This window comes from Gossypium hirsutum, chromosome D05, assembly GCF_007990345.1.
Source record: "Gossypium hirsutum isolate 1008001.06 chromosome D05, Gossypium_hirsutum_v2.1, whole genome shotgun sequence".
In the NCBI taxonomy this organism is placed as follows: Eukaryota; Viridiplantae; Streptophyta; class Magnoliopsida; order Malvales; family Malvaceae; genus Gossypium; species Gossypium hirsutum.
In genome coordinates, this window is record NC_053441.1 from 4608444 (window position 1) to 4678765 (window position 70322).

At 34.6% G+C, this 70322-nt stretch overlaps 8 protein-coding genes across 14 annotated transcripts; 3 read left to right on the top strand and 5 right to left on the bottom strand.

Annotated features, from left to right (window-relative positions):
• Positions 1–3941: 3941 nt before the first annotated feature.
• LOC107906878 (EIN3-binding F-box protein 1) lies at positions 3942–8038 on the top strand. Its single transcript, XM_016834012.2, has 2 exons — positions 3942–4366; positions 5306–8038. The coding sequence occupies exons 1-2, from the start codon at positions 4342–4344 to the stop codon at positions 7237–7239; spliced, it is 1959 nt and encodes a 652-aa protein (XP_016689501.2). The 5' UTR covers positions 3942–4341; the 3' UTR covers positions 7240–8038.
• Positions 8039–9026: 988 nt separating this feature from the next.
• On the bottom strand, positions 9027–13484 carry LOC107906877 (protein WVD2-like 5). 2 transcript variants are annotated; one of them, XM_016834011.2, is made up of 9 exons: positions 13072–13484; positions 12297–12534; positions 11963–12205; positions 11806–11846; positions 11666–11734; positions 11425–11521; positions 11263–11334; positions 11073–11183; positions 9027–9969 (listed from the first exon to the last, which is right to left on the bottom strand). In XM_016834011.2, exons 2-9 carry the CDS (start codon positions 12528–12530, stop codon positions 9487–9489), a joined length of 1350 nt encoding a protein of 449 aa, XP_016689500.1. In that variant the 5' UTR covers positions 12531–12534; positions 13072–13484; the 3' UTR covers positions 9027–9486. The 2 variants fall into 2 exon arrangements, with proteins under 2 accessions (XP_016689500.1, XP_016689499.1); XM_016834010.2 differs by having other exon boundaries at positions 11425–11524; positions 13072–13483.
• A 475-nt stretch (positions 13485–13959) lies between these two features.
• Positions 13960–17558, bottom strand: LOC107906876 (G-type lectin S-receptor-like serine/threonine-protein kinase SD2-5). The gene is made up of 3 exons (XM_016834009.2): positions 17347–17558; positions 17038–17168; positions 13960–16615 (listed from the first exon to the last, which is right to left on the bottom strand). Exon 3 carries the CDS (start codon positions 16599–16601, stop codon positions 14124–14126), a length of 2478 nt encoding a protein of 825 aa, XP_016689498.2. The 5' UTR covers positions 16602–16615; positions 17038–17168; positions 17347–17558; the 3' UTR covers positions 13960–14123.
• A 7696-nt stretch (positions 17559–25254) lies between these two features.
• On the bottom strand, positions 25255–27964 carry LOC107906875 (uncharacterized). Its single transcript, XM_016834008.2, has 4 exons — positions 27260–27964; positions 27034–27148; positions 26671–26785; positions 25255–26503 (listed from the first exon to the last, which is right to left on the bottom strand). Exons 1-4 carry the CDS (start codon positions 27358–27360, stop codon positions 25635–25637), a joined length of 1200 nt encoding a protein of 399 aa, XP_016689497.2. The 5' UTR covers positions 27361–27964; the 3' UTR covers positions 25255–25634.
• A 6968-nt stretch (positions 27965–34932) lies between these two features.
• LOC107906874 (putative clathrin assembly protein At2g25430) lies at positions 34933–37897 on the bottom strand. 4 transcript variants are annotated; one of them, XM_041093222.1, is made up of 3 exons: positions 37742–37884; positions 37398–37634; positions 34933–37233 (listed from the first exon to the last, which is right to left on the bottom strand). In XM_041093222.1, the coding sequence occupies exon 3, from the start codon at positions 37192–37194 to the stop codon at positions 35239–35241; it is 1956 nt and encodes a 651-aa protein (XP_040949156.1). In that variant the 5' UTR covers positions 37195–37233; positions 37398–37634; positions 37742–37884; the 3' UTR covers positions 34933–35238. The 4 variants fall into 4 exon arrangements, with proteins under 4 accessions (XP_040949156.1, XP_016689494.2, XP_040949157.1 ...); XM_016834005.2 differs by having other exon boundaries at positions 34933–37238; positions 37398–37897; XM_041093223.1 differs by having other exon boundaries at positions 34933–37296; positions 37398–37897.
• Positions 37898–42205: 4308 nt separating this feature from the next.
• On the bottom strand, positions 42206–43795 carry LOC107906873 (auxin-responsive protein IAA29). 2 transcript variants are annotated; one of them, XM_016834003.2, is made up of 4 exons: positions 43374–43795; positions 43024–43280; positions 42840–42924; positions 42206–42576 (listed from the first exon to the last, which is right to left on the bottom strand). In XM_016834003.2, the coding sequence occupies exons 1-4, from the start codon at positions 43664–43666 to the stop codon at positions 42525–42527; spliced, it is 687 nt and encodes a 228-aa protein (XP_016689492.2). In that variant the 5' UTR covers positions 43667–43795; the 3' UTR covers positions 42206–42524. The 2 variants fall into 2 exon arrangements, with proteins under 2 accessions (XP_016689492.2, XP_040949158.1); XM_041093224.1 differs by having other exon boundaries at positions 42840–42883; positions 43374–43788.
• A 10473-nt stretch (positions 43796–54268) lies between these two features.
• Positions 54269–57425, top strand: LOC107906871 (E3 ubiquitin-protein ligase KEG). 2 transcript variants are annotated; one of them, XM_016834001.2, is made up of 5 exons: positions 54269–54534; positions 55018–55388; positions 55480–55571; positions 55678–56151; positions 56313–57425. In XM_016834001.2, exons 2-5 carry the CDS (start codon positions 55020–55022, stop codon positions 57262–57264), a joined length of 1887 nt encoding a protein of 628 aa, XP_016689490.2. In that variant the 5' UTR covers positions 54269–54534; positions 55018–55019; the 3' UTR covers positions 57265–57425. The 2 variants fall into 2 exon arrangements, with proteins under 2 accessions (XP_016689490.2, XP_016689491.2); XM_016834002.2 differs by having other exon boundaries at positions 54284–54534; positions 54993–55388.
• Positions 57426–64172: 6747 nt separating this feature from the next.
• Positions 64173–67043, top strand: LOC107906870 (adenine phosphoribosyltransferase 5). The gene is made up of 7 exons (XM_016834000.2): positions 64173–64574; positions 64684–64794; positions 65359–65451; positions 66093–66242; positions 66320–66378; positions 66586–66658; positions 66852–67043. Exons 1-6 carry the CDS (start codon positions 64484–64486, stop codon positions 66655–66657), a joined length of 576 nt encoding a protein of 191 aa, XP_016689489.1. The 5' UTR covers positions 64173–64483; the 3' UTR covers position 66658; positions 66852–67043.
• Positions 67044–70322: the final 3279 nt, after the last annotated feature.

Sequence of the window (70322 nt, forward strand, 5' to 3'; positions counted from 1 at the left end):
ATATATATATTTATGTGTATGCAGTAACCTAGAAATAATATTTATACTTTTCATGTGTACACAGTAACCTAGAAACTGGGGTAGATTCAAAGGTTCCGTAGTTATCATTAGTATATACACTAACCTAGAAACTTGGGTCATTAGGTAAAATGGAAGTATTACATTTTGATCCCGTTAAAATTAATAATTAAATTTAGATCCGTTTAATACAAACTTCTACACATAATTCAAATGGAAGGACGTCGTTTTCATTGTATATGGCTGATTTAACATTCCAGAATGAACAATGAACCTATCCATTTTCTTGCATTCCTTGCTTCTTAGTGGTTAAAATTAACATATATATGAAAAAAAAGTTGTATATATTCAAATCATAATAACCAGTAATTAAATTTTGAGAATGGGAAAATAGTTGTTGTTATCTCTCAAACCCTGCCTGCTAAACTATGAATTTCATCTTATCTCATCAATTGCTTTTTTATGTATGTTTTACACTAATCAATAATACCGATATTTTTCCAAGTCAAAATGCTCATATTTGAGAAGTGCTATTGCCTATGAGGGGCAGGGTTGGACTGCCGTTGGAGGTGGGGCAGATTATGTTTCAAATGGTATAGCTAAAAATATTTTCTATGATTATTCTATTTATTAAATATATTGAAATTAATATAAAGTTTATCAATAAATGCACTTGGTACAATATAATTATTATAACTAATGTCTAAATTCTAAAATATCTTTATTTTTTGGTGACTAATTATCTCAAAAAAATTTAATTTATAAAATAATTCATACTTTTTTATATCTTTTTATGTTTGAAAAACTGTGGATTAATATTCCAAGTGTCATATGTGGTTGAAATTTAAGATATGGGAAATGTATGTATGTGGCCATCAATCTTTTTCTATTGCCCACATACATTGCAATTTGCAAGTTGATATATTATAGGACAACTTGTGGGGCTTTTTTTTTTTTTCTCATTAATATTAAAAATTCTATTTCCATAAATTATTAAGTCCCTCTTTTTCTTTAATAACGCTTTCCCCGTTTCACGTCCTTCTCATGGACCTCACTATTTGGTTTTAATAAAAATTTATCACCAAAATTTTCTTGTATAATATTAAAAATAAATGTGTAGGGTAGTACGGGGTCCTTACCAAATCTTTTCGTATTATTTTCTTGGTCCACTGAGTTAGTGACAACACGTAATATACATTTTTATATATAATATTAATTGCTCTAATTTCTTCGATAATAATAATAATTAAAATGCAATGCATATGAGTTGGGTTTAGCTCTGCGTAATTATGGGTGCCATTTCTTTTATGCTATTATTATTAATGTCCTTAATTCATGGGGGGATTCATCTCTGGATACACAACTGGATCCGTCAAAAGGTTTGTATAAAATTCCAACTTGAACCTATAATTATATATGAATGCATATGCAAATGAAGATTGGGAGATTAGCAAAAGCTGCTAGCAATTATATTTATATATATAATGAAATGCATGCATACACGTGCATTTCTGGATTTCATGAGTTGGAAGAGACAACTTGTAATTAATACATTTTTATTTAATTTTCATTGATTTCGAGTTGAGTTTGTTTAACCTACCTAATTAGTTGTTTAACTTGGGTGCAATTAAGCCTAATAATATAATATAATAATAACAAAAATTAAGCTACCACATATTAAATAATGTTTGGCAATGAAGTAATATTAATTAATATGTTTAAAATTAACTAATAGCCTTGCATGCGGTATTTTCCAAGTTGCAGTTATTTATTTTCCTTCTTGAGTTTACAAGTTACAACCATAAATATATGCTTAAAATTAATTCAATTGAAAATATAAATAAATTAATAACCGAAATAATCCGAATCTAAAATTTATGCAGTAAAAATAGAGACTTAAACATAATAAAAGTTACAATTATTATTATTTTTGGACATAATAAAATGTTAGAATTCAAAGTGATTATGAAATAATTAAATTCAAAAGTTATATCATATACAGAGGTGAATCTAAGGGGCTGGAAGGGGTCCAAGTCCCCCTAAATTGGAAAATTGTTATTTATGTTTTTTTAGAAATTTTTAAAATTTAAAATTAGTAAATGTAAAATTACACTTTGCCCCTTAAATTATAAAAAATTAATTTAATCGTTTAAAAATTAAAAAAATATAGACTATTAACAATTAAAATTCTATTTCGGTCCCAAAAGAATTTCCTAACTTTGCTCTGATCATAACAAATCAATATGTTTGAAGCATGTCCTAAGACAATACATGTTTTTGCTATATGCATGGTATATGATAACAACAACAATACAAATATTTTAAACATGTTTTAAAACAAAATTATTGGAATTCAACGCCAAATGATTTTAGCAATTGGGTTGATTTCTCTTAATTATTATTTTAAGTTTTTATTGATAAAAAGTATTTAAAGTATTTTAATTAAATTCTTAATGTGTCATATTAATTAAGTTATTGTGATAATCTATTCTTATGTAAAATATATTTAAAGTAAATGGATTAAATTTAAGGATAGCAATGAAGGGATGATGATGAATACATGTCGTCAAATATTTTATATGTGCCCACCTCAATTTCATTTATGCTGGTATATTTGAAACAAACCATCCAAGGTCTTGAGCAAATCCTCAGAATGTGGCAAACCAAGGCTTCCTCGCCTGCCCAGTTCTGTTGATTGATCTGCAACAAATTATCACTTTCCCATTCAACTTTTCTAAGCCCCATTTCCTAGACAATTTCCAAACCGTCTGCTAATGCGGATTCTCTATACTCGCTATTAAAAAAAATCCGTCTCACACCTGCATTTCAGAAGAAAAAACAAAACTCCAAAATTTGTCATTCTTAATTAAATTATAAACACGTGTCTATCTGCAACATTAACAGCATGAATTTATTGTGTTAAAAAGAAAGAAAATATTATCTCGAAATTAATTGACATGTTTGTTTTTAACCATCAAATTCAAGTTATCTATGCGGTAAGTACATACATGTTTACAATTTAATTAACATATTTTAAATATGCTTTAATAAAAATAATATATTTTAAATATGCTTCACATCATACACCTAAAATGATGAATTGACGGAAAGTCTTAATCAAAGGAATTAACCCTAAACAATTTATAAAGAAATAGCTAATCTTCATGCGATCGGTTAATAAGTATTTATAGACATACAATGTTTAGAATTATCCTTAACTCAATTTTAACCTGTAAATAGGAAGAAAAAATATACTAATATTAATTGAGCTAAAATTCAATTTGTAATATAGTATTTTATTAAAAAAAAAGAGTGGACCTAAAAATTCCTTGAATTAATATTGCAGGAATGGTTGGTTGGTTGTTAGCATTGTGTAAAAACACCAAGTCATGTATATGTACCCACTTAATTAAGTAGGTCCTAATTAAGAAGTTTCCCCTTTATTTCCTCTAAATTATATTTTAGAACACCCAAACCACAATAATAGTATTGTTCTTTTGACTTTAAACATGCATTAATTCCCAAATTTAATACTCTCTTCTCATTTTCTAACCTAACCCACAATTCAATCTCAAAGGAATAAATATATTCCAAAATTGCAAGGCGTATATATTGTGTAATTGGTATAGAATCTTCTACATAAAATAATAAAAAATAAAATTGATTGAATGATTATGAAATGATAAAAAATTTAGCAACAATCTTTTTACTTGATATCAAAATTGGATTCGATTCATGGAAAATCCTCAACCTATCCCCAAATATATAGATTAAGAATAGCTTATTCCATTATAGGATTCAACAACCATAACGGAGTAATGTATAGATTAATTGAGTATCCAAACACATGGCGATAATGAAAGAAGGAAAAAAAAAATCAGCAATAAGCGGTAAGCGGTATTGAAAGTAGAAATGGTTGTAAGAGAGGAGAGAGAATATTGATTAAGAAGGAAACGGCAAAGCTTTCCACTTTCTCAGCTCAGATACATTGCATGTGGGTTATTTTAATGTGTATTGTCGCGTACCCAAATCTCTCTCCTATCATCATAAAAACCATCCCTTTTTTTCTCTTTGCTCATCTATCTTTTCCTTGCTCTTCCTCCACACTTTCTATTTTTCTTCTCTCTTTTTTTTTTACCCTATTTGATAGGGTTTTCATGTCCTTCTAGCTCCAATCCATCTCATGCATTCGTGTCTTCCAGCTACATACGTTGACGTTTTAGCCTTCTCCCTTGTCGGGTCTCTCTTTTTTCTCTCTTTGGAGGGTTTTTGGGCGGCTAACGGTGCAGATTTCACCTTCCGGGGTTTTTTTGAGCTGTACCCATGTCAAAGCTCTTTTCTTTTAGTGGTAATTTCTCCGTCTTTGCTAGTTTTTAGCTTCTTTTTTTTTTCTATGTGGGTATCTTTGATTTCGTTTTTGTTCAACTTGGTTTGTAGATCGGATATGATTAGGTTATACTTTATTTCAATATGGAAAAAGTTTGAGAACGTACATGGTAGCTTAGGGTACTGATCTTTGTTATTATCGTGAAATATCATTGATGATTTTTATAGCTTTTGATATACTCCCAATTTGATTTTTACGTAAGGGTCTTTCTTTGGTATTTGGTTGATTAGGTAAAGTTTGAATTTTGAGTCTTGGTTGTGAATTAGTCGGATTTAGGTTGATCAAGTGGAAGAACTCCAGTTGACTTTACGTTTTCTAGTTGCTGATTTTGTTTCTTTAAATACCCAAGTTCGTGAACTGGTTCTAGTTGTAGATCAGGCCGTGACCTGTCTAATTTATGGGAGATTTTGATGTTGCAGAGGAGCTACGTGTGTTTCTTACCTGGATCTATTTGTGGTTTTATGTATCTTTCATGTTGAGAACAATAGAGGGGTTTTGGTTGTAGATCTGGTCTATTCTGAAGGGATCAGCTAAGGTTTAAGGTTCAGATGGCTTTCTTTTTGGGTTGTAGGTTGATTTTTCTGAAATATATGGGTCTGTGGGACTATATTTGAGATGGATTTATGAGTTATAGGTTCAAAGCCCCATATAGTTCATGGATCTTGTGGGTTTGCATTTATGGGGCTTCATATGAACCACTGGAGTCGAAAGTTTGGCCTCTAAGAAAATATTCATGGGTTTCTTTTCATTTTCTTTGTTTTGTTCCAAATGATATTGGTAGAGATGTGGTTTTTGAAAGTTTTTATATGGTCAAACAACTTGATTTCTTAGCTGGATTTTCTTTTTATCGTCTTGTGTACTTCTGTGTTCTCATCGATGTTTTCTTATCTTGGTTTTCAGGAACTGATGATTTTTGCCCTGGGGGGTCGATCTACACAAACCCCAAGGAATCAAGTCTCTTTTTGTCCCTTGGACGTCATGTGGATGTATATTTTCCCTCTCGCAAGAGGTCCCGCATCAGTGCGCCTTTTGTTTTCTCTGGAGAGAGGTTTGAGAAGAAGAAATCATCAATTGAGGTTCTCCCTGATGAATGCTTATTCGAAATTTTGAGACGATTACCAGGGGGACAAGAGAGGAGTTCCTGCGCTTGTGTCTCCAGGCGTTGGCTTACAATTGTAAGCAACATCCGCAGCAATGAAATCAGTGACAACAAGACCACCCAAGCATTGGATCTTAACTATGAGAGCACAGATAAGAAGGGTGGAGATGTTTCTGAGGTTGAAGATGAGGATGTTGCAGGTGGATACCTCTCTAGGAGTTTGGAAGGGAAGAAAGCAACAGATGTTAGACTTGCTGCTATTGCTGTTGGAACTGCTGGTCGTGGAGGATTGGGCAAGCTCTTCATTCGAGGAAGCAATTCCAGTCGTGGAGTGACTGCTGTTGGCCTGAGGGCCATTTCTCGTGGATGTCCTTCTCTAAGGGTTCTTTCCTTGTGGAATTTGGCTACTGTTGGAGATGGCGGTCTTTGTGAGATTGCTGAGGGATGTCACCAGCTACAGAAGCTTGACCTTTGCCACTGTCCTGCTATTACTAATGAGTCTTTGCTTTCCCTTGCAAAGGGCTGCCCTGATTTGACTGATCTGACCATTGAAGGTTGTGCAAACATTGGAAATGAAGGTATCCAAGCAATAGCTCGCTGCTGTCCCAACCTAAAGTCTGTTTCGATCAAAGATTGCCCCCTCCTTGGAGACCAAGGAATTGCAAGCCTTTTGACTTCAGCCTCATATTCCCTCTCAAAATTAAAGCTTCAGGCCTTGAACATTACTGATGTCTCTCTAGCCGTTATTGGACACTATGGCAAGGCAGTGACTGACCTATCTCTCGCTAGCCTTCCAAATGTGACTGAGAAGGGCTTCTGGGTTATGGGTAATGGTCATGGGCTACAGAAATTGAAGTCTTTCACTGTTAAAGCCTGCCGTGGAGTGACAGATTTGGGACTTGAAGCTATTGGCAAGGGTTGCCCGAATTTGAAGCAGTTCTGCCTCGGCAAGTGTGCCTTCTTATCTGATAATGGGTTGGTGTCTTTTGCCAAAGCAGCAGGTTCACTAGAGAGCTTGGAACTGGAGGAGTGCCACAGGGTCACCCAATTTGGGTTTTTTGGTTCTCTTATTAACTGTGGTGCAAAGTTCAAAGCTATCTCTCTTATGAACTGCTTGGGGATCAAGGACCTAAATGTAGGATTGCCTCCTCTACCACCTTGTGAGTCCCTTCGATCACTGTCTATCCGTAACTGCCCTGGGTTTGGTGATGCTAGCTTGGCTGCGTTGGGGAAGTTGTGCCCTCAACTGCAGAATGTGGAGTTGAGTGGGCTTCATGGAATAACAGATGTTGGGTTTCTCCCATTGCTCGAGAGTTGTGAGGCCGGTTTGGTGAAGGTTAATCTCAGCGGTTGTCCCAATTTGGGTGACAAAGTTGTTTGTAAGATGGCTGATTTGCATGGTCGGACTCTAGAGATGCTGAATCTTGATGGATGCAAGATCAGTGATGCTGGCTTGGTTGCAATTGCAGAGAACTGTCGGTTGCTCAGTGATCTTGATGTCTCCAAGTGCACAATAACCGACTCTGGAATTGCAGCTCTTGCTTGTTCTAATCTGATCGATCTGCAGATCCTATCTGTGTCTGGTTGCAATCTGGTCTCCGACAAAAGCCTGCCATCACTTGGAAAATTGGGTCAGACCCTCTTGGGGTTAAATCTACAGCAGTGCAAGGCAATCAGTAGTGGTGCAGTTGACCTGCTAGTGGAGCAGCTATGGAGGTGTGATATCCTTTTCTAAACGATGTTGCAGTATGGGATTGTCAACAACTCGGGTTTTGACCCTGCGAGAAGCATCAGAATAGCCTTTGTTAGTATTAGCAGTTTGTGTAGTTTTTGGGTCCATCAGCTATGGGTCTTCCATTGTCTGGTACTCAGTCCCCTTTTCCAGGGAATACGGCCATTTTCCTTTTTTCTTTTTTGCAGGTCTCTTTACATCAGAGATCTGTTACCAGGTTTTGAATCCCAATAATGGTTGTTGGTTTCTTCATGGCCGGAGTTCCCTGAGAATATAGTTTCTGCTGGGTTCCGGATTTTAGGTAATCTTTTCTTCCTTCCTCGTAAAGGTTTTAGTCTGCTGGGTTTCTGGTGTTTTTGCTTAGCAATGTTCATTTCTGCTTGAGCTAAGCTTTTTGTTATTTGTTACTGTCTTTCGTCCATCATAGTTGGTTTTACCGAGTCTCCCACGTTTTTGAACTCAAATGTTCTACACGTGATGGTTGGGTCTTTTTCTTTTCTTACGGTGGCGGATTGAAGATCTCGAGTCATTGTAGTTATGGTTCGCTTTTGGCAGTTCGAAGTGTGGTGTCTAGCTTTCATGGGCTTTGGCCATGGCAGCAGTTTATGTAGTCTGCCATGACAACTCTTGGAGTTGTTTTTGTTTTATTTTTACCAAGCCCTAGTTTTGCTGGTTTCACTTGCTCTGAACTGCAGTTTGTAACCTTTCTGAACAATCTAAGGAGTAGCATTAAATCTGCCATTGGAGGTCATGCATGTATGTTTCTGTGCCATAATTAATAAAAGTGATCGAAGTTTATGTATGTAAAAGCTTGATATTAATCTGCTAATTTGACTGATCTATCTTCCTATAAATTCTGTTGTTTCTGAATGATCTTAACTTCATTTTCCTAGCATGTTAGAAGAAATAAATAAAAATTCTGAAGAAACTATTAATCTGTCTAGATGATCACAAGTCTACATTCAGCTACAGTAGATCAAAAAAAAAAATCTGGAGTTGTTGGAAAAAGCATCTTATAAAGTGGGAACATGATCTTTCTTTATCAGCTATAGTTCAGCATCTCACTTATATAAAGTTTGACTTTGTGGTTTCCAATTAGTGTATAATCACAAAAAAATCTATTTATATATGGTTAGCATTAGCCCGAATGCTACTGTGAAAGATAAGTTAAACGCAAAATATTTTCTCATTCGTCGTCTTATTGATCTGTCAAATCTTGTCACAAGAGAAAGAGAATAAAGGATTGCTCCTTCAGCTGGGCTTGATATGGGGGTCTTCAGTCATGTTCATACACAGCCATATATGGGGTCGAATAAAATTTTAATAATTAAAAAATTAAAGTCCTTTATATTCATATTTTAAGTATATTTTACAATATATTTAGATAAAAAAACATCTTTTATTAAGAAAATGAGATGAAATGGATCAAATGCTTAACTCAAAAAGTCTTGCTCCAAGACCTAGCCTGATTCGAGATAAGGTCACTTGTTCGACACCTAATCACTTCAAAGAAATTATGTAAAATTCACTACTTATTCCTATAAATTCCAGATAGACACTCTGAATGTCGGAGTTATGAGTGAACTATTAATTTATAACGCAATAATTGCAGCAAGTACGATATCAGACAAATGACTGACTTTGCAAATTAATTCGAACAAAGAGCCAAACATTGCTTGTATAATCCGGTAAAACCATACCGTTCCCCCAAAAGAAAATTAATAGGTTAATGACCTTCTGAAATTTTCAATCATAGTATACTATAAATAGTGCCCCCTGCCTCCCAGGCATGAAATGAAAGTCAGATTGATTGCAGCAGGTTGACTGATGCTCAGTCTGCAAAATAATGTAAGCATATTTACAACTTTAAAATGGACATAATTCACAAAACAAAGTTTCCATTCGGTTTGGACAAACCCCGATCGATCATGGATCCTCAAACAGCAACAGACTCCAAAATTTCCGAAAATTAGGAGGACAACTTGGTGAAGGAGGATTGACATACAGTGGTTCAAACAGGAAAGCAGGAATCCTAACTACAAGCCCAGCAACCTTTGCAAGTGACACACGAAACAACCAAAGCTGCTGAATATAGAAGGCAACGTTAACCCATGATGTAGAATTTTTCGTGCTTGATTCATTGATGATTTCAGTCTTTAGACATCTTTATTTACGCAAAATGAGGTCAAGAGCTTTGTATATGAACATCCGCTTCAAACCATTGCCTTGCCTGGTGCTTCGTGTAATCGGCTATTGTACCAAGTCCACATAACCTTGCTCTCCAACCATTGGCCCTCGATCTGTGTCAGCCTGACTTTCACCTGAATCAGCTCTAGAAACTGTCTCCTGCTGTTGGGATGGAGATAATTCCCCATTTGTCACATTAGATAAGGTGGCCTTCTCTTCTGTCACTTTAGATGACACTGAGGCTATCTTTCCCTCAGTAGTTGCTTTAGATACAGTTGATCCCTGATCGAGTGCCTTTGATGCATTTTCCTCATTTGTTGTACTGGACAAACTAGTCTTCTGAGAAGGCAGTTTGGGAAGAGATTTCCGTTGTGGCTTCTTTAAACGGACAGGGGAAATTACTTTGGCAGAGCTACCTGGATGTGCTTTCTCATCCAAACTTAGCCGGCCTAATTGGTGGCCACTATTGCTGTTACCATCAGAGTCCAAAGGAGTTGTGCTTTTTCTTCGACCAAGCTTTGGAGATTTAGCTCTTGTTGTTGGTAGCTGCATCCAGGCAATAGAAAAACGATCAATATTGCATATCCCGATAAATCCAATGCTCCCATATGAAACACAAAATGGAAATAAAGTTGAACCATGGTTAACATGTGTATCATCCAAAGCAATACATCAAATATATTATAGAATGATGAATCTCTCCACACACTCGGGAAAGGATAAATAAAGTGGTCTTTGAGATGAGGAATGGGCCAAAGCAACTTAAAGCAGTTCAATTCAAAGTTATACATTCAGAAGTTCAACCAAAACAGATAAATGTTGGTCGAAATAAAATCTCCTGTGACGATACTTAAAGTGAAGTTGGACTTCCTATAAAAGTAAATGCGTCAACAACTTTAAACATCGTGCAAAAACTAGGATTTTAGGATAATAAACGTTTGGCTACAATGTCTTAACATAAAGTGATATTACTTGGCACCATTTACAAGTAATGGGGACTGGTACAAGGTTGCTCCAAGGAGAGATGTGGCAACAACATGACATGGTCTAACAAGGATTGATTAATAGCAGCACAGTACCAATAAACAATGGAAAATATGGGGAAAAACATCTAAGTTAGCATCTTCCGACATAACATACAGAAAACTCAGCCCTTCAAGATCAACCTCATGACAGTAATATACCAATTTTATACTCGATGTCATTGAGAAAGGTTTTCGCTAATTACAACAACATTGATTTAACTGCTAACCAGTTCCAAGTTGTTACAAGCTATATGTATCAGCTCCAACTAACAATGACAATTGACATAGAAGACGTATGACTTGCAACTCGACAATCTAAAACAGCATTTTGCAGAAAAGAAAACAGCTCTTGTAGAATGATGAGCAGAGACGTGCAAGTGCCCGAACAACAAACGTATACGACTGGGAAAGGTGGCGAACCTAAAGATAAAACATTGAAAGTAACCTAGGCAGCGCCATGATCAGCATTTCAGCCCTACCCTTCCCCCCACCTCAACCCCAAAAGGAAAAGAAAAAAGAATCAAAGAATATGATAAACATGCCATTGTCATTAAACTTGAATTACAGCGAGAAATTTTCCTATGCTAATTTCTAGCATTTTGTACATCAGAACATTCAACTAACCTTCTTTATTTCCACCATAGGAGGTGAAGGTTCCTGATAGAAGCTTGGCATTGGCGTTGCTTTAAAGTTCAAACTCTTCCTAAACATCTTAATCTCAGCTTCTTGAGTTTCCTGGCAAAAATTTGAAATATTATTACGATAATAAGGAAATTATTCTGGACCATAAGTCATCACAATCACAAAATAATACCTTGGACTTAGCTTGCAAGTTGCTCTTTTCTATTTCCCTCGCATGAATCTTTTCCTCAAGTTTAGAGTAGAACTGCACAAAACATTGTTGGAGACTTAAAAGTTAAGTAAAAGCGCTGCAAGAATACACACTATAAATAAACAATATAAAATAAGCACCAACCTCTTTCCTTTTTTCAGCCCGTTCATCACACTTGAAACAGAATCCATATTTTGGAAGAGTACTAACCCTACGAGGTTTGGCATCAGTTGCAGTGGGGCTTCCATGAAGCAATTAAGGATAAACATAAACATGGTAAATTGAAGAACAGAAACCTATAGAGTGCAGTTTGAAGGAAACTCAAATAGAACCCATTTTAACCCACAATCCCAGTAACAAAAAGTTCAAACTAAAAAAAGGATACGAGGACTCTGAGTCTCCTTCAGATTTTGTAAGATGCCCTTTCTTCACAGGCTTGAGATTGGGTTTCTCCCTGTAAAACAATAGAACAGTTCAAAAAAAGGAACGAGAAGAAATTGAAACATATGCACAAGTAGCACATACGTGGTTCCTTCAGACAAGGCTACATCAGACTTTTCAGATTGCTGTCATAAGAAGATAGAGGAAAGGCAACGATCAGAAAGGCAGGAAAAGTTATTAAGAAAATAACAACAGAAAACGATCACAACAGGAAATGAGTAGTACTAGTATGAATTCTAACCTTAGATGCATTGGCTTGTCTTTCACTAAATGGTCTGTTTTTATGAGGCTGATTCAGACCTGAACTTGTAGCAACAGAACCAGCACTTGAAGCTATTAATGGCACATCTGCACTTTTTCCATCTTTGTTTTTCTTCACTAAAGCCGAAGAAACACTTCTAGGACTAGACAGCTTCTCATTCTTGGTCTTGCCTTGAACTTTCTGAGGTTTGGATTGCTTCATATTATCCTCTATTTCCCCTTCCTAAGAATACAGACACAGTCATGGATACAAAATCAGACTAATGGTAATTAATAAAAGCACTCAAACAAAATGTTCAGACTTACTATACTACCTCAGAATCAATCAATGCATTACTTTCAACGAAATCATCGGAGTCTTCTCCAGCTTCCCCAGTTCCTACATTGTCATTCATTCCATTCTGCAAATAAGTTTCGATGGTTTCCTCAACACTCCCATTCGCATTATCTGAACTACTATCATCCCCACACACCCGAAGTTGTGGATAAACACCATTCTGATGGGCAACTTTAAGCCCAACCGAAGACAAAATATTTTCTGAATCCATCACACTATGACAAAAATGAAACAAAGAAAATGGTAAGCCTATGCCCAAAGAATGCAAAAGGAAATCACGTTTTCACTGATTTAAAAAATTTTCAAACCGTAATGGCAATACAAATTTCAATATTTACTAATTTTTGTTGGTCTATGTCTATCCACGTATATCTATCCTAACATCAAGAGATAAATAGGGCTCCTTTTGGTTAAAGCTTTTGCTTTTCTCGATATATGTTTAGTTTTCTAGTAAGAGATAGCTACTCTATTCAAAAAAGAAAAGAGCCAAAAAACAGCAAATTAGATCTATATTTGCAGATAAACAGCAAGGGAAAAGTAAACTGAAAACTTGCTTTGAAATTTTTAAAAAGCGGAATCGAATCAGTCAAAAACCGAGTAATAGAAGAGCAAAGCACCAATGAGTACAAAGATCTCCAATGCCACCAAACAGCTATCACATTTCGCTTCACATGTATAGGAATCAAACAAACAAGAAATTCAAAAAAAAAAAAAAGAGAGAGAGAGAAAGTTTTACTGATTTTGCTTCTTACCTCGTAAAACGTGCGATAAATCAGAACTCCATGAAGCCGAGAAGAAGATCAATGCGAGAAATTAGTAAAATAAATCCAAAGGAAGCTGGGAACATAAACAGTAAAGATTAGAGGATCTAAGCACCTAAACAGGAAGATCTTCAAAATTATATTTGTTCAAAAATAAACTTCAAATTTATATTGAGTTAAAATTTAATTGGAATTTGAACTTCTGTTTTTTCCCCTCTTTTCTTGAAAGTTGTAGGAATTCTATTTCTTTCAAAGCTGAAAGTTGTTTCATACGATACGAGCGGCTTTCAAATCCATTTCCAGGTAACCCTCCCTTTCATGCGAAAATGACCACTCCCCCGGCAAAATACGGTTACCAAATACGTTTTTTTAACGACTAACAAAAACAATACGGTTTTCACTTTTCATACAGTTTCTTTTTTCTTTATTACCGGAATTTTGGAGAATTAGGGACTGTTAAGTAACTAAACACTATTCCCTCCCCCTTACTAGAAGATGTATTTTTTGGGTCACAAAATAAATATGTCGTAATTTAGATTGGACAAACGTTACACAAATTACAAATTTTAATTACAAAGTGTTTTTCGTTCTTTTGCTTTGGAAAAAAAATTATAATTTCTTAACTTTGAGGACACTTTAATAATTATAGTACAATTGATTACATCAGTTAAAAACCAATTAGTCAACCTCAGAGTAATTCGCTTTGCTTAATAAACTGATAATGCAGAAAACAGAAATGCTTTCAAGCCAAGTTGAGACAAGATAAAGAATTTTGGTTATGTTTGGTTTTTTTCAACCTCGTGTATCATTACTAATTTATAGATGACCTCATCGTTGAAAATTGCAATATTTTTAATAACCACCAAACTAGAAGAGTCGTAATCAAAACTAATAAGACTTAAAACTTGTATTAGCTAATAGCTGGTATTACAAAAAAATTTAGTAATAATCTAACGCCTATACAGGCCAGATGAGACGCTAAACATTATACATCATACAAATCTACGGAATAATTCCAGTAAACTCTCCTATTTAAGCCATTGTTATCTTGGACCAGAAAGCCGCACGGCTGAAAGATAAGCATCACTGTTGCAGTCTGATGGCCCCGAGGCGGAGGCGGAGGCGGAGGCCGAGGATGCGCCCTCTCCGCTCGTGGTCATCGATTTAAAGAAACTTGAATAAAGGCGAGATCCTAATGGAGAAGACATTGGTGGCTTTGTAACAGGGGAGAGACCCTCTAGCATTTGAACAACTTTGGTCATTGATGGCCTTAAGTGCATATCTTCTTGTATGCACCATAATGCAACTTTGATAGCAGTGTAAACTCTCTCATCTTCCCCTTCTATATTCAGCCTCGAATCGAGGATGTCTCTCAGCTTCCCTTCGTCTAACATCTTGAAAGCGTAGGATGGAAAATAAGATTTCTCTGAAGATTCTCCCGGATCGAAGTTTTTTCTTCCGCCGATGATTTCGAGCAGTAGCATACCGTAGCTGTAAACGTCGCTCTTCTCTGATATTGCGTAGTTTGTGATCCACTCAGGTGCAAGGTACCCTCTGGTTCCCCTTAGAGTGGTGAAAACATGGCTTTGCTCTCGAGTCATTAGCTTTGCCAAGCCAAAATCCGAGACTTTGGCTAGGAAGTGGTCGTCAAGCAATACATTTTCTGGCTTTATGTCGCAATGCACAATCTTTGCATCACAATCTTCATGGAGATAAGCTAGCCCTTTCGCCGTTCCTACTGCAATATTGAATCTTGTTCTCCAATCCAGCAAGGGTTCTTCTTCTCTGTTTCTTTTGAAGATCCGTTTATCTAAGGAACCATTGGCCATGTATTCGTAAGCAAGAAGTCGATAGCTTCCTTCGGCACAAAAGCCTTTCAATCTCACCAGGTGAACATGATGGATACTGCCAATAATACCGACTTCAGCTCGAAATTCTTTCTTTCCCTGCCCGATGCTTTCCAGTTTCTTCACAGCAATTTGAGTTCCGTCCGCAAGAATTCCTCGGTATACTGAACCAAATCCTCCATGCCCGAGCTTAACCGAGAAGTTATTTGTAGCAACCCGGAGGTCATTATAAGTGAACCGAGTAGGCATCCCAGTTAAACTCTCCAAGAAGATATCCTCTTCTGAAGAATCATCAGGAGATCCTGGAACTTTTTTCTTTTTCTTGTAGTATCGATATGACACAAAGAGTAAGCCCAAAATAACAAGAACCGTAGAAACTACTATAATCGCAACATATGGGAAGCTTTTGTTGCCGCCTCCATTCCCTACACCATTTGCATTGCTCGACATTTTGACAAAAGCAACTAAATTAGACGGCTGATTAGAGTTTTGGAAGCTGCCAACCTGGTCAAAAAGGAAACAGTTCCTTGAGCTGTTGTCATAGAACGCAACCATGCAAGAACAATTACTCATGCAGGACGCTTTGCAACCATCCATATTGGTTTTCGATGATGGAGAAACGTAGTCGAGTGCAAAATAATTGAGCCCAGTTCCGGCATCTACGAGGCTTACAGATTCCTTTCTCTCACCACAAGGAGAGGTAATACCTGTTTTACAGGAGCCCGAACCAAGCGCCGATGGACACTGGCACTTAGTCCTGTCCGAAGGTGCTGAACAAACAAAATATGGCTGACAAACTTCTGGTGTACCACAAGGGTCATCTGGAATCTTTATTGATGATGAAGCCCTTCCAGCATGGAGATTGAAGAAAGATATAACGCCATCATTTCCCAGCACTGCAATCCAAGTGGCATTTGCATCATTAGGGTCTGAGATTTTAAACTGCCACAACAAGACCTTGCTTTCATCAAACAAACTCCATGAATTTGTATCAATAGTTGCTAAAGTGACCTCTCCACCGTTTTTATTAATGTTTTTGCGCGTGTCTTTCCCCATGGACCAATATGGCTGCGGAGTCGAGTAACCGGCCGAAAGGATCATGTCGCCAGAGTTGATCTCGAGAATATAGCTTACGTTAGTAGAGCTAGGATCGCTTATAAGTTTCATTCCTTGTCTAAATTCTTGGTCCGAAATAAGGGTATCTGTGGGATGAGCAAAACTCTGCCACATTACTTTGCCATCATCCCCTTGCAAAACCAAATTTCCCGAATCCTGCAACACCATCGCAGAAACGCCTTTGCCACTGGTATTTGTCGTCCAAACAACATTCCCTCCTTTCTGTAATAACACGTTGCCGTTTTTGTCAAACACAAAGGGGTCAGAATTTGAAACAGGGGAGCCCCTGTTAGCGGTCCAGATTACTTTCGTAGTATCAATGTGCACGACAACTAGCAGAAACAATGTGACATCCGAGGTAGTTGTAAAGCCGAAACCAAATGCTGAGTTGTTAGAGACAAGAAACAACCCGTTATTGTCGATCCAATTCATTTGAGTGCCTTGAAAACCCGGATCAATCGACCCAGTACTTCGAATGCTAGCCGTACAGATTTCTGAGAGAAAAAGGCTAGACAGTGCAAAAAAGCCCAGGAAACGAATAAAATCCCCACTTTCCATTACAAAACTCCGAGCTGATAGTCAAAACAAAGAATCTTCTTAAAACAGAACAACAAGATAACCACCGAAAGACCCAAAAAGAAATGAAATGAAATGAAGAAAGACAAACAGGGTTTCTAGGCAAGCATAATTTCTGGGTTTCAGGAATTTAATCAATTAGGCTCCTCCCAAAACACTATTGGCAGATCTTTGGCACAAAGTGACAACATATTGCCTGGACCACAAAATTTTAGCCATAGAGGAAGCAGACTTGAAGATATAGACCCACGAAGCTAACTATACCTAGTCCTAGTCCTAGTCCTATTAGAAAAGAAGTTTGGATTTTAGAATACGAAGAGAAAAGAAAGCAAAACAATTCAGGGTGGGAAACCAGTTAATGGTTTTCACAGCACAAAAGGAAGAAAAAGAAAACTGATAAACTTCAAGCAAGACATACCTATGATAGGATCAAAAGAACGGAGCAGAATCAGGCAAGTTGACAAACTGATGGGCACTCCTCATTTGACCATGAAATGGAACGTACAAAAGGACCGGACCGACTAACTAGAACTGATGGATGCTCTTCACCTGGCCACGAAATGAAGCTTTTATTTGGATAAACACAGACAGTGGTAAAAAGAGAAGCAAATTCATAACTGTTCCCCAGTTTATACCAGCAACAATTATGAAGAAGATAAAGGTCAAAAGGGAGAGACTGAAGAGAGCATAGAACATGGGAATAAAAGGGCAGCTCTCTGCCTCTCACCTCATTTTTTGTTGGATGAAATTTGCATAAACAAGTGGATTTGTAAACATAGGTCTCTGGCTTTTTCCTAAATCTGTTTCTGCTTCTGTCATTGAGTTGAAGAGAGATCTGAGCTGCCTTTACATCCTTTTCAAGCTGTTCTTTTTTCTTTTATTATTATTATTATTTTGTGTTTTCTAGTGCTTTGTTCTTCCAAAGATGATATAGAAACCGTAAAAAGAGTATTTAGCTTTTTACATGGGGTGGGGTTTGGTTGATAGATCCAATAAATGCATGTAAGAAAATAAATTGCAGAAAATTGAGAATCCAATTTTTCTTTTTCCATGAAAAAAAGACGAAGAACCTGTCAAAAGTATTTGTGCAACAAAAACATAGGGTGGAACCCTGTTGGCTGGCTGTTCAAATTATAACACTACAAATAAGTATCCCAATTAACCAAAGTTCCCAACTTAAAAAACATTACTAAGAAATTGGCTGTTTTTTTTACCATTTTCCCCATATTGTCACAAAGCACTGCGAGTCTTTGTTTCATTTACAATATCATAGTAAGTTTTGAATATTAAATAGATTTCACTTTACTATATTGTATTTTAGTAAAATTTAAAAGACATGTGTTACTCTCTTAATATTAAAACATTGAATATAAATAGGGGTCTCGTATATTTGAGAGGGAAGAGGGGATGGGAACATTTGGTTGGTTTGATTGTATTTTGGGTTTATTAAATTGAATGATTAAAGGGTTGGGTGGTGACTGGTGAAGGAAGTTAAATGGCAATAGCCGATTGGGACATAATTTAATGCCATGTGGGAAGAAAAGTTAGGGGGAAAGGCGTCAAATGGTCAGAGTATTCTGTTTTTTCCCACCCAAAAAACTGATGCCCCTTGCTTTGGCGAAAAAAAACGTTAGCCAGGATGTCAACAAGGTGTGGGTCCCTAAACCCCTAAACTTCTTTCACCTCCAATCCAAACCCATCTTCCTATTCGGACTATTTACCGGAAAACTATTACATGTTCTCACCTATTATATTTTAGCTTCTCCATAAAAATAAATAAATAAATAATTTTTATACATTACATGAACGACCAAAACCGTCTCTCCATTAAAATTTCAGTTTCGAATGACTGAATTCGACCAAGACTTATTTAAATTACTGCATTCTAATTTTTAAAAAGTAATCAATTATTAAAGTGAACGAAATCTAGCCTTAATGTTCTTAGTCGAGTAACGTAAAAGCTACTCAATGACTATAATTAGGACGGTGCCATATGCCTACTGTTAAACTCAGAAGAACATAATTTCGAATTGGGATATATATATTTTGTAATTACTAATTACTGAAAAACAAAAATTTAAATTTATTGCCTGTAAATTAAATGTTAGTCCAAAAGAAAAAAGAAATTCAACAAATTAACCCCAACTGCAGCAGACTTTGTGGCTTTTGCTTGAATCAATGGACTTAATGCATATGGATAGGATTAGGAAGCAAATATTTGTAGGGCACTGCCTATGCCTCGTCAATTAGCACACATCACATGCAATTTAAATATAAATATAGGTTTGAAACTTTATTCCATTACAACTTGACATATTGTAATTGTCACATGACCAAAAGTTTACTATGTACTAAAAACGAATTTTATATATAATGATATCCAAATGAAAATTAAATAATAATAATAATAAAAGTCACTCAGAAAAAAAAATCATAAAGCCGTTTTATTGCTATAAACAAAAGGGGAAGCCGCCATGAAATTATTAGGTTAATTTATAACATTTTGGTGAGAAATTAGATTAAACCTAGGATTAACAAAAATGCAGTGAGACATAAAAACGAAGTGGAGTTAGGCGGAAAAGATCCTTTATAATTTAAGGATACCATCCATTGACATGGATGAAAATTATGAAGAAGATCAGCTCACAAATTTTAAAACAATTTTCTCGGTCGTTGCCTTGTTCAATTGTAAAACATATAAAACTTTTAAATAATTTAAAGGATGCGATATGAAGTTGTGGTTGGTTACTATGGAATTGAAAAATAAGAACCAATAATATGGTTTATTATATGCATTTTCCTACCTACTTTTAACCCAACCTTAATTTGTTTCTGCCTCTTCTACACGTCTCCCACTGGATTAAATTTCACAGAATTTAAATCATTCATTTTATTGTATTAAATATCACAACATATCGTCTTAAACACTAATTTACCTAATCTCTTGAAAACAGCAAAATCTTTCTGATGTATACAAGTTGCATTTTTTTTATCCAATTAATCTTGCTTTCAGCTTTTAATATATGTAATAGTCCCACTAAAAGTTGTGTTTGGAAATTGGCTAATAGTTACTGCATTGGCTGGTTTAATCAATTTATTATATTAATTAATTATTTAAAAATATTTGGTAAAATTTAGTTTATAATTAAAAGTTGATATGGGTAAAATGTCAAATAAGGGCGTGACATATTTTATTGTTAAGTATTTATTTGTTTATAATACTTTTAGTTTTTATTGGATGAAATTATTGAAATAAAACACTATTACCAAGAAATTAAAACATTGATTGTGTAAATTAATTAGTGAGTATTTTTAAATATTTAAATAAATAAATTTCTTAAGTTCCTTATTTGTAAATATTAACCTTATGGAAATTGATAAATATTAATAATGTTTCAATGTAATCGTAAACTATATTCTTGATGATAATTATGTCATGTTCATATTATATAAATTAGTTATAATTAAGTTTTAGAGCATGTGATAAAATGAGCAATTTTCGTGCAAGCATGATAAGATATGTCATTCCATATATCTCATTCACAATCAGCTATGAAAAAAGTTATTCATCCCAACCTTTTTCTTTTTTGGAGGTTTTAACTCAATACATTTTTACAAACCTCCGTTTACCAAACACTATAATTAAATGATTTGACTACTCAATCTTCTATTTGTGCCCAAATCAACTATAAAAAAAAACTCAAAACTCCATCTACCAAACGCTCCATAACTTTAATATTTTAACTGTTTCTAATTGAGACTTGAAAAAAAAAGGATTTATTTCTATTTGTTTTTCAAAATTGCATCGCATTATATATGCATGTGGAGGGGAATATAATGGAAGCCATTTAGAGCTTTCGATTGTGCTAAAAATATATTAATTGATGTCAGAGAGATAACCATAAATGTTAGTGCCAACTATGTATTAAACAATATATATTTAGAGCTCATTTAATCAACACATTAACGAATTACAATTAATAATGGGACCCCAATACTGTACTCGCCGGTTGCCGTACCCCGTCGTATCTTCCATATGATAACTCCATCTGAAATACAATGGGGGCGATTTTCACTTTTGCGCTGCTAATTATTAATCATTTTAATACCGTCTAATATTCCACTGCTATTCATTCAAATCATTATTTGCTAAATTTCGTTCCTGCTCTTATAATACTATTATTTCTCACCATGTTTTAATATATAAGTTAATAATAAATTAATTTTAATTAATATTTATTAACCATCTATATAGCTTGTTTTTGAAAAATATGAAAAAAAAACTGTTTATTTTGAAAGAATCTTATTTTTTTACAAGAATTTTTACTTATATTTTTAATTTCAAGTTTAAATCTGCATTAACTACTTTTTATTTTATGTCTAACGATTATAATATATATGTAGTGAATAACCCATTTCATTGAGAGTAACCAATTGAATCATTAATGTTTATTTTTTTTTGTCCAATTCGGCTCTTATTCTTTTTTGGCTAAGTTTAGTTATTTGTCTTTTTAAAAATAGTTAAATGCTTTTTTTTATATATAAAAATGCTTACTAAAGAATTAAACTTTTAACGATGTTAGCATGATAATCTACATGATAATTTTTGTATGGCACACTCATATTTATTAAAAATTATCATAAAAATTAACTTATACTCTAACTACAATAGTAATGTTAATTGTTTATCACGTTCTCAACTTAAATTTTATTATAATAATTTTTTATTGATTTATTACATATAAAAAATATTCTAATAAAAATATTAACTTAATTTGTAAAGGAAATTTAAATAATTTCATAATTTTTTCATCGTAAAACTAATATATTTTTATAAACTTAAAATACTTCCTTTTTAAAAAAATTGATTTCTTTAACCACAAAGAACTAGCCGTATTAATGAGACTGAGAATAAAAGTGAAAAGTTTTCCATTGACATAGGCTGGCTGTCTGCAAAAATGAATACATTAGGGTAGCTTGCCACCGATGGGGATTTTGCATGGACATATACAAGGATGTTGATACTATGTCTCGAATCTCGAAGGATGATCAATGTAGCCACACGGCAAATAAACATCATTTCATGGGTTTCTCACATGGACATACAGCTCGCATCTTCCAACCAATCTTAATTTTGGGTTTTCCTTGGATTTAGACATCAACTCGGGACTGGAAACACAGCAGCTGCTTTAAGTTGAGTTGCATGGGTTTTTGTCTTTTGCAGAGTTTAAGGTTAAAAATGCGTCATATATCACATGCACTCAGCTGATCGTGCATGTATACGGCAGCTTGTTGGGAATCCAATAAATTACAGTCCAATAACGGCATATTAAAAGTAAGTTACGGTGAAGAGTCAGGTTAATCAGTATAAACACCAATTAAGGAGGATGACTAAATAACTGGTTTTTCGAGATCGAAATATGATTTTTTATTCATTTTTAAAATCGAAATCCAATTATTTATTGTTTATTTTATTTTATTTATTATGGACATGCAAATCTTTGACAACTCCTTTCTCAAGATTTTACAACCAGTCAATCATCGAGAGAAAAAGTCTTCGAAAACCGGAGAGAAACATAGCACGTGAATAATCTCTCTTTAATTTATATTTATAACCACCATGAAAATCCTTCTAGAATCTCAAATGAAGTTATACATAATTACTCGTTGAATCATTTTATTTCTTTTTCTTTATCTGTTAATTTACATTCAAAACGAAAGGTTGATTGAATAATACAGCATTATGATTTTGTTGTAATTTCAATATTTAGTTTTGAGTAACACAAAAATTCCGTACCTCCGGAAATATATTTTCCATTTAAATTAAAACAAAAATTGCATGGATCACGGTCGTGTCAAAATGACATCACATCTTGATCTAGAAAACTTTTAATGTAATTCAAACTAACAATGGCCCCAGTTATAATTTTAAATCATCAGCACAACTAAAATAAGGATCATATATCCGCATAAAATATTCAATAGATGCAGAGCTAGTAGCGTTGAACCAGGCATGATTAGAAGGTCATACCGTTGGGGACTGACGCTGATGGTAAAGATATTGTTTTACTTGTCTTCAAAGAAAAGACTTTTACCCCTCTTTTTTCCGTAGTGGATGTGTTTGAAAAAAATAAAATGGAGATGGTACCATCAAAAAAGTTATTGCATAAAAATAAGCATTAGGTAACCTTTTGAAACTTTCAAGTTTCAACTGATAGGATTATAAGGGTCCAGTTAACAAACTATTAGCACTAATTAACCCGGTTCTATAATAGTGATCATCATAATGATCATATATATATGTATATGTGTGTTGAATTTTGGTGTCAATTAGGCAAGAAAAATGTTAGTGGAACATCGTCTCAAATAGTTTACCTTTTGTTTTCAATTGAAAATGCTCTACTTTTATGATATGTTTGTTTAACTGAAAATAGTGCCCGAAAAATAATTTATTTTTTTTTAAAAAGTTAATATTTTTTTGTGTTTGGATGAATATGTGTAAAATATTTTCTGTTGTTTGACAGATTTCTTAAAAATATTTCATAAAACTGTTTTTAATGAAACATACATTTGAGATTTTCTTATGTTGTTTTCATTGTTTAATTGAGTTTATTTTATATCTATAAATTTATATTTTACATTGTTTACGTTCATTACCACGTCATTTTTTAGTTATATGACTACTACGTAAGTATTTGTTTTAGTTAAAAACGTGACATCAATAAAATTGACAAAAAAATATAACAATGTCAACAATTGGACTTGATTTTTAAATATGAAAAGTAAACAGACTAAATTCTTAAAAATAAAAGTACAGAAACTAAATTAAATTTTTTTGAAGAGTACATAGTAAAGAATATTATTTAAAATTATTATTTTTAAAAATTATTATTAAAATAAAATTAAAATATTAAATAATTTATTAAAATAATAAATTATAATAATTTATTATATGACTAAATATTGAAAAATATAATATTTTATATTAATATTTTAATAATTTTAAATATTTTTAAAAGAAAAAATAAAATTTATTATCAATATAATAGTAAACTTAATTTAGGTCATTTTAAAGAAAAACTTAATTTATGTTGATCTATAAGTATTTTTTATTAACCAAACTATTTTACAATGGAGAAAATAATTTGAAACCTCTTCCATTAAGTCGAATTTGTTTGAGGTGTGGCCCAATGATTGAAAACACCCAGATCTACTAACTTTTACTTATGATTTTTTTGCAAAGCCCAATGATTGAAGCACGTGACCGCAAGGTATCATTTGCGGAACTTAAAGTAAACATTTTCTTGAAGGCACGTGGATTCATCGTCAAACAAGGCTTAGCTTCTCAGTTGAATTGGTTACAAAAAGACTAAACCGTGATTCGTGAAAGGATATATGTTTTGATTGTAGTTAGTTTAACTCACGGGTCGGATTCGCTGTCCGTGTTTGACGTGGCAATTCTCGACAGGCTTTATCAACTTCGCCTCTAATGAAAACTAGACAAGTAAGCCAAAAAAACACTACATCACGTGTCTACAAGACGGATTTATTTTCTTTCTTGACCGGCGACTGCGGATTGATTGATTTTTAATTATAATAGCTTTTTTCTTTCCTCCCCCCCTACTCTCCAGACTCTGATACTATACTTAAATGTGTCGAATATGAATACCTGACACGGATACAATATTTGGTAAAAAAGAAATGATCATACATAGACCAGCAAATTATGAAGATGTCCCCTCTACCAGCACCAACTCAGAACTGGATCAAACATGTTCCATCAGAAATAAGGGAGTCAAATGCATGAGTCTTCTGAACCAAGTGTCCTCTGAATAAAGAGGCAAAGCAGGGAAATAAATAGCACTTTCCTTTGATGACATGCGAGACACTCAAAATCTACCTGTTGAACTCCCAGCAAATCCCACTAAGGAAGTTTGATCTTTACTCAAAGGTTTAATCTTTGATCAACAGTTACTCTCATGAAAAAAATAAAGAAGCAAAAAGGTGGCAAATTTTAACTTGAAAGATGCCCAAGGTTCCTAATTGCAGACTCACATAGATTAAGCGACAAGAGTCGGTCGTTTTAAACCATGATGTCGAGAGAACCTCTGTTCCTAAACTTTTTAAACACAAATTTAGATAAACAGAAAGGTTCATATTCTCCACCACATTCAAGGTTTTTAAACTTGAAACCAAGAAAAAAAGATTAGAATCTGACCCCACCATTGGCAGCAGACGGTACACATCCTTCACAAGCAGTAGCCACAAACCCACTACTTAATCCAAAGAAAAGGCAAAAGCAGTGCTCATCAGTCATCCATTCATGATTTCGAGCCTTCCTAATTAGACCAAGTATAAAGGGTCCACATAACAGTCATCAAGAATATTGACCCCAAAATAATACTGGTTAGATTTTTGAACAGAGACCTTTGTCTCCTACTCATACAAACACTTTTTTCTTCAGATTTACATTTATTAGCATTTGGCCTACTTCTTAATCAAATAAAATCAGGCATGTTGGCCACTGATAAGATTTTGCTTCTGCTAATAGATAAGTTTAAGAACTGGTGTTTAGAGAAAAAGAGCCACTTTTCCTCCAGGATAATATTAAAAGTCGACGTGTCACAACCACAACTAAGCAGAATTGATCACACAAATATTCTTATTCTTTTCAGTTAACTGTTTTCAAGGGTGTGATTTTGCCGTATATATCATGGAGCAGACAGATGGAAAGACATATCAAAAGTGAACATGATGGGTATATCTCTACAAGCAGCAACATGGAAGACAACATTCTTTGTACGTTGCAGTTTCAAGAGTCTTGTCGGTCAGTTTGTTGGTGATTCCTTCATTTAACTCAACTCATTCAATATTTGCAACTTACATTCTTGCAACATTTTAACACACTGCTCATTAACATATAACTTCAACTACAAAAAGATGGCGAAAAAAAAAGGGAAAAGAGCTTCAGCAGATCATACTCACCAAGACAATGTCAATGGTCTAAAGGACACTCTAGGATCCTACACGCTTCATTCTTCCAGTTAATTCGCTGCAAGGAAGCTTTGGTGACAAACAAAATTGCTGATCGACTGGTGGACCATAAATTGTCTTTCGCTTGCTCAATGTTGCATCTACATCCATATGTCCACCTTCAAGATTCCGTTCGTTTGAATACGGGTTCAAGGGGGCATCTCTGTTGCTCCGGGGTAAGGAAGATAAACTTTTACCAATTGGGGGTGTCAGATAACTGAACTTGTTCCACTCTAGAAAGGTGGAATCGGTGTTTTTAATTTCCTTGTGCCTACTGTTTCCAGCACTCAGGCAAGGTGTTGAGAGAGGGCCCAGCCGCAGTGATAGGTCACAGGGAATTTCATGTGGGTTGTTAGAAGTATTTCTAACATCTGTTTGGTTCATCTTATTTGAGGAGTCCACATCAGGAGAGAAGAGACTATGAATGACACCCATCATGGCAGGCTCTACTGTGTTAGAAAATGACTTTGGTGAGATTCCATAACCATGCCGCTGTTCTTCAACTTTAAGGTGGTTTCCATAGAAAAGAGGATAAACTGAATAGGTATTTGGAGGATGCTTCTCTACATTACTAGCAAGAGGACTATTGTTTGATGCAAAAGAAAACTTGTCAGTGCCACGGTTACCGTTCTGAGCAATGTGTTTCTGAGCTTCAGAGCCCATATCCGTCATGTTCACGGTTGTGTGTTTTAGGAAGCTGGAATAACTAGCCATGCAATGTGAATTAGTTATGAGATTTCCTTGAGTAGTGCCCTCTGCTTTTTGAGCACCCGGGTTAAGATAAGATCTTGGACTACAATTCCGTTGGCTCCGCAAAGTCCTTCTCGCAGTGCAGCCCAAATTAAGAGCAGCTAACCAACAATAAATAAATCACATATCAGGAAAAAGGTACAATTTCTGAAGCAAGTGATGTTCATGATTGAAGTCATAAATTACCCCATAAGCAACAAAGAACCAATTGTAAATATGCATATTTGGACTCAAACAGGGGAAATTAGTCACAAAAGTGAAAGGGTACCTTCAATACAAGGTTGAAGAAGCTCTCCAGTTTCAGTACTCTCATCACGTCTAATGATTGTGTTAATGGCATCATTTGTTCGATCCCAGAGGGTTTTAATGTCCATGTACTCAGCCTATGCAATAAGACAGATAAACAAAACCAATCTCATCCCCTCCCCTAAAGAAAAATAGTAATATGACATGTTTGGTTGGCTTCCTAAATATACAGCTAACTTGAAGGTGACATATTATGAACGTTTTAACTCATCAATTAGCAAAACAACAGAAAATATCATGATCAAGGCTTGTCCTTTTCATTTAAAACTTAACATAGCAGAGCATAGGAGGATATAAACAGTGGCCAAAAGGTGAAAAAATTTACCTCAGAATTGGCTTTGGAATACATAATTTCTTCTGCTTTTAAGACAACAACAGGGAGCTTCTCTTGCCATTCCTTGTTCTTCTTTGTTGCTGAGCTATGAATCTCATTTACAACTCTAAAGAAATCAAATGCATACATATAACACAAAAAAACAAGTCACAAACGAAGTCTACAGAGCAGAAATACATTTAAATGAAAGAAAAACAAAGTAAGAGAGGGGAAAGACCTGAAAATTTCCTGAATGAGAGAACCCCTCATGGGTTGGTGTCTATCACTGTGCCAAGCTCTTCTCTCACAGACATAAGGTCTTGGACCAGGTCTAAGCATCTTCAATGATGAAGCAGAGAGAAAGAAGAATAAAAAAGAAACCCTTGGCTTCTTCGAAGAGAAGTAAAACAAAGGCTTTGCCAAGTCGGGCTGTATAGAAAAACTTGTTGGTAGCTCAACTCAAGCTCATGCTTTTTGGTTTTCCTTTTTCATTCACTGACCCCCAAAGCAAAATGCAGTACTGTAGCAACCAAAAACAATAGCAGTGAAGGAAAGAGAGAGAAATAAAAGAGACTGGGAGAGGGCTTCCTTTTTTTTCTTTTTTTCTCTCGTCTGTCACAAACTCAATCATTTCAAGGAGGGTTTAATTGATGAGTCTTGGTGTGTCCCCCACTCATCCACATGCCTGCTTCCCCCAGCCCCAAGAGTCTCTCTCTCTCTTTCTTTCTTTCTTCCTTTTTTTATTTTTTTTATAAATTACTTTCTAATTGTTTTTTTTTTAATTTGGCTCCTTTTTACTATATCTGCTTGTCCTGACTATACATACAAATACAATGGTAGTGGTAGGGGGGGGTAGTAGAATTGATAAACATTGTCACTGTCGGTGGCATATATCTATGTAACCCCAACCTCTTGCACCCTTTGTCCTCCCTCTGCAAATATTTGCCTATCAACAGTCTGGCAAAATTTCCATCACAATTCACACGCCCTCAACACCAAAAAGATGGTGGCCTGCCCCTGGAGTCTGGACCCATACTTAACCCTGCAAACATGCCTGCCCATTGTCGTGCCTCATGCTAGGCTTTGACCCCCGCTCACTTCACCTAATCCATACAAAGTATGTAATTAACATGATATCCTTTTTGAGATAGAAATCTAGAACATTTCATGCCACTCAAACAATGATCACGTGTTTTCAGTCTCACCTTGCATACTTTTAACCTTTCTTGAGGTTTATAAATATAAATGGAAGTAACATGCGCCGGCAGACTTAACCATCAAAATATGCTGGTGAAAATCTTTAAAGAAACTTTATTCACTAAGGGCACCCACCTTCCACTATAGTATTAACTATCATATTCATTTATGCTTTTCTTGGCAAACCAAAACTTTCAACCGGATAATTAAATTAAGGGCACTGTACCCTTCAACAACTTTATACTCAAATTATATTACTCATACATACATACATACATTATATATCTTGACATACTTATATATATATTCAAGGGTTTTTTACAAAATTATTATAAAAAAATAAAAAAATAATCAAAATATTATAACTTTTTTTATTTACCAAAATATTATAATTTTTTTTATTTATCAAAATATACCAAAAAAACAAAAAACAGAAAAAAAAACCTGACAAAAGCCTGATCAGGCCAATCACATTGGCGGCACCCAAAGAGATTGGCGGCACCAATGGTGTTAAAGGACTAAAATGTAACTTTTTGCAGTTTTAAGGACCTGATATGAAAATTTACCATTTTAAATTTTGAAAGTAAATTGCTGCTGTGCGCACTAAAATTGAAATGTGGGTAATTGTCTTCTAAGCCCTCCTTATTTATTATTTTCTTTTTATTCCCTTCAACTCACTTTTTTATTTAATAAACAAGCCCTCAACCTATTTTTGTAGTTAAATAAGCTCTTAAATAGAGTTATTACTTAATTATAATTCTCTCAATTAATAACTCTATTTTAATTTAAAAAAATTAAGTAAACTATTTACTTAATTTTTTAAATTAAAAAAGAGTTATTAAATGAGAATAATTTATTAAATTAAAATAGAGTTATTAAATGAGAATAGTTTATTAAATTAAAATAGAGTTATTACTTAATTAGAATTCTCTCATTTAGTAACTCTATTTTAATTTAAAAAAATTAAATTAAACTTTTAATTTAATTTTTTTAAATTAAAATAGAGTTATTAAATGAGAATAGTTTATTAAATTAAAATAGATTTATTAAATGAGAATAGTTTATTAAATTAAAATAGAATTATTACTTAATTAGAATTCTAAGTATCTTAATTATCACTTAACTAATATTAGATTTAATTAAAAAAATTAATAAAAATATCAGGCATGCCTTATTGAAAAACTAGAAGTAATAATAAAACTGATCACCCATAAATATAACCCAAATAGAAAAAATAAATTATAATTATAAACTATTCTCATCAAATTTAGTAAATTTTTTAAATAAACTATTCTCATCAAATTACCAAAATAATACATAAAATGCGAATTAGTTTATACTTTTTAAATAGCTTTACTTTAGGTAAAATATATTTACTTTAATAATAAAATAAATGGCTTTTATGAGTAAAAATCATAGATTAAGAGCTTATTTAATTACAAAAATAGGTTGAGGGCTTGTTTATTAAATAAAAAAGTGAGTTGAAGGGGAATAAAAAGAAAATAATAAATAAGGAGGGCTTAGAAGGTAATTAGCCACATTTCAATTTTAGTGCGCACAACAACAGCAATTCACTTTCAAAATTCAATGTAATAGCCCGATTTTAGGCTTAGTCGGAACAGTGGTTTCGGGACCACAAATCCGACGAAAAAAAAAATGTAATGACTTGAATTTTCAGAGGTGTCGGAACGGTGATTCGAGATCACTAAATTCGACAAATGGGTAGAAAATATTATTAATTTAGTAAGTATAAGTTAAATATGAAGTTAGGAAAATTTTTGAAATAGTGAATAGTGCACTAGAAATAAATATTAAAATAATTAGAATCGAAATGAGGTATCAAGACCTCGGGGATTTTAAACTGAGCCATAAATATTTTTATAAATATTCATGGAGTGTTAAAAAGTTAGTATTAAAGTTTCGTTAAGAAATTTTAAAGTTCCGATAATTAATTGAACAAAAAGGACTAAATTGTAACAAATGCAAAATTTTGGGAAATGATTAAATAGCTTAAATGATAAAAGGAAGAGGGCTTTAAAGGCAAATAGACCCAAGGTCTATTTGGGCTGGACGGCAGAGGCATGAAATCAGCAAGAAAGTAAGGAGAATTAAGGGCAAAATTGGAAAATTGCAAAATTTGCTTAATAAAGTTAGGACCCAAGTGGAATTATCTAGATTTCTCTTCATTTTTCTGAATTCTCATCAGCTAAAACACCATGGAAGGGCTTCTTCAAGCTGGTTCTTCATATTTTTATTACAAGTAAGTTCAATTCTTGACTATTTCTTAAACTTTTTGTATTTTTATGACTTTTACAACTAGGCCCACTTGTTAAATCCATTAGTTTTTGATTTTATGAAAGAAGTTGAAAGTTGATATGAATATGTGCTGGAAGTATATGATGATTTAGCATGAAATTAGAGCTTTAAATTGTTCATATGCTGATTTTATTGAAAGAATTGAATAGAAAGTGAATGTTTGGGACCTAATAGTAAAAGAGTTTGAAGATAGAGTTATATGTGGAAATTCTGAATTTCAATAGTTGTGTAACAACTTATAATGTCTAGTAAAGTACTAATTGAGAAAATTAGATTAATTGAGGGGTTAATTGAGAAAGGACCGAATTGTATAAAGTGTGAAATTTGGGGCAAAATGGAAATCAACATTTTGCACTAAAGCAGTTTTGGACAGCAGCAGTAGTGTAACTTTGAAAAATCACCAAAAATTGTAGAGATTGAATTAGAGGATTAATAAAATATGAAACTAAAGCTTATTGAGTCTAGTTTCTTATAAAAGAAATGATGTGAGCAATGGAATTGTAAATCATGAGATATAATAGATTTTGTGAGACAAGGTCAGAATGAATTCGGGTTCCCCTGTTCTGACTTTGGAAAATCATTAAAAATTGTACAAAAATGATTATGAGTTATAGTTTATATGGTTAGAACCCTTAATGAGTCTATTTTTAGAAGAAACAAGCTAAAACATCATCCGAATTCTGTACAATGAGATAATTAATTTTTAGTGAAGAGTGGTCGGAACTGTCAGACAGCGAAACAGGGGAAAATTTAAAGAATAAACTGTACTATTTGGCTGAACCAAAAATTATGAAAATTTTATGGTATGAAGATATGTGAGTCTAGTTTCAGGGAAAATTAACGGATCTTAATTTGGAGCTCTGTAGCTCCGGATAAAAATAATTTAGTGACTCTGACTCGGATAAACAGCTTTGAATATACATGTTAGTGAATATTGAAATTATGGTTAATGTTGTTTAAGTGTGTTATACACATTAAGGATGTGGAATGGAGAGGAGGAGGAGGAAAATTGGGAAATATATGAATGATTTGTGTATAATTGGTCATATACTTGATTTTAATTGATAAAAGATGAAATATGAATTATACTTATATTTGTGCATTATTGGTCATGGCATGTGTGAAAATAAAGTTTCATAGTATGTGTGTATGGTATATTCAGTATATGATTTGGCATGAAATAATACCATGAATGGTTTATGAATTAACACATGTTGGTAAGCCTGATATATGAATAAATGATCAAATTGAGCGGAACGCCGGATTTGAGTGCTTCTGATCAAGTAACAAAGTGATAAGTGGCTACACTTATCTGATCAAGAAACAAAGTGATAGGTGGCTACACTTATCTGATCAGGGACAAGTGATAAGTGATTATACGTAAGACCATAGTTATACTATGGCAAAGTGAAAGTGAAGTACTCAATTTTCCGTGACCGTTCCCTAATTTGATTAAGGATGGTAAGTGACAAATGGGCCCAAAAGAATTAAAGTAAATGGATAAGTGGTAGTGTATTTATATCAGGACGATGTTGTTATTCAAACTAAAGTGATATTTTCATTGCTAAATTGAGAATTTCATAAATGTGTTATTGAATGTTATAATCAATAAACATTGAGTTAAATGGTAAATACGTATTAGTTTTGAATTTGATGTCATTGAATTGCACGTGAATTAAATGGAAATTGCTAGTGATATGATTTAAATTATGAGCATGAGAAATTGCGAATTGAATGAAATGGAAATGAAGCATTAAATTGCATGAGTATGTATCGGGTCTCGCGGGCCCTAATTATTATGATTATAATATTTTGAGGATATATTGTGAAAAGTTATAGAAACATGTTAATTATTTTGAAAGTTTTAATTTTGATGAAATTTTATAACTCGGTTAAATACGTTTACAAGTGTATGTGTTTTGGTAATGCCTCGTACCCTATTCCGGTGTTGGATACGGGTAAGGGGTGTTGCATTCAAAATGGTAAAATTTTCAAGTCCTTAAAACTACAGAAAGTTATATTTTAGTATATTGGCACCATTGGTGCCGCCAATGGATTGGCCTGATCAGGCTATTGTCAGTTTTTTTTCTGTTTTTTTTGGGTATATTTTGATAAATAAAAAAATTTATAATATTTTGATAAATAAAAAAAGTTATAATATTTTGGTTTTTTTATTTTTTTATAATAATTTTGTAAAAAACTCATATATTCAATTATGTGCATGTTTTCTTTTTCTGTGAAGATGTAAAAACAAGTATAGGAAAGTGGTAAAGGAACCCACACTGTATAAAAGGATGAGGAGATTGATGTTTACTTTAAAATAGCTGATAAATGTCTCTGTTGCTGAAGGTAAAGGCACCTTCTATTTTTAGCTTTGTACTTTTGTAGTAGCAGTTACTGCCACCAGCACTTGTCGGCTCGACCCACTCCATCATCCCCTTTTGTTCCCTTTCCTTTACAATGGATTACTATTACCATCCATAAAGCTTTTCAAGTGTGTGAAATGAAACCCATCATATTTCAGGATCAACGTGTCGCATGTTTCAGGAGATAATATTTATATTAGATATGCAAATTTCGCATCTCTTTGCTTATGTCAGATTTACAAATCGTAAGCTTTACCCAATCAACCAACATCGTCACAATCACTTTATTCATTCAAGAAGCTAAAAATCTTCTTGCCATGTCTTCGTCTCTAGGCAAAAAAAACAAAAAAACAAAACATATTTTTCCACTTTCTGTCGAGTTTTATGTTTTCCGAAGTTGAACCCATTAGTATCAAAGTTCTTGGGCCTGGCTGTTAAAAGTACGAAAAGGTAAAACAATATGGAAATTCACTCTGCTGCTTCTCCGGTTGAAATCCCATTGCATTGCGTTATTTTTTTTGTTCTTTTTTGGCAAAAATATCCATTTGATTCAATAAATTAGGAAACGGAATTAAGGTAAGAGTTCGCTGAAAGTTTCTGTTTGTGACTGATCTTCCAAGATGGTGAAAGATGCTAGGCTTATTGGGTGCCATTAAGTGGGAAAAATCATCTGTCCTTTAGTCCCAAAAGACCCACACACAACAAGAGCTGATTTCTACGTGTCTGATTAAGACAAGGTAAGTTATAAGATGCCAATGAAATGGTGATTTTGCCTGGCTCTATTCTAAAGATAGTGGAAAATGCGGGTCATGCTCTTTAATGGGGGGGGGGGGTTAGGGAGAATATGTGGACTTGGTATCCTGGCTCGTCCTTTTCTACCGACCGTCCCAAACAAAGACAACATAGTTCTTTTCCAATGCTATTAACATCATGATTCTTGACTTCACCCACTGCTTTGATTTCAACTCCATTAGCTTGGTGGATGTTTGATTGCTGCTTTATTCACTTGATTTTTTGTTTATAAGCTCACGTTAACCATGGTCCCATGGAGCACCTAGGACACAATGGTCAACGATGATGCCTAAATTCTGCGTGGACCACCATGTAAGTGTCAAATTTTGATTCCCCTCGATGATAACCAGGCTCAAACACAGGAGAATTTTACAAGTCAATGGGGGCTTAAAAGTTAAAAACTGTGTATATGCATTTAATGCCTCCCCTTCTCCAAGATTTCCTCAGCTCCAAAGCCAGCACAACTAAGCAGTTGCAGTGAAAGGGAATGTTCCAGGTAGAACAAAGTCCTATCTATATTATAAATTACAACTACAACTACAACAGCCTTTTAACTACCAGGAGGAGAAAACCCAGAATTCTAATGTACATTTTAATATATCATTGGGGATTTCAGGTCCTTTTCATTTTCTCTCTCACAATTATTGCCATGGTGACAATTTGCAAGGCTTGATTTCTACAATCAATTACCGGATTCTCATCACATGTCAATAGGATTTCCGGGCAGCTTAATTTTAAATATTACTTATTTAAACAGAACATCTAAATTACAAAGTATTGAACTAAAAGCGATTAATATGGTCAACTATATCATCAGTCAAGTGTTAATCTAAGACAAACATATTCTACCAGCATAGCTTGTCATGTAAATGTAAATGAAATTAGATGAAACATCAAAGCTGAGGAGTAGTATAGACAAGAATGTAAAGCCCACAAATACGAGCAGTGATCCAAAATAGCTTCCAAGATCAACAAATCAGGTATTCTGGTTTAGAAGCTTAAATATTGGTATAACGCATCACAAAACACAGATCTTTCGGATCAACAGAGAGGGCCATAAACAGATGCGTGCATTAACATTGCAATAAACCCAAACCTCTCTCTCTCTCTTTTGGGTCAATTCACCAACTAAACTGAAACCAATGGCAGACCTAACCAGGAAGAAATGTTAAAAGTAGACATCATAATCTACAAACAGTGAGGGAGAGGAAAACATTTTGGTTAATCAAGCCCAACAAAGTTGAACAAGTTTTAAATTCAATTAATATCAAGTTATTTCAAATGTCTTGAGAAGAGAAAAACATTAAAGATATGAATGTCAATAATATTCTAATATTACAAAGCAAAAAGAGACATTGTAATCGGACCTTGAATCTCCCCGCATCAAAAATCCCACAATAAGTATTTGAACCCAAGTCTCCTCTCTCTTTTCTTCTGATTTTTTTGCACAACTTGAGGAACATCATATCATTTCAAAAGAAAAGCAGAGAAAGAAAACTAGAAAAGATAATACCAAAGTAGGCAAAGAACAGTCATTGTAAGAAAATCAGTAAGGTGTGTAGTAATACCCGGGCGGTGGCCCCATTCCATTAACAGGTGGCATTCCATAAGGCATCACTGGCATCGGTCCAGGTCCATAATATCCAGGGTTGTTAATCTTGGCCAAACTAGATTGACCTTGCATTCCATCCTTCGAATATTGCTGCCATACCTGCTGTTCCTGGACAAGTAAATGTTGCTTCTTTTCCATGTCAGCCATTTGCACATATGAAGGAGGTGGAATGCTCAATGACGCAGCAAATGGGTCTTGATTGACATTCTGAACTGTTCCATCTGGTGCAGGAAGAGCTAAAACCGGTGTCTTCCCTGGCCCTGGCAACGCCACACTACTGGCACTCCCCCCACTTAACTGACCAGTGCTGACATGCTGCCTTACCATTCCCTGATCATACATGCCATTCAACAATAATGGATCAAGCCCACCACCCAAAGCTGCTTTTTGCCTCGACAAATTACTTGCTGACTCAACCAAAGCCAATTCCCAATCTGCCTTCCCTGGTTCAGCAGCTGGGGTTTGCCAAGCAGATGTCAATTCGGGCTGCCCATTTGATGGGAAAGCTTCCCATGATCCATTACCATTATTTGCTGCAGGACCATTAAACAAAGCCAAAGCAAATTTGTTTCCCTGATCATCGGCTGTGACAACATCATCCCTCAAATTCACTAAATCCTCCTGGGGTTCTGGAGGTTTAACAGGCTCCGGCTCTGATGGTGGCGGTGGTGGAGCATAATTCTCAGGTGCAGGTAGCGCCTTTACTTCATTCATATTTGGTTCAGGCTCTTCCTCTTTAGGTGGAGGAGGAAGCTCCTTTCTCTCTGGACTCGTTGGCTTCTTAGCTCTATCCCTCACAAATTCCTCCAATGTCTCCAACAACTTATCTGTAATCCTCTGCACCTCAGGATACTCCGATGACCTAGCCACACCGATATCCTTACACCAATTATAAAATGCAATCAACTCATCAATCTGCTTCGCTGCACTCGCATATGCATCAAATGCCTTAACACAATCTGGGTACTCCATATCAAAAAATCTATCAAGCAACACAGCCAAAACCTCACAAATATCTGCATATAACTGAAAACTTTCTTTCACAACAGGATACAAAGCAATCAAGATCATCCTACCATTCTTAGCCAACCCTGTAGGCCTACAAGACAAGAACCGATCCAACAACCTCTGCAAGTGACCCATCTTCCCAAAAATCCTCTCAGGCTTCATTTCCCTCAATGGGGTCACTGCCTTCTTCTCTTCTCTCCCATCTCTCCCAACCGCCTCACTCATGTCACCAAAAGACCTCGTTCTCCTGGTCATCCCGTAATTCCCATACCCATTATTATCACCTCTGAAATCGCCATAATCATACTCATTCTGCCTTGGTGGCGGTGACCGGAAATTGTCTCTCACACTGTATCTATCATCACCATTTCCATGACTACTTCCCCCAGAACCACTGCCACTGCCTCTTTTCCTATCGAAAAGCATCAATTCAAGTCTTTGATCTAAATACATAGCATAGGTTCTTACAAAAGCAGAATGATCCCAAGAACTCGAGTGAGCCTCATCTCTAAAATCCGACATATTCAACAACCTCGTACCTTTCCTTGTAGCATACAAGATCTCTTCTTGAAACACCGGATCTCCATCATTCATCAGCCTGTGAACAAGCACCAGTGCTTTGAGTGCCACGATCCAGTCACGTGTCTTCCCTAGCCGTTTCGACACAGCCGACACGCACGCGTGAACGTATCCGCGTGAGTACGAGGTCAAATTCAGGATTTCTCGTATGTATTTCTCGTCAGCTGGATCGTCGTCGTGGCTCGTCGCCTTCACGACCGCCACCTCGAGGTCCGGCGCCATGTTGCTCGCTACCTTGGCTATTCCAATGCTCGTTTGGTCCTTAACGGCCCCGATCGCTTTCCGAATCGTGCTCGACGACATCTTTACCGTTTGATTTCAACCAAAATCACCTCCCTCAAACTGATCTAGCGGTAAGTTTAGTTATATTTTCAGCTTTTCAACTCCAAAAGTTAAAAAAAAAATCTAAACAAAATTAATTAACAAACTCTAATAAAGATTAATTAAACCGTTAATGAAGTCTAACTATAAACGAGGAAAAAAAGACGTTGTTTTACATAAAATACCTCCTAGATCTGCGGCGTAAGGAGAAGAAGAAAGCCGGTCAGTCAAAACGGCGACGAAGCAGTTGACTTCGTTCAGCGAAGAAGCACCAGAAAATCGGCGATGGATTCTTCTTATTGTAAGAAGAAGCGGTGGAGAGATGAAGACCGTTGAGATGGAAGTAATGGAAGAGATCTGGCCGCTATCTCGGCATCATGTCTCGTCTCGTATCTTGTGTGTGGTTGAACTTGGAGAGAAAACTGCAACGAGAGATTGGGTTTCGATTTTTAGATGGTTGTGCGGGAAATTATTTAACATATGCAATTTGCAAATACTGTCTACGCGTACGGTTTACGGTGATACCGACATTTTTCCTTTTAAAGAAACTGTTGCTCTTTGGGTAGTGTGTCAAGTCGGGATCCGAATGGGTGTATATGGGAATTCCATTTCTTTATTTTGGTTCTGAACTCTGTAAGGGATTTGAATTTTATAGAAACTTATCACTACGTTCATTCTATTTTGGTTTTCTAAAATGTGTTCCAAATTTAATCAATTTAAAGATGTTCCATCCACACTTTACTACTTTATTAAATAATTGGTGGAACCAACCATCTTTTCCTTTTCTTTTTTTCTCTTTTTTTTGTTGGAATACCAACAATTTTCTTTATAAAAACCATTGTTCCAATGAAAATGACAATATAGATTTAAGTGCATCTAACATGCACTGTTTGGTGCATATACTTTTTAGTGAAAGAATTTATATTGATTTTTTAAAAATATAAAAAGAAATTATGGGTGATACCAAAAGAGTAGTAATCTAACTTTTGTTGTTGGGCGTCCAAGGGGAGTTATATTTATGACCAAACTCAATCCTTTCTTTTTCTCCAAGTCGAATTGTTCGTGAAAACAACTAGTTTGCCCGGCCCAGTACTTTGATGATTCAAACGCTTCATTTAAATTCAATTATAATTTATATATTAATAAATTATTTTAAATTTTATTTTTTGAATGCAATAATGGGATATATTATATTTTAAAAAAATAATTTTAAATATTAAAGTTAGCATTTTTAAAAAATTAATCACTAACCTTAATCATAAATTTATTAAATAATTATAAAAAAAAAATCAGAATTTTTAATATTAGATCAATATTGAATTTAATAGAATTCAACAAAAAAAGGTATATGATAAGGAAGTAATGAAATCAAATCGCGATGCGAATAGACTCGTGTATATATATATACATCGGTCTAAAGTATTATTTGATAAGTTAAAAAAATTGAAAAGTTAAAATTTTATAAATTTTAAATTTATATTATAAAATTGTTTTGTGTATCAATACTAATTTATATTTCATGCTTTAAATTTTATTAATATAATATTTTATATTATTTTAAATAATTTTAAATAAAAGTTAAATGTAATAATTTTAATATTTATTTAAAAATAAAAAAATTATATTAAAAATAAAATAATATGATTATTAAACACATTTAAAAAATTAAATGTTTGAAAATTTTTCAACAAAAATTATACTTTTATTTCTTAACATATTTATATTTTTAAATATTAAATTATCTGACATTCATTGCAGACCTAGAATATAATTTTCTATCACTTTATGATAATCAGAATATGGATCATCATTTACACTATTTACGCAAGGAATCTGTTGGAAAAAAATTATATTTTCGAAGCCTTAAGAAGCTTTAAGGCATACTCTCGATTAGTAAATGTGGAGATTTGAATAATAAAATTATGGTTTTATATTCTATTTCATGAGATCTTTATAATGGTATATCATAAGCTCAAAACGGTTAAGTGGTGAATAATAAATTGATGCTTAAAGTAAACTACTTGTAAATTAAGTTAAGGAAAATGGAAAACTTAGTCCCACATTGATTAAATATCAAGTGTGGAATATGTTTATATATGTGAACCAACTTAATAACTATTAAATGGCTAGATTAATACTTTCTCCTGTGTGTTAGGGTGGTGTAAATCAAAACCCATTAGGTGACGTAAAATGTTTGTGTCTTTCATCATTGTGAATATTTTAACCCGTTATGTAATCTTATCGATATGGAGTTGATGCCTTTAATTTAGGTTTAAATGACTCCTTAATTCACGGGCATATTTTGGCTCCAAAATTTCGAGAGATTTATTTTTTCCCTACATATTTTCCAAACTGTTTTCCAGTGATATACGAAGGCAAGACTATTGTTCGTTGATTATTGCAGCCGTGTTAATGCTGTACTCATCTTGTTCTTCTATCCTGGGAGACAGTCGGCCGAATATGTCTTAAGGAGACTGTCAAAAATAGGCCTCAACTACCAGTATAATATTTCAATCTAATTTTATTTTCTATTTTTCATTTTTTATATATATACATACCCATATATTATTCTGGTTCGATCTTGCGATTTAAATAAATATTTTATATTATTGTTATTTTACTAAGCAACAGAATCCTCTTTGTAGTTAGTAGCAAAAACTCGTGTACCAGCAGGCCTAGAGAAAAGGCAAAAAGAATGTATATAAATTAAAGAAGTGAAAATATAAAAAGCTTCCTTTAGATTTTTATGGAAGCTTCTGGTTTAAAACTTTAAATCCCTTAAAAGCAAAAGGAATTAAAAGGACCACCATTGTTAAAGTGAAAGACAAGACAAAAGGAGAGGCCCAAATATAAAACACGAAGCTCAACCCAGAAGTCTTATTTTGATTTTATTTTTTTTACTCAAATAATATAAAAGTAATTAGGATATTTATTTTAGGGCAATTTACCAATAAAAGCCTTTTTTTTTTTAAATTACCGAAATAGGCCGGTATTTTATTATTTACCGGAATAGGCCATTTTCCCCGAAATCCCGTCCACGTCAGCGCGATGTCAGGGTACGCGTCAGGAAATCACGTCCACGTCAGCGTGAGATGCTGACGTGGACGCGATTTCGGCCCGCGCGTGAACTGTACCCAAAGGTCAAAAAAATAAAATACCGGGCCCATTTCGATAATTTTTAAAAATATAGGGCTTTTTTGTATTTTGAAAAAATAAAATTTGAATCTTTTTGTACTATTTATTTTTTTAATCAATTAACTCTTCAATATTACATCAATAGCAACAAGTACAAAAAAGATTCAAAATTGTTACCAACAAGATTTGAACCAAGGTACTAAGGAAAAATAGCAAGCATCTTTACCAACTAAGCTAAACTAATTAATTGATATGTTATAGAAATACTGTTATTATCTTAATTATATTACTTACGTTATAACGATTTATCGGACCTATTCCATACACGTGTCAAATCAAAAAAAATAATACAACAATTCTGTAAAAAAAATCCGGTGTTTACTTCAAATAAATAAGGAAAATAATGATTTGAATGTTTCAAAATTCAATTCTAAACCGAAAAAATCGAAATTTAGGGGCAAAAAATGATCTTTTTCAACGAAAACTGCGGCAAACCGAGCCAAAAGTTATGGCCTTCCAAAGTTTTCCAAGATAAAAAATATAAACTGTTCATGCCACGTCAGCAAATCGCGTCCTCGTAGGCGCGATTTGTGTCCACGTAATCAAAGCGCGCTGACGTGGACGCGATGTTCTGACACGTCCCCTGACATCGCGCTGACGTGGACGGGATTTCGGGGAAAATGGCCCATTCCGGTAAATAATAAAATACCAAACCCATTTCGGTAAATTTTAAAAAAATAGGGCTTTTTTTTTGTAATTTGCCCTTTATTTTATACCAAACTACATCTAAAGTCATTAAATTATTAGTAAGTTTATGTTTTGATCATTCAATTTTAATAAGTTACAAAATGAGCATAAAACTATTCGAAGCTTTTCATTTAAGCTACTGACTATTCAAAATTTTTTATTTTAGGTTTTTTAAGCCCATTTAACGAGGTCCAAGTGACGATTTGACAATCAATACGATAGATTATTACCCATCAACAAGTAGAACATAATGTAGATCCAAGTCGATCTGGTGATCAGTATTGAAGATTGTAGAAGAAATCTATTTGAATTTTAACTCGTAGATTCGTAACATACAAAATTATTTTATGAAGAAAAAAAACTAAACTATAGAAGAGAATGGAAAGAGAGTTTTCGATTGGTGCAAGCGATATGAACAAAGAAGGTCATACACTAATAATTTTAACAGTCTAGTGACTTAAATGAAAGCTTTTGAATAATTCATTGGCCATTTTGTAATTTTTTGAAGTTGAGTGACCAAAATATAAATTTACTAATAGTTTAATAATCTTAAATGTAGTTTGCTCAATCAGAAATTTCTTTATTAATATTTTTAAAAAGACAATTAGGGATGGCAATGGGGTAGGGTAGGGCGAGTTTTTGCCCGTCTCGATCCCGACTCTTAAGAAAAAAAATCTACCCCAAACCCAAACTCAAAATTTAATAGATGACCCGACTCCGCCCCTGGCACAAATTTAATTTAATTATTTTATTTTTAAGCAAATAGGATTAGCTTTATTGAGTTTGGACTTAAAACCTAATATATTTATTTATTGAAAGTAAAAACTTAATATATATTAGGAGTATTTTTGTAAAAATATCAGAACAGGACGGATTTACCTCAAACCCAACCCACTTATTTTTCTAATTTCACTTTACCCAATTTACTTTCAAAAAAAAAATTATCATTTACTAAGGGTTTAAAATTATTCAATTTTAGCATAAAAAGTGTGCCCGAACTCAAGCATTTGATTCTATAAGCATTCCACTCTTGAAATGTGCAGGACTAAAGTAAATTCCTCCTCTTTTAAAAAGAACCCAAAAGACAAAGGAGAAAAGAAAAAAAAAGCACTCAAATAAAGATTCTTGTGGTACCCTTTTGAACAAACAAAGTGAGGATACAATCTTTGTTAATACATCAAATAAAAGAAAGCTAATTGGAATTAATTATTATGCTTCAATCATCTTTGTTCTGCCTTGGCTAGCTTAGACTATTATAGTGATATATATATATGCTTTCGCACTTCACTCATTTTACATGTTTTTTTCTTTTTTTTTACAAACTACGTACTTATTGGAAGGAACAATTGATATTCAAAGTACTAAAGTTGGTATAAACTAGTAAATTTTGCTTATAAAAGTAGACTGCAAATCCCATCAAACTCCAATGTTCAACCCCAGTTCCTCACTATCTCCATTCGCTGCACACTCCTAACAAAATTTCTGCAAAACCAACATTAATTCATCCAAATTTAGACACTCCTTAACTTGCGTATGTATTTAAAATTCGGTCCAATATGTTAAGTTGATTAAAGTTCTTTTTTATGAGAAGATAATGTAAAAGGATTGCAAATGTTTATAAATGCCGGATAAATTTATGTTTTTTTCTCTTGTACTCCTTCCATGATTTCTATTATTCGCAAAGGTTGCTTGTAATAAGAAAACTAGAGTAAGGGACCAAGAAAAGGAAGGAAAAATATTCTTACTGCCATGGAATATCGCCTGCAATCAGCCAATCTCCTTCTTTGTCCTGGTAGGTGAGAATATAATCATCTTCATCACATTTTTTGTCTGTTCATGACGGGAAAAAGAAAAAAGCAAGCTGAATATTGAGATTTTTGGTATTCTTTTATCTTTTGAGGAATTTATGTATATAATCAATGACTTTACCTTTGGCAAACATGGTGATCAAGGAGTTGGTAAGTGATTGATAAGACTGATAAAGCTTTATATCAATCTTTCTTGTTATTGCTACTCCTTCCATCTTCACCTTAATATAAATGGATCTACCATTTTCATTCTCTGCAACCCTGTTGTTCTCAGCCCTTCCAACTCGGGGCTGCTGCTGCTGCTGCTGGAATATTTTCTTCCTCCATGTTTTAATGGGTGGCCACCCCACAACTTGATCATCTTCCTCTGCGTCGTTCCTAGTACAATCCAACACCCAAACTTAATTAATTTACTATTGATATAGTTCATGTCTTTTTGGGCGGTGGGACTCAATTAAAAGAGATACTTACTCATCCGTTGTTGAAAAAGTTGCTTTCTTTTGATCCTTGTGATCTTCTTCCTCGTTTGGCTGACCACTCCAAAGAAGCAAAGGCTTTGTTCTACACTCTTCTGTAAAGTTTCCAAAAGCCTGCTCGAAACTGCGTTTACTTTTAACACAATCTTTGTCAGCGAAACAACCAGCAGCCTTGTTCCAAGCTTCCAAACCCCCCATTTCTTTGAGCTGATCAAGTCCATGGTTGTTCAAGTCGAACCCCTTTACCATGTTTGGAGTTGGGAGAGCAAGACCAAGTTGAAGCTCCATTTTGATATTGGATTCGGAAAATTAAAAAAAAAGAGAGAGTACAAATTAACAATGTTAAACCTAATAAAATATCAACAAAAGCTAGAGAGATGGGACTTAAAAGCGAATGGAGTTTCTGCTTCAAACTGGGAATGTATTTATATATATATGGGAATGAGTGAAAAAGAAATTGACTAGTGTCTTGTGGAAGAGAGGAAGTTAGTGACAGCATGGAAGTTGGGTCGGCAAAAAGCCTAACATTGATCCGGACAGGTAAGGAAAGGATGCACCAACGTGCCAGAACCACCTAGCCCGGTAGGTTACTTCCAAGTATTCACCCTTTGTTTATGTCCCCACCAATTACCAAACTGACCTACCCTTCTCTCTGCATCAAACTGCTTAATTAACTGTAATCTAAACAGTCTTAAACCTAAAATTAAGTAGCATTTGCAGCATTGAAAGCCTTTAACCAGAGGAAACTATATATGCCTGTTGATTATTACCAACAAATTAATGATCCTTGATGATGATGTCTTTCAGATTAGAGCTCTTAATTCTTGGATTATGTCTCTTAACAGAATCACATTAAACCAGGCAATTTTGCAATCATTGTCATGTCTTTTATTAATATTATATTAGTAATTTTCTCAGTTCTGGTGAGATCATGTGCTTTTTTTTTTTTTAATATTGAAGTGAACTTGAGAGTGGTCATTTCTAAAATATAGCCCGTGCACATGAGTTCAGTTTCCAAACATGTACCAACATGTCGGCAGACGATCCTGAAACATATCATGATGCATGAACTCTCTCATTTTCAAGAACATCCATGATAATGGGGGTGTTTTAAAACATTCTATTCATCGTCTTCTTGGTAATGATTTTGATATTAAACTCTTCTTCCCATTAAAATAATCTCGATTCTTTTTGTCGGAGTTTCATTCTACAATCGTAGATCAATAATAGGAGAGAGAGAGGAATGAACTTAGACAAGTTTACCAACAGCATATTATACGTTTGGTATGTGTTTTTTTCAGTTTCTTCGATCACATTCAGCCCATGGTGGGGTTGGGAAATGGGGGCGTGAAGGGCTTGTTTGCGGAACATATGGAAAGGGTTCCCTTGTGAAGTTCACGTGACGGCTACTATAGGGGCTCGACAAGTTAGCCCCCGCCACTGCTGTGCACAATACTTTGGCCTAATTTTAACACCAAACCAGCTGCAATCCTATTTCTTCACGATCAGTCCCATCATGATTCAATCTGGTTTGGATCATCATGCTCGTGTGGTGGAACCCAACCCACCATATTGTACACCTAATTTACTGTCCCTTTAGCTGGCACATATATTCTCCTATAAATTTAAACGCGTTGTATTTCTAAACTTGGTGAAATTGTGAAGGATTTTGACCACCTTATGTTGGTTTTAGTTCATCAAAACCAAAAATATGTGCTGAACTGGTTGGATGTTGTTTGAGCAAGTGGATTCCAAAATGGTCAATGGCAAGCATCAACAAAAGTTTATTTAAACTCGCTTAACTAATAGCACTTTGTCAAGTCGATTGATTTGATTAAATTAGGTTAAATCAGTTTGTTATTTTCAATTTTTATAAATATGCAGATTAATTCAACTGATTTATTTTTCATACTTGCAACAATTTAAGAGAGATAAATAGGGGTCTTCACTTCCCTCCACAAATAAAAAAAAATTATCATTTAAGTACCTATTAAATGAATAAATTAAAAATTAATTTATGATAAAATTACACTTAACCCTCTAAAAATAAAGAAAATTATGTTTAGTCCCTTAAAAAATAATGAAATCATAAATTAATATATTATAAAATTATGTTTTTATCTCTCAAAATCTTATTATTCAATTCCATCTCTTAAAAAAAAAATTTGGATTCACCCTTGCATACTCGAATGGAAACTAAAGGGAAAAAATCGGTTTAACCGGCCAAACTTACTAACGTTAAATCAATTTGATTAGATCAATTAAAGTAGACTAATCAATCACAATACAAAGTCAATTTGTTAAATTTATTTTTAATTGAACCAGCAATTTGCTCTAGTGAAAGAGTAAGTTTGGATTCCACCATTTGTGCCGCTTGCAGTCGCTTAAACTTCTACGGTAAAAGTTAAGGATTTACGTGAAAGAGTATAATCAATATTATATAGAGATATCAAAATAACTATTTATCTGATTGTCCAATAAAATTATGAACGCAATAAAATCGAGAAGAGTCAAAGGTCCACACACTAGGAAAGCAACCATTTATGTTTGCTCATCACTCAAACAAGGTCCCCTACGAGAGATCAAAGCATCCCCTAACCAATAACAGCTATTTAAAGGAGAGAGACAAACCCTCTCATTTCATTTCGCTGTTCATAGTCACTCCAAGAAACCATGTCCCCTTATTTCCCTTCTAAACTCAACTATTTCAAAGGCACACGTGGGGGACGGCGGGGTCGCATCATCACCTTATCTTAAAGGGTACATTTCCATTGTTAAGGGTTAGTACTAGTGCCCTTATCCATGCAGGCTGTAAGCATCCAATGTGCTGTAAATGTGAAAGCGACCCTGCCTCTAAGTTTCGACTCACCCTTTTCTTAGCTCTATTTAATTCAAAGTCAAGATTCAAAAAGATTAGGCAGTAAAAAAAATATTTGAACTTCAACTTGCATCATTACGGTGTTTGATCTTCGACAAGCAGCCGCAAAGAATGTCAATTTCTTGTAGGGGTGTTGGGATACAAAGCAAGAACAACATCGTTCCATTTTTGTTTTTGAGTATAATTTGGATCATCCTAATTGCTTGGTCCGTTTAGATTAATTTCGTGTTAATCTTGTTTGCATTTACCCCTAACCACACTCCATCCTGCTTGGCTGCGCGAAAATATGAAAGAATGGAAATAGTAAAAAGTATTAAAGAAAATAAATAAAATTTGAGTATCATCTGAAATTGAAAATTAAATAGAAATTTTTTTATTCCAGTACACTAAAAATTTAAATGAGGAGAACAAATGAAATGAAAAATATAAAAGTATGTAATTTATAATATTATATAATTTATCTCTTTATTTTTTCAGTTCTACCAAATAAAAATATATATACACTTTATATCTTTCCTACCAACAACCAAACAAATAATAATAAATTTTAAAAATCTTTTAATTTTTTTTCCACTTCTTTTAATTTTTCATCTTTCAATTATTTTGACCAAACGTAAAAGTCAAATTTCTATTATAATTCGTGATCATCGATCATTCTTTTTTTTAAATATTCGATTAAATGCTCATATTCTGTGAATTTGCTGTTTTATTTTTCAGAAATTTAAACTTTTAATAGAATTGAAAAATAATTAGAGGTCAAAATTAAATTTTATATTTTTCAAATAGTCATCATTTTAATGCTCTATAATTTTATAATTTTTTTTAAAAATAAATTAAATTTTTATTATTTCTAATTGTCAAAATGTAATTTTATCATTACTAATTTAAAATTTTATAATTTAAAATGAAAAATTTTCGATTTTACGAGTATCCATCCAACCAGCCCTAACTTCGCCACTAAATAAAAACCTTGTATACCAAATTTATCTCCAACACTCCTATACAAAAAGCAAAAAGTAAATTATTGCAAAATAAAAATTTGAAGTCACTCTAGTCTAGTGTCATGGGTTGCGCGTCGGAGCTCGCAACCATGACAAACTGGTGCGATCCATCGTGTTCGAGGGAGGTCATTTAGCCCAACCAAACTGCCCCAACCAAACTGGCCCGGTAATTGGAAAGATTAAAAGCCCATCTCAAGAGCCTGATAAAAATGGGAAGTGTTCTAGAAGATATAATTATGGAATCTTAGAGTTCTAATTGTATATAGCTGGTTATGTAAGCTTAGAGTTCTAATTGTATTCAGCTTTTAATTATAGCTATTGATATACTGTGAGGCTCAACTATAAATAGAGACCTCTTTGCTCATTGTAAATTCATTCAGTTATTAATAAGAATTTTGAGAAGTATTCACTCAAACTTTTCTCTCAAGTGTTCTTGCTTTTGTTCATCTTCCAAGGCTCGTTCTTACTTCGTTCTTCTGCTGTTCTTCGTGAAAATCTTAAGGGAATTCTATTGAATCCTTTATTGTTGCGAGTTAAACTAACTTGGACGTTTTTGCTGTTGAATCCTTTTTTTTTTCAAGTTAGGCTGACTTAGGCATTTTAAGCAGAAAAACTGCCTAAGGCCGCACGGATCGCGTGGGAAAACTCTAAGTCCGTGACAGTTGGTATCCGAGCTAAGGTTCGTAGCTACCATTGAAAGATGTTGAAAGAAGTTGAGGGAATGGAGACCCGTGGGAGGGCAAGGAAAGCTAGTCGCTCGAGGGACATATTGTCAGCTTTAGAGGATCGTGTCGTCACTTTCGAAAATTCCGCAGGGGATATCAAGGAGAGGATTGATGATGTCGACGATAGGCTCCATGATGGATTGCAGTCCATGCAGGAGCAGCTCAAAGTGTATGTGACTGATAATGTGGAACAATTGACTGGTAGAGATGATGCCATTGAGGCTATGGTGGCAGCCTTGAAGGGAGAGATTCCGGAGCTCAAGGGTGAACTCACAATCTACAAGGTTGCTTTGGGCAATGGTGGGTTAGCGGCTGTCGCACCCAAGCCCAATATTGATGTTCCCAAGCCCAAGGAGTTCAAGGGAACAAGGTCCGCAAGAGATGTGTACAACTTTTTGTGGGGAATCGAGCAATACTTCTGTGCCAAAGGCATCACGGGGGATGTCACTAAGGTAACTACTGCTGCAATGTATTTATCTGACGTTGCTTTGTTGTGGTGGCGTCGTAGGTCCACCGATGTGAGACGTGGTGGGACCGAAATCGAAACATGGGAGGAGTTTCGATGTGAGTTCAAAGCACAGTTTTACCCAGAGTATGCCGAGGATGAGGCTCGGGCAAAGTTGCGTCGGCTTGCGCAACAAGGCACTGTGAGGGAGTATGTGTAGGAGTTTAGCGAGCTTATGCTCCAAATCTCAGATATGGGGGAGAAAGAGGCATTATTTTCCTTCATGGATGGATTAAAACCGTGGGCGAAGCAAGAGCTGCAACGCCGAGGAGTTCAAGAACTCACCAAGGCTATGTCAGTAGCCGAATCGCTTGCTGAATTTGGTGGAAAGAAAGATAGTCCAAATTCTTCTAAGTCCAGATTCAACCAAAAGAGTAATAGTGGGGGAGATAAAGAAAGGCCCACTAGGAACGACAATGGTAAGAAGCCCTGGGACAAGAGAAAGAGTGGGCCTATACGTTGCTTTCACTGTGATGGTCCACATATGATCAAGGACTGCCCAAAAAAGGCCGCTCTCACGGCTATGGAAGCAAAAGGGGAGTCCGACGTGGAGGATAACAATCTTAGTTCGATACTAAGGGGTGTCGAAGATAAAATGAGCCATGGTTTGATGTTTGTAGACATCATTGTGGCTGGCAGAAAATTGAATGCTCTTGTTGACACAGGCGCTTCTGATTTGTTCATGTCCGAGGAGGCTGCTTCTAAACTGGGCCTCAAGATAGATAATGAAGTGGGTCGGATCAAAACAGTTAACTCAGAAAGTGTTCCAATCAAGGGGGTCGCAAAGGGAGTGAATCTTCAGCTCGGCAATTGGTCAGGGAAGGTATCCATTAAGGTAATACCACTGGATGACTATGATTTTGTGGTTGGACTAAGCTTCCTTGATCAGGTTAATGCTCTTATTGCCCCTTCGAGCAATTACATGGTGATTTCAGACGCGAAACATCAATGCATGGTGAAAGTGACAAAGAAGAGAAGCTTTGAGGGAAAAACACTGTCAGCAATTCAGTTTGCTAAAGGTGTACGAAGAAATGAAGTCTCATATTTAGCCACCTTGAAGATCGAAGAGACCGCTGAGTCTGTTAGTGAGACCCTGAAAGAAGTGGGACAATTGTTGCAATCATTTCGAGATGTAATGCCAGCTCAGTTGCCTAAAAGCTTGCCACCCAAGAGGGAGGTGTACCACAAAATCGAGTTAGCGTCCAATGTGGTGCCGCCAGCAAGGGCCCCCTATCGTATGTCTCCGCCAGAATTAGAAGAGCTGCGGAAACAATTGAAGGAACTTTTGGATGCGGGATTCATTAGACCATCTAAATCCCCATATGGTGCGCCAGTGTTGTTCCAAAAGAAACACGATGGGTCCTTAAGAATGTGCATCGATTATCGAGCTCTAAACAAGATCACTGTGAAGAATAGGTACCCTATTCCTCTTATTGCAGATTTGTTTGATCAGCTTGGTAGTGCAAGATGGTTTACCAAGTTAGATTTGAGATCGGGGTATCATCAAGTTCGGATAGCCGAGGGGGACGAACCAATGACAGCTTGTGTGACACGGTACGGTTCGTATGAGTTCCTTGTGATGCCTTTCGGACTCACGAATGCTCCAGCTACATTCTGCACCCTAATGAATAAGGTACTTCAACCCTTTCTTGATCGTTTTGTGGTTGTTTACCTTGACGATATTGTGGTGTATAGCAAGTCGCTTGAAGAGCACATAAGACACTTGAGGGAGGTGTTCCAGACTTTGAGGGAAAATGAGCTGTTCGTCAAGGAGGAAAAATGCTCATTTGCCCAACAAGAGGTGTCATTCTTAGGCCACATTGTGGGAGGCGGTAAGATCCAAATGGAGAAGAATAAGATTCGAGCCATTTCAGAGTGGGAGCCTCCAACCAAGGTAACAGAGTTGAGATCTTTCCTTGGATTGGCAAATTACTATCGCCGCTTTGTCGAAGGCTACTCCAAAATTACCACTCCCTTGACGGACATGTTGAAGAAGGGGAAGGTATGGGATTGGAATCCAGAATGTGAGAAGGCCTTCAACCAATTGAAGCAAGAAATGACGAGGGAGCCCGTACTTGTCTTGCCGGATTTTACGAAGCCTTACGAGGTACGTACAGATGCATCAGATTATGCTATTGGGGGAGTACTGATGCAAGATGGACACCCAATTACTTTCGAGAGTCGAAAGCTTAACGAGACGGAACGTAGATATACGGTCCAATAGAAAGAGATGACTGCGGTAGTACACTGCTTGCGCACATGGAGACATTATTTATTGGGTTCCAGGTTCGTGGTCCTTACCGACAATGTTGCCAATAGTTACTTTCTAACCCAGAAAAAGTTGTCTCCCAAGTAGGCTCGTTGGCAGGTTTTACTAGCAGAGTTTGATTTCACAATGGAATATAAATCAGGAAGTGCCAACAATGTTGCTGATGCACTTAGTCGAAAGATGGAATTCGCAGCAATCAGTCAACCTGATGGCTCTTTGTTGGAACGCATTCAAGAGGGATTGTTCCATGATCCTACGGCCAAAAATTTGATTGAGCTTGCCAATGAGGGAAAAACAAGAAGATTTTGGCTTGATGGGGAGCTAGTATACACTCATGGACACCGCCTCTATGTACCCCATTATGGGAAACTCCGTAAGAAAGTCATGAAAGAATGTCATGACTCGAAATGGGCAGGCCATCCAGGGATGCATCGCACTTTGGCCCTTTTGGAGGATCGCTATTATTGGCCTCACATGGGTGCTGATGTGGAAACCTACGTGAAAACTTGTCTAGTGTGCCAACAAGACAAGGTTGAGTTAAAGACTACAGCCGGCTTGCTTCAACCCCTGCCAGTCCCAGAAAGGCCATGGGAGAGTTTATCCATGGATTTTATTATTGGTTTGCCTAAATCTGACGGGTTTGCTAGTATTCTTGTTGTGGTGGACAGGTTTTCAAAGTATGCGACTTTTATTCCGGTGACCAAAGAGTGCCCTGCTGAAGAAGCAGCTCGGTTATTCCTTAGACACGTGGTGAAATATTGGGGAGTGCCACTGTCTATTATCAGCGATCGGGATGGTCGATTTACTGGTCGGTTCTGGACGGAGTTGTTCAAGTCAATGGGCTCAGATTTGAACTTCTCCACGAGCATGCATCCACAAACCGATGGGCAAACTGAACGAGTAAATGCACTGTTAGAGACGTATCTTCGACACTATGTGAGTGCCACACAAATGGATTGGCCAAAGTTGCTGGATGTGGCCCAATTTTCATACAACTTGTAGCGAAGTGGGGCCACGAATCAAAGTCTATTTGAAATAGTGACGGGTCAACAGCCACTCACACCCAACGCTGTTGTGACCCATTATACAGGACCAAATCCGGCAGCCTATAGATTCGCAAAAGATTGGCAAGAGAAGAATGACTTGGCTAGAGCTTGTTTACACAAGGCAAGTAAGCGTAGCAAGAAGTGGGCCGATCAGAACCGAAGGGATGTACAATTTCAAGTGGGTGACTCAGTCCTTGCTAAACTACACTTGATTTTACGATATACTGGTTTGCACAAGGGTCTTGTGCGAAGGTATGAAGGGCCGTTTAAAGTTGTGAAGAGAGTGGGCAAGGTGGCCTACAAGCTGGAGTTGCCACCAAAACTTAAAGTACACCCAGTCTTCCATGTAAGCATGCTTAAGCCGTTTCATGAGGATCAAGAAGATCCGAATCGAGGCAAGTCCGAACGAGCACCGATGGGGGTAAAAGTCTCGTATGATCGTGAAGTAGAAAACATTGAGGCAGATCGGGTAATTAGACGAAAGTACCACCGACCACAGCATGAGTACTTAGTTCGATGGAAGGGACTTCCTGATAGCGAAGCAAGTTGGGAACCTGCCGAGGCATTGTGGCAGTTCCAATGGAAGATTGACCAGTTCCATAAGGAGGATGCGACGAGGGCGTCGCTAGAACAAGTGGGGGAGAATGTCATGGGTTGCGCGTCGGAGCTCGCAACCATGACAAACTGGTTCGATCCATCGTGTTCGAGGGAGGTCATTTAGCCCAACCAAACTGGCCCAACCAAACTGGCCCGGTAATTGGAAAGATTAAAAGCCCATCTCAAGAGCCTGATAGAAATGAGAAGTGTTCTAGAAGATATAATTATGGAATCTTAGAGTTCTAATTGTATATAGCTGGTTATGTAAGCTTAGAGTTCTAATTGTATTCAGCTTTTAATTATAGCTATTGATATACTGTGAGGCTCAACTATAAATAGAGACCTCTTTGCTCATTGTAGATTCATTCAGTTATTAATAAGAATTTTGAGAAGTATTCACTCAAACTTTTCTCTCAAGTGTTCTTGCTTTTGTTCATCTTTCAAGGCTCGTTCTTACTTCGTTCTTCTGCTGTTCTTCGTGAAAATCTTAAGGGAATTCTATTGAATCCTTTATTGTTGCGAGTTAAACTAACTTGGGCGTTTTTGCTGTTGAATCCTTTTTTTTCAAGTTAGGCTGACTTAGGCGTTTTAAGCAGAAAAACTGCCTAAGGCCGCACGGATCGCGTGGGAAAACTCTAAGTCCGTGACACTAGAGCTTACGACGAAAATAAAATTTGCATGGGGATCAAGCCCAATTTCATTACTCTCAAACTATCCAATACATAGCCCAATGTAATGTAGGATGAGAAAATGAAATAACCAGTTGCTCGAGTTGCTTAACTGTTTTTTGGGGTAACAAGATAGAAAGAACCTCTATATGTGAATAGGCGGCTTACTATATACAGTTAAAATATTTATAATCCTCTCTGACTGGTAGTTTAAATTCATCTATAAACCAATGTCAGTCCATCTCAATTGAGCAATCAAACACACACAAATTTGAGGTCTTCCGAATTTAATTATTTAATAATGAACCAAAAATAATACTTTTCGCAATCAAGAGCAAAACGAACTTGATTGTGTATCATTTGGTATATAATTCTCACCATAACCAGAACAAACAATGCCCCAGAAAACGAAACAGCAGGCTAGTTTTCCCAAATGTTAATCCCCAATGGCCTGCAGTTATTTTAATTTGTAGCTTACAAGACACCTTAAAGGTGATTTGTTGAAGTAATCGCTGCCATGTCTTTGTAATCTTAAAAAAAATTAACTTGCAGTTCAAGGAAGATTATTCATCCCTTTCGCCTTTTAGCATTGACTTAATAAGCAAAAATATCATTTTGCCACAAAACAAATTATCTGTTTTCTCGATCCTTGATTGGTGATTCCCTCTTAACAAATCATCAAATCTGTCTCTTTAATTTTGTTATGATTACGATTTCCCTCTAAACAAAAGTTCCTTCTTTTCTTTTCTTTTCTTTTTTTCTTTCTAATATTTATTTAATTTTGATAATTTAAGTTTTAAAGATACAGGACGATACATTGGTAATCAAATCACTAAGAACATGAAAAAAAAAGGGAAAAATGTTTTTTTTATATAGAGTTATTTCAAAACAAATTTACAAATTAAATAAATAATTATTTGATTCAAAACCTGTAAATTTTAACATAAAAGTCCCTTTTATTAAAGGAAACTTAATTATGATAGTGATTAAAAATATTATTGTTAGTTTATATCTGCTCATCAAAATTTAAAAAAAAAAAAGGGTTTGGAAGTTAGTATTGTTTTTAGGGATATAAGCTTTGATTGAAGCTCTCTATTGACCAAAATATTGGCTAATTAATAAATAAGTTTTGTTAATCATTGGTCTATAATTTTATTATTTATTTTTAATATAACTTGAAACAAAATTTAGAAAATATCATTAAAACCCATAACAATTATCCACTTTGGGCGATATTCGTGAGTTTCTTTTTCTCCCATTTTAGATTCCGAAGCAAAAACTTCTTTCTTTCCCACACTCTTCACTTTCCCTTCAATTTTCCCACTCATTATTTGTCAAATTTCCGCTTCAAATATCTCAAAGATTCTCGTTTTTTTCCCTCTCTCATCTTAATTCGTCGATAACTCAAAACCGTACTCTTTCAACTGTTATCCTTTTAGAAGCCGATCGAATCTGGTCTTAGTTAAGGTAAGTTCTACTATGAAGCTTGTCTCTCCAAGTATGGTTATTCATCTGCTCCATCTCCTTTTATTATTGTTGTTATTTTTCATTTTTTTGTTCTCTTAGGAATTGAAAACGACTTTTCTTCAGTTGATTCCTTGTGCAAAGGAAAAAAAAGAAGAAACGAATGAATGAATATAAAAGAAGAACAAAATTAAAAAAAAAAAGTTCGATCGGAATATTCGTTTAATTTTATTTTTTTTGGTAACTTATTATGATTCTTTTTTCTACTTGTGTTGACAAAGTTCTATTAATAATTGGAGAGGAAAAAAAGCTAAATTTATTCTTTATTGTAGATTACCGTAAACAAGTGCCACCTTAACATATCACTATTCTTTAAGATCGTATTTGATGCTTTGTGAATTCATGGTTTTAGTATCAGTTAGCATGTTTTATGTTTTTCCTTTGATGGGTATTTTCTAAAGGTTTTTCTTTGGGGGGGGATTGAAGGAATGGCTGGGAAAGTCGTTGACGCTCTGTCCGCCAGTTTCTCTGAGTATGACTTCATTGAAGGTGATGATGAGCAACTTAGAACCGTGGTTTCAGCTTCGAATCTGAGGATTCCAAGGATTGACCCTTCAGTATTGAAACTTAGGCATAGAATTGGGAGGGGGCCTTTTGGCGATGTTTGGTTAGCAACTTATCATCGTTCGACTAACGAATATGATCGTCAGTACCATGAAGTTGCCATCAAGATGCTGCATCCAGTTAAGCAGGATGATATGAGGACTTTGCTGGATAAGTTTGATGATTTATATTCCAAGTGCCAAGGTGTGAATAATATTTGTTCTTTTCAGGGAATTTCTATTATAGGTGGAAAGGTGGGTGTTGCAGCTAATATAGATGATTTTGATTTCAAGATGAAAGTTGATTATCTTGTTAAGAAATGAGTTTTGTTTTCTTTGCCTGCAGATATGTATTGTTATGAAATTTTATGAGGGATCCATTGGTGATAAAATGACTCGCCGTAAGGGAGGAAAGCTTCCGTTGCCTAACATTTTGAGGTGATGTACTCAATAGATGGAAGATTATGTCTCTTTCTTTTTATTGTTAATGCTTAAGATAGCAGCTGAGTAGTGAATTTACATTTACTGCGTCTAATGTTTGCAGGTATGGGATCAATTTAGCGCAAGGAATTTTGGAACTGCACTCGCAAGGGATTTTGGTTCTGAACCTTAAACCTTTTAACTTTCTTCTTAATGAAACTGACCAAGCCGTTCTAGGGGATATTGGTATTCCATATCTACTACTAGGAATTCGATTGCCCAGCTCAGATATGACACACAGGCTTGGAACCCCCAATTACATGGCTCCAGAACAGTGGCAACCAGAAATAAGAGGTCCAATATCATTTGAGACTGATTCGTGGGGATTCGCATGCAGCATTGTGGAGATGCTCACTGGTATTGTTCCTTGGCATGGGAAATCAGCTGATGAAATTCATGACCTGGTTGTCAGAAAACAGGAGAAACCACTTATTCCTAGTGGTCTTCCCCCTGCAGTTGAGAAAGTTCTTCTTGGCTGCTTCGAGTATGACTTCAGAAGCCGTCCTTTAATGAAAGACATATTGCATGTATTTAAAAGGTAGGCATCTTTTATGCCTATATGGCAGTTTAAGATAGAAATGAGGTCTGTTCTCTATAATATGCAGTGCAGTGGAAAATTATCAAAGCTTCCCATTTAACAGCAATTTTAAATGACATTGTTGATTGTTCATATGTTGAGCTAATTGACCTCTTGTTCAGCTCAGAGAATGGAGGTGAAGATGATGGGCGTTGGACAGATCTTGGGAGCACAATCGTATCAGACAGAAAACATAGCACCACTGGCTACACAGAGTGGTTTCTTTCAAAGGATCATTTGCTAGTGGGTGACACAGTGCGTTCCAGAAAGCTATCTAACTCCTGCAAACCTGAAAATATGGATGTCCCAGAAGGAAATGTGGTGGGTGTAGAATATAGCACCGATCGAGATGGTTTTGTTTTGGTGAAGGTTCATGGCATTCACGACCCGTTAAGAGTTAATGTTTCGACACTGGAGAGGGTTACTTTTGGCTTAGCAGCTGGGGACTGGGTACGTTTGAAGGAGGAAGACAAAAGGCACTCGCCAGTGGGTATTCTTCATTCCATTGACCGTGATGGAAATGTTGCTGTTGGGTTCATAGGATTAGAAACTCTTTGGAAGGGAAGTTCTTCACAATTTCAGATGGCGGAAACTTGCTGCATTGGTCAGTTTGTTAAGCTGAAATCTAATGTGCTTAGTCCGCGCTTTGCTTGGCCTCGCAAAGGAGGAGGTATGTGGGCTACTGGGAAAATTTGCTGGATCCTACCAAACGGATGCCTTGTTGTCAAGTTCCCAGGTAGATTAACTTTCGGAGAGGAACTCGGTGATTTTTTGGCTGATCCAGCTGAAGTGGAAGTGGTTTCCTTTAAGAATTGTCCAGGAGTGGTGAAAAAGTATCAACATCTCGAGGATTTTCACTGGGCTGTGAGGCCACTCCTGATTGCATTGGGTCTATTTACAGCAATGAAGATGGGATCATTTGTTGGAAAGAGAATTGGGAGGTCAAAAGTGAAGCGACTGAGCAGTGTGATTCATAATGATGTCCAACATATGGATCATGCAGGCAGTGGCAACCCAGCATGGCTTCCACCTCCCGTGGCAAATATTCTTTTTGGGGAAGGTGCTGCTCGATAGTTTCCTGGTCCACTCCGTATACCCAAGAAGCATCTTCTAACTCTGTTGATTTACAGTAGGAAACTGTTACAACTATAATTGGTTATTTACTTCAAACATCTTATTGTAAACATCTCAATCATCTATAATCATATTTTAGTGCATAGTCTCTTTGTTCTGCACATATTCAGCTGATCTAAATCTTGTGATTATTATAGTCAGTATGTGCTTTCTAGAAATGTCGCTGAGGTGCATGATCTAAACGGTTTGACTTTCCTTCGGCCTTCAAATAAAGAAACAAGTGGCGCAGTTTAAGTAATAGCCCTTTCATTCAGCTTCGATGATAAAGGGAGCTCAAATACCCCTTGTATTTGCAACAGAATTGCTCAGCTTGAGATACCATCGTTCAAAAAAGACTACATAATATTGTGTAAATCTGCGTTCAGAAAAGGCTACAGAAATTACCACCCCACTGTCTGCTGCTATAATTTAGTCGCACCGGCTTTCAGCTTCTCTTTAAGTTTCCAAATGCTCTTCTTTCTCTTGAATGGCTTCTTGGAGTCCTTGAAACTCAATGGCTTCATTCAGGAGCTAAAATTGTTAACCTTCATTTTATTCTTTTCATCTTCCTTCCCAGACAATGCATAGGCGAAGAGCAGCAGAGAATCCCATGTTTTAGCTCTTGAGAGCACGTTATATATAATCCTTTTTTTTTTTTTTACTTGAACAAAAACCAACCCCTTGATCCTATGAGCATTACAAACTAAACGTTGACCTTTCATCTTGACTTCAGCGTCGACAAAACATTTGCGGAGCTTCTATGCCACTGGTGCAGCTGATTACGACGTCATTGTATGAAGAGATCACACGCGTAATAGCTTGGACCCCAGGATGGTTCCTGAATGGATCGATTTAAAGCACTTGAAACAGTTTTTTAGAGAGATCAAATACTTAGCCTGAATTTGGCATTTGGGCAATGCCATCACTGTTTTGAATTTGGAATAGTTGGTTTCTTAATAACTAAAATGGCCCCTTGCCTCAGCCCACCTCTAATGTAACGGGCTCAAAGGAAACAGTGGTCTCTAAATAATCTATACCGAGTATTATTCAATTCATGCATTTTCTTCCTCTTCAAATTCCATCTTTCTAATCCAAAAAATAAAACCTCATAGACAAATAGTAGATATCAAAATGCAATATTTCCAATCTTAAGTTTTCTTCTTCTTTTGGTTCTGCGAACATTTTGACTTTGAACAATAGAGGGTTATAGATTTGTAGGAAGTTGAAAACAAGTGACGCTAAAGACAGGAAAGACAACAGATTTTTGTTGTCATTCAATACACAAGAGACTGTCGTTATAATGATTATCATTAAACATCATTATCAACAACCCTATATCGATACTAAGAAATCATCTTAGGAAATCTCGTTATTTAATTTGTGATTATCTTTTATGAAAACAAAGGGCCCACAATCAATTCTCTGTAAGTAATTCCGAGCTGTCTGCAGCTATACAGTGAAAATCGAATTATTATATTAGTAGTTGATTAAGTATTTATCATATGTGAAATTAAATAACATTAGTTGGATAATGAATTGATTTGAATAGAGTGCAATTTGAAGGGTTTGAAAATCAAATGTTTGGATCAAACTGTCAGATAATCATAAGCTGTAAAGTGTTGTTGAAGATTTGCTTGAGGTTAGGTATGTTTAAGCATCCCTCGATGTTGAAGCGGATAAACTTGGTCACACTTGGGAATTGGATGATAGTACGAGGTCCATGCCCAATTAACTTTTCAAGATCACGCTATATTTGTGGGTCCAAAAATATGATTTTTTTTATTATTTTCTTTTGAATATCTGTTATTGACATGGGAGGGGAAATAAAGATTCGCTGTAATGCAGGCATTGCCGACACCGTATTTATGTCGACACGACAAGAAATCAGAAAATGAATCACGAAGCGTTAAGTCTACTTAAGCTGCAAACGCCAATTTTTTCTGAAATATTAGGGTGAAAAGGGCGAAAAACACAACGCTATTGTTTCTATACGACGGCCCAACAAGTTTATCGGTTCTTACATGTAGACAAGAAATATGCCTTCCTTACAAAAAATTGAAAAATATGTAAATTAAATATTTTCTTTTGGTAATGAATAATTATACGGTTAATACTAACGTATTTATGGTAGAGACATATTCACACTGTATATGCACATATTACGATGTTTAAATTTGAGTGAATTTTAAGAGTGTAAAATTCTAGACCATCAAGTTAGACAAGAGAATTCAAAACTTAAATAATTTATATATATTATCTTAAGTATTTTCACGAATGAAAGTATTTTTGTGGTTTTTTTAATTTCATAATAATAAAAATATTATTTTTCAAATGATGATGCATTAAGTTTGTTAGAACACAATATGAATGGTTTGTGCTAGTGAATCACACTATAAGAGTATAAAAAGATCACTAAGATGAAAGCAATTCACACCATGAACGGTGGAAATCTATTGTATTTGGAAGATTAAGATTATAGAAAGGAGTTTTTTACGGAGTAAAGTTGCTTGTCTTTCCTTTTATACGATGAGAGGTATTTATAGGAGAATGAGGGTTGAGTTTAAGTCTTAATCATTGAGTTATCCTCCCTTTTAGGTGCGATGATAAGGTGACATATATCAATTTAGAGCACTGTTTGAATTGACTTGAATGAGACTCGACATAGTGTGCGCAGGATACGACGAATTAATATATTTTTGTAAGAAACACTTCATAGTATATTTTCTTGATATAATCTATCGATAGATGTTATATATCTGGGTAAATATACTACTTATTAATTATATATAAAATATATAAATAAAACCCTAAATTCTACTGCCTAAGGTAAATATATAACACTGTTAAGTCATTTCTAAAAATAAAATATGGACTTTTTTTTTAATGTGAAGTTTTTTTAAAATATTAATTAGGGACATATGATGATATATTAAAATTATCTGCATAATTTAAACTGCTCGTTAATTATCTATAAGATATATGGATAAAAATGTTGAAAAAAATTAGTAATATTATTTACTTTTAGTGAAAAGTTGCAACATAATTTTTTTAATAAAAAATCAATAAGAGAAACTACTTAAAACAAATATTATTGAAAAAAAAATTAAATGTCCGTGATAAGAAAATAAGAAGTTCAAAAAATAAATTTTAGAAAATAATGTTTATATTCTAGATAAAACCGGTACCAAATATATTTTCATATTTTCATTATTCGAAACAAGTTTTTATTTTTATTTACCACGTGTTTTTCATATATTAGAAAATAGAGAATAATTTTTTAAATAAAAAATTTAGAAACGGAATAGAGCCTTAGGCCTTGTTCAATAACTTACTGAAAAAATAAATCAATTAATAATTAATAATTTTGGTGGTTTAATTTTTTAATCAAATAATAGAAATTCCATTGAAAAATTGTAAAAAATGATAAATAGAGAGGAGTTCATTAACACTTAATATAAATTTTATTCAATTTTTTTATTTATTTTAATATTATTCTTTAAATATTTTACTTTTAAAAATTTAAAAGTTAAAATTATCAAAAAATTTATTTATATTTCATAATAATTTTAAAATACCAAATTAAATTTAATACTTAATTTTTCAATCCATATTAAACCATCGAAGCAAACCACATGGTTAACAATTTTCAATTTTCGCTGATTAAAAAAGATGAAATTTTGGACATAAGTAAATAATGTTCTAAGACAACCTGACACGTGGTAGTTGAAAGGAGGGGGACCAGAACTCATGTACATGCGTTTGACTTTGGGTGAAGATTTGGAAAAGAAAGCAAAGGTTAAAGAGAAGATCACGCATGATGAAAGTTGAGGGTGGAGATGGGAAGGAGGAGTTACGTGAGAATATCAGGAGCGTTGAAAACCAAGGGTGTAGGGAAAAACATGGATGAAACGATACTCGTGAAATGAAAAGAAGAAGAAGAAGAAGAAAATATCAAAGAGGGCGATGTGAGAGAGTCCAGCAAAAAATTGAAAAGTGTTAATGATAATGTTATCATGTTTTTTCAGTACAACTCGCGTGCGCATGAACAGTTAATCCCGTACGTCCATTTTTTATTTTTGTGGGTCCGTCATATAAAACTGCGGCACACGCTCATTCATCTGCGCGTTCAATTACCATTTTACAATTTTCCTTGACAACATATTATTCCTTTTGTTTACCTTAACAACATGTTATAATTTATTTGAATTTTAAAAATGGGAGACTTCATATCGATAAAAAATAAGATGCAATCTGTTGTAATAAATTTACTGGGATAAAAATTGAATATTAAAAATTCTACATAAATATTTTCTTTTTCATGTAATTTTAATTAGGGAGGACAAACGACTAAGTAATAGTAAAATAAATACCATTTTCAAAAATAAAAATTTAATGTGCTAAAATTACAATTGATACGTGGGTGATAATATTGCACACATAAAATATGAGGAAGTTGGCAAGGCTAAAAAAACATATTTAAACTAATTATTTATGAAAGATTTAAATATGATTTTTTATGAAAGATTTTATATGAAAATCCAAGTCATTATTTTAACTAACGGTATATTTGATAAATTAAAATTTTAAATGTTAAATTTTATAAGTGTTGAATTTATATTAGAAAATTATTTGATAGGTTAGTAAATATAAGTATTGAATATAATTATATTGTTCGATAAAAATAAATATTCATTTTAAAAGGTTATTTATTTTTAATCTTATTAACATAATTTTTTATATTATTTTGGATAGGTTTTTTATGAAAGAAAAATATAGTAATTTGAATATTTCATTTAAAAAATGATAATTTGTTTAAAAACTTTTAATAAAATAAATTTGGTTTAATATTTTCTACATTAATTGATAATTAATAAGTAGCTACCTATTTATTTATCTTATTCAATACATTTCTGTTGAAAAATTTATATTAAATAAAAAATAAAATGATTATCAAACAAATTTAAAATATTAAATATTTAATTTTTTTTCAATATTTTCAATGAAATAAAAAAATTTAATAATTTATCAAACACACGTTCAATTGATTTTATTGTTACTACAACAACGAAAAAAATGTGAATTGATGTTTGTTTAAGTAGAGTTTTTCTAAAAGAATACGGAAATATGCATTGTATATATATAAATTAATTCAATAAATTACATTTAAAACTCAAATATCTCTTGCCGTAAAGGTCACATTCGAATGTTAAAAACATGTGTTAAGCAAAGATTCATGAACACGAATTTAGGCTTCGTGCTTCACGGGAATGCTTTGGAGTGTGTTAATTACGTACATGAATTGAGAGTAGCGAAAGGAATGCGATTGTATATGATGACGTCACCCGTATCTACCCTTGGGCCCACGATATTAAAATAATAATATATGGTCAAATAGGGAAAAGACAAGCCCCTAGATTACCAATCCATCTACGTGGCAGTATTACACTGCGGCTCCATAAACCCCACCACTTTCTAGAGCCCCACATCAAAGCTGTTAAGATCCCTCCACTATTCCACGTGTATGGCCCATCTCCACTCATTCACATTACCCAACTTGCCACGTCATTTCTCCGTGATAGCTTAGGAAATGTTTCAATAAAAGTTCCAATGTAATTAATTTATTACAAATTTTAATGGTTTGAAATTCTCGAAAAAAAGAAGATATTATGTGATCCTTTTTATGTAATTAATTTATTCTTATAATAAACGAATAAAAAAATATTAACATAAAAAAGCGTTATTAACAAAATTATAATATTAATTTCTAATGATATATATAAATTAAAAGGGACCACTTACCTCGGGGACAACTTCCAAAATCTGAAAAATCTTCTGCGAATGATTCTCTGCCAATCAGTAGCCGTCAATTAGTTTTGAATGACGAAAATACCCTTACCTCGTTCTTCTCAAAAGGCTGAGCACGCTGGGGTTAGATAGAAAAAGAAAAGTTTACAGTTCGATGCTATTTATGGTATTTTATTGATAAAATTACCATGTCATATTCAGACAACGTCGATAGAAAGGAAAGTGGTTTTAAGGCTGCGTTTGTTTGGTCTTTTAATACGTTTTTGTAATTGGTAATCGTAATTTCATAGAATCTTCCTTTTTAGATTAGGGATAAAAAGAAATAAATAAATAAAGTAAACCTTGGTTTTGAGAGCCTAAGATTGTACACTGACAGAACAGTATAAACATCCAGAAAATTAGATCTTCTATGGAAGATTGCATTTTCCTAATCCTACTTTCACCTCCCCGCGCGTACTAATTTGTGAGTGCAAGGACTTTTAAGTCAACAGTTGATTTGAAAGTTCAAAATGCTGTTTATAATCATATTCATATTAAAAATTTTGCTGATTTTTTTTATGGAACCTTGAAGGCAAAAATAGCCGTCAATACAATAGTCGTCCGGATTTGGGCTTCGACTTTCTTAGTTGACAAATATTCTTAAAAAAGAAAACAAAAAAATGGTAGGACAACTAATTATCCAAAAACAACAAAAAGAAAATCTTATCATATCACGGAAACTACAAATTTCAACCTTTTTTTTGCTTATTCTTCACGTAAAAAAGTCAATTTTGTGAGAAATATTTTTTTTGAATATTTAAAATAGTTAATGGAAAGTGAAGTTTTGGTCATTTAAATCAGTAGTGTATAACATTTATTGAGCATATCAGATTCGAAAAGCATAGGTAAATAAACACGAGGTGGAGGAAGGAGGGCATGTTAAAAATTTAAAGGCATTAAATAGTGAATTCAGATTCGAAATCAAAAGAAATTTAATGGGGAGCATGAGTAATGCGTGAAGCGCGTGACACACATGCTTTGAAGACAGCGTGATAAGTAACAGTGAGTTGGAGCAATGGTGCCTGGGTCTGGCCAACATAAATAGACAAAAGATTATAGTATTTAATGCACTTACCTTCTTCTCTCTTTCTCTCGCTCACTCACTCACATTGGGGGAGAAAAGATTTGATCTTTTAGTGAAGTTTTAGGAGGGAAAATCCAAATCAAAGAAGAAAGAAACGAAAACCTTCCTTAAAGTGTCCGATTCATTACTGGACTGACCCATAAGTGAAAAAAAGAGGGACCCCAATATAATAACCTCTTTGTCTTTGGTGGTTTAGCCATTGAAGAAACGAAGCAGAAGAGAAAAAGAAAATTAACAGAGTTGGAAGAAAGAATGTTCGCAGCGGAGAATGGACTCAAAGGGGACCCGAGGCTACAAGCCATATCTGACGCCATTAGAGTGGTTCCTCACTTCCCAAAACCAGGTTTTCTTTTTTTTTTTTTATTTCTAGCTGTTTTTCTTTTGAGTTTGGGCTTGATTTGTTTGAGGAACTCTGCTTAATCGGATCTTTTGTTTGTTTGTATGGTTTATAGGGATTATGTTCCAAGACATAACAACTTTGTTGCTGGATCACAAAGCGTTCAAGGATACCGTCGACATATTTGTCGATCGCTACAGAGACATGGATATATCTGTCGTTGCGGGTACTCTGTATCTTGTCTCTTCTTCTCTAAACACCCTTTTCTTTTCTCTTTGTTTTTTAATAGTGAAAACTGCCAATTTTGTTTCCGTGTTTTCTGCTTGTACTTTTATTTTATAATAATATTTGAATTTTTCTCTTTTAGAAAAAAAAATGTTTGCCTCATGACACTGGTCTTCAAAGCTCTACTCTTCTTTTTCTTTCAACTCTGTAATGTAGAAATGAAGATCACAGTAAATTAATCTCCTCTCATTTTCTTGAAACTTTTTTTAAAAAATGGGAGGAAAGCTTTGAATGCCTACATGCTCTTTGTCAACACTGTGCTGTTTTATTCTCAACGATTTTCTTCTAGCCAACCTGCCCCGTTCTATGCAACCACCCTTGGATTATGTGGCCGGAATAATTTAATTTCAAAAAAATTCCCCATATATTTATTGATCATACTATTTTACCAACCATGAATTATATAAATATATGTTGGATGCCGTTGTTGGATATGAATGTGCTTAGTACTGTTATCAGTTACTTTTCTTTAATCCTGAGGTAAATATTTCAAATTTACCTGCAGGAGTTGAAGCAAGAGGATTCATGTTCGGTCCATCAATTGCCTTAGCCATTGGTGCAAAGTTCGTTCCTCTGAGAAAACCCAGGAAGTTGCCAGGTACTAGTATGATCTTTTGAGTTTATCAACCAGGACAGAATGGAGTCCATTCGTATATGTTCTGATATAAATACGAAATATGATTTTGCAAAAGCTATTAAATACAAGCTTTGGCCCTCTAATTTAAAATCTCTGATTATTATAATGACTTATAAGTAGTATATTGGACATAAGATGGAGATAGTGCTGCTGAGTTATTCCTTTCACTTCTTCGTTTGTGGATATTCGAAAAGTGAAACAGCTATCTCATTGTGAATGAAGTTGATCCAATCCATTCGTTTTATAAAGAAGTTAGTGAGGCATTTGGGTATCTAACATATGTTATTTTGTGAGAAAATCAGTTGAAATGATTGAAGGGTCAACGATTGGGTGGGGATGGGGTGCCTTTTCTAGAAGAAAATTACTAATTAATCAAATGTTTGTTTTCTTGTGCTGTCAATCACGAATGCATATGTAAACTGAAATAATGTCTGTAACCCAAAAAATCAAATAGCAAATTAAGTATTGAACTGCTATCAGATTTTTTACGGAATTTTAGTGGATTTGATCATTGTAGAGCTTACATCTTCCCTGTTTATCAATCTTTTTTTAAAAGCAAATTTATTTTAATGTAATATAAACATTATGTTTGCTGTATATAGGTGAAGTAATTGCTGAAGCTTATGACTTGGAGTATGGAAGTGACTGCTTAGAGATGCACGTTGGTGCTGTTCAGCCTGGTGAACGTGTTATAGTAATTGATGATTTGGTAGCAACGGGGGGAACTCTGTCAGCTGCTATAAGACTCTTAGGTAAAGTTTGAGGCTTTTTCCCCCCCAGTTTATCGATGATTATGCGTAGTATTAATTTGCGGCTGCTGTTTATGTAGAACGCGTTGGTGCTCAAGTGGTCGAGTGTGCATGTGTTATTGGACTCCGCGAGGTCAAGGTAAAATCCTTTTTCCCGTTCGGGAAAATTGTGATGAATTGAATGATATCTAGAGGATCAAACTTTGGAGTTTGAATCTATATTTAGATAATGTACTGTGAAGTTTCGAAGAGAACTAATTTCTTCCATTGCTTTACTGCTTTAAAATATGAAGGTTAAGGGCATCAGGTTGATTTTCTATGTTGATTGTTATCATTTTTATTTCAGGGGCAACGTAGACTTAATGGAAAGCCACTTTATATTCTTGTGGAGCCACGTGAGATAGATGGATGTTATTAAGGTATTATTATTTTCTTTTAATATATAAGAATCGTGAAATAGAACGGTATGCATGCAAACATTCTTTATGCATGGATGAAGAGTGAAAACCGATCAATCTGTTTTAGGATTTTTGGTGATGAAAATATGATAGTTCTTGAAATTGATGGCGTTGTATCTGATATATGATAGACTGTGTCCTTGCTGTTTTGCAGAGATAAGTGATGCATGAGCAACCTTTGGTGGTTAATATCTCCTGGCCAAGGGCATATGGTGTCCTCGCAAGGCTCGTTTTGTATGATTCTTTTTTCTTGTTAGAGTTGTGTATCGTTGTCCTTAGGCTTCAATTTATGTTCCCATCCACAAAATTATGAACAAAACATGAATGAAGAAATGCTGTTTCTCCATGTCGATTACTTTCCAGCCGCTATGATTCATCTCCATTCTATTTTACTCGCTTTTTTTCTGTAAATTACGTGTTTGTTAGGTAGAACGAGTAGGCGATATGATATGAGCATGGGTTTATTATCTGAAATGTAGGGGTCCACTAACTCTTTACAAAAGTGTCGCTAGGGATAAATCGTAAATAACCCTCCCGACGGCTTTGTGCAAAACTCAGAATACGGTAGTGTATTGTGTGCAAAACGGGGCATCTTCCTTGCCTTACATTTACGGGTATTGGTGGAATCACAAAATTCACATGTAATGTAAATAAAAGGGGCAGCGTGTCATTGATTACTACGAACTGTGTCCTGATGCACGTTGTGGGAATTTTGAGCGCGCTATGATGATTGTAAGTAAACAATTGATGATATGCAAAAAACGAGAAATAGATTAAAAGTGCGTCAGTGTTTAATCTTTGAAGCATCTTTCGATGAATTATAGATAATATCGAACTGGTGATATTGTTTTTGTCAAGGTTTTGGCGCATATTGATGCCGATATGCTAGTGTATTAATTAGATTCAATATCTTTAGTAAATGTATATGTAATTTTTCAAATGTAGAGCATAAAAGTTAAGATAATAAAATTTTGTATTAAATACTACTTTTTGGTATGCTTCACTACAAAAGGAGCAAAAATGAATCGAATTCTTGGTCAAAATGATACTTCCATTATTTGGTACCAACTACAATGTTGTCAATGAATTGCTTGAGTTGGTGCCTGGATCCACCTTTTCATATACAAATTTAGGATTGTTAATTTTATTATTCATTTCATGTTACCATGAATTAAAAGGGAAAGCTTGTAAAACCTTAAGTTGTAACTTAGTGATTGGATTTTTTTTTTATGAATAATTATCGTTGTATAGAAAAAAAACACTTTGTAAAAGCTAAATGCTTTTTTGAGAATACAAGAGTAAGTTTTTGAAAGAGCTTTGGATGGGAAAGATCATTGTGAGAGTGTGACCTTTAAGGCTTATCTTATTTTGTGTGTGGGCGAAAAACTTTTTGTGGGCTTTGTTATTTTAGCTAACCCACTAATTAATTTCAACTATTTATATTTATTCGGGCTTCAACCTGTGATCATTTCCTTGGTTTTGAGTTCATGAAATATTAGGTATAAACATATTGCAATGAGTTAAGAGTAGCTTCACCTATTCTGCATATATTTAGGTCGAGTTTATTTTGAATTTAAGTTACAAACACAAGAAGTTAGTGTAAAGGTCCGATTTTCAGTGGTATTAGAAAATACAATTTTGGAATTTTATTTTCGTAAATCGAGTCCGTAAATGTTAAATATGAATATTTATGAAGTTAGATTAAAAATTTGAAGTTGAAGCTCAAATGATTTATAATTAAGTTTCGGCTTTTCACCTATTAATTATAAACTCTTTTAGTACGAAATCATTCAACTATAGTATTGTGGTTGAGCTCTCCTCAATGGCATACCATTACGAAAGCAATTACTCAGTGCTCGTCTAATGACATTGTCATAAGTGTGTTACCTTCATGGATATCCTTGATCCCTTTGGGATAATATTCGTTCTCCCAATATGATCCTATTTTATCTCATGGTAACCATTACTGTAACACCCCTAACCCGTATCCGTCACCGGACTAGGGTTAAGAGGCATTACCGAACAATTCACATCATTTAACAAATATCATCTTATGCACATTTGACCATTTTAACAACTAAGCCAAATCTCATGGCTTAAGAACATCAAAACACATATAGGCACCAATAGCCAAAATTACTTATACACTTAACAAACTATCTAGCCTATACATGCCACATAACCAAAATTACAAACCTTTTAAATACCAAAACCATAGCTGGATAGTGTGATGCGATCTCCGACGATTTCCAACCCGAGCGAGCCTTCAGAACACTATAAACATAGAAAAGTAACACAAAGTAAGCTATAAAGCTTAGTAAGTTGATATGTAAATAATAAGCAATCTGTTAACCTACTTTTATCAATCCTCGCAACATGTTCTCAAGATAATACAATCAAAATTACACATAGTTCCACTATTTACTCATGTTCACATCAAGCTGTCTACTTGAGTCATAGTCACTAAATTATTTATATCTTGTGCTACGGAACTCCAAATTAATATCTGCTTGATTTTCCCGAAACTAGACTCACATATATTCTTACCATAAAATTTTCAAAATTTTTGGTTTAACCAATAAGTACAGTTAATTCTTCAAATTCGTCTCCATTCTGTTGTCTGACAGTTCCGACCCTTCTTCTCTAAAAATTAATTATCTCTTAGTACGGGATTCGGATGATATTCCCGTTTGTTTCTCTTGACAATAGAATCATTAATAATTTTAATCATATAAATTCTAACCCATAAGTCTTTTTATACAATTTTTAACGATTTTCCAAATTAAGAATAGGGGAATCCAAAATCATTCTGACCTTATCTCACAAAAATTCAAATATCTCATAATACATGATTCTTTTGCTTACATCCTTTCTTCTATGTGAAATTAGACTCAATAAGCTTTAATTTCATGTTTTATTTAACCTCTAATGCGATTCCCACAATTTTTAGTGATTTTTCAAAGTTATACAACTGTTGCCGTCCAAAACAATTTTATTGCAAAATTTACTCTGTCATGATTTCTTTCATACATTTCATAAAATTTCGTTTCCACTTCCATACGTCCTCATAACACATATCATATTTCATCTCATTCTCAATCATATAATCATTTACATAGCTAACCTTAGCTTTCACAAGTTTAATCAATTTAATTCTCATATAACATTCAATTCATACTTCCATATAGCCAAATTTGCATATTTTGGTATACAACATATTTAAACACATACCTTTCTCATTTCATATACATGATACGATATGAACTCACCAATTCACTTTCATTTGATTCTCACATAGGTTCTGTACGTAACTATCTTGCTTAACTCAATCGTACTTTCATTCTCAACTTTCACTTGTTGATTTCTGTCACAAATACCTTGCTTTCGTTGTACCATCACTTATAACCATGTTTCATCCATTTTTCCCGTTGAACCATTTGGAATACTAAAGGATACTCGGGGATCTCTTACACATAGTATCGTAACAATGCCATATCCCAGATATGGTCTTATATGTAATCTTGTATCGATGCCAATATCCCTGCCATGGTCTTACACGAAATCACATATCGATGCCAATGTCCCAGACATGGTCTTACACGAATTCTCATATCGATGCCATATC

Coding starts and splice junctions, on each gene's coding strand:
- LOC107906873 (XM_016834003.2), bottom strand. CDS start 43,666: ATGGAGCTTCAACTTGGTCTTGCTCTCCCAACTCCAAACATGGTAAAG. Junction 43,281..43,373: donor ACTTTTTCAACAACGGATGA/GTAAGTATCTCT, acceptor GGATTGTACTAG/GAACGACGCAGAGGAAGATG. Junction 42,925..43,023: donor GATCACCATGTTTGCCAAAG/GTAAAGTCATTG, acceptor CGTCATGAACAG/ACAAAAAATGTGATGAAGAT.
- LOC107906871 (XM_016834001.2), top strand. CDS start 55,020: ATGGCTGGGAAAGTCGTTGACGCTCTGTCCGCCAGTTTCTCTGAGTAT. Junction 55,572..55,677: donor CCGTTGCCTAACATTTTGAG/GTGATGTACTCA, acceptor TAATGTTTGCAG/GTATGGGATCAATTTAGCGC. Junction 56,152..56,312: donor ATATTGCATGTATTTAAAAG/GTAGGCATCTTT, acceptor CCTCTTGTTCAG/CTCAGAGAATGGAGGTGAAG.
- LOC107906875 (XM_016834008.2), bottom strand. CDS start 27,360: ATGCTTAGACCTGGTCCAAGACCTTATGTCTGTGAGAGAAGAGCTTGG. Junction 27,149..27,259: donor CTCATTCAGGAAATTTTCAG/GTCTTTCCCCTC, acceptor TGATTTCTTTAG/AGTTGTAAATGAGATTCATA. Junction 26,786..27,033: donor ATTCCAAAGCCAATTCTGAG/GTAAATTTTTTC, acceptor CTTATTGCATAG/GCTGAGTACATGGACATTAA.
- LOC107906877 (XM_016834010.2), bottom strand. CDS start 12,530: ATGGATTCAGAAAATATTTTGTCTTCGGTTGGGCTTAAAGTTGCCCAT. Junction 11,847..11,962: donor GACAAGCCAATGCATCTAAG/GTTAGAATTCAT, acceptor TTCTTATGACAG/CAATCTGAAAAGTCTGATGT. Junction 11,335..11,424: donor GGGCTGAAAAAAGGAAAGAG/GTTGGTGCTTAT, acceptor TGTTTTGTGCAG/TTCTACTCTAAACTTGAGGA.
- LOC107906870 (XM_016834000.2), top strand. CDS start 64,484: ATGTTCGCAGCGGAGAATGGACTCAAAGGGGACCCGAGGCTACAAGCC. Junction 64,575..64,683: donor TCCTCACTTCCCAAAACCAG/GTTTTCTTTTTT, acceptor TATGGTTTATAG/GGATTATGTTCCAAGACATA. Junction 66,243..66,319: donor AGCTGCTATAAGACTCTTAG/GTAAAGTTTGAG, acceptor CTGTTTATGTAG/AACGCGTTGGTGCTCAAGTG.
- LOC107906874 (XM_016834005.2), bottom strand. CDS start 37,194: ATGTCGTCGAGCACGATTCGGAAAGCGATCGGGGCCGTTAAGGACCAA.
- LOC107906876 (XM_016834009.2), bottom strand. CDS start 16,601: ATGGAAAGTGGGGATTTTATTCGTTTCCTGGGCTTTTTTGCACTGTCT.
- LOC107906878 (XM_016834012.2), top strand. CDS start 4,342: ATGTCAAAGCTCTTTTCTTTTAGTG. Junction 4,367..5,305: donor AAAGCTCTTTTCTTTTAGTG/GTAATTTCTCCG, acceptor CTTGGTTTTCAG/GAACTGATGATTTTTGCCCT.